The following is a 72,089-nucleotide window of genomic DNA, read 5'->3' on the forward strand; positions in this document are numbered from 1 at the left end:
TTTTTTCAGATCAGTTATTTCAATTGAAATTACAAATGTAAACTCGCATATTTACAACGAACCATTTTTCCCTAAAACACCGTTAATTAAATCTGGTTAAATACGGATTATTAAATGATTATTAGTCGACTCTGCAGACTTTGCAGGCAAGAGGTTACCTTTAAATTAAGTTCTTTTTGCACTTACTGGTACATCAAATTTGTAAGTGGACACTTTCGCAAAGTCAAATGTGTATCTATCTCTCGGTAAATGTGCTTGGCCCCTCTGGGGCTTTGTCGCACAATTGTGAACTATGTACTATTAGTTACAGTTAGTAAATGACGGTGTATGGGATATACGGTATTTAATTACTGAGGGTGTATATCCCATACACCTTCAGTTACTAACGGTGTAACGATTATATCTCAACCGACTACTCGGGTTACTCGGGTAGTATGGAAATTACTCGGTGTATCGAAAATACTCCATGGGCACGTGACCGCTCTAAGCCAATCGGAATAGGTCATTCTTGTAGGAGGTGAGATATACGCTTATCCTCTCTACTCCATAAGAACTGCCTGAAATATTAAGTAACATGTTATTTAAGTTGGAATAATTTCTGATGTCTTTTTTTTCCCGCCATCAGTTCGTGATGGATGCTAACACCAGGATTTTCGAATGTTTTGATACGGTAACCGGACTTGCACTGAGGTAAGTATACGGTGAACTGCGCAAGGTACTTAGAGATGGTGTGTTCATACAGTAATTTTGAAAAGAACATGTGGAACAAGATAGCGTCTGTTGATGTGACGATGTAATCTTTTAAAGATTACCGGTACTTAACATTGATGATCACAGTTTCTACATTTGTCGAATATTGTTGTATCGTGGTTATAATCGACTTTCATACGACATCTTATGTGGCATTGTCATGCAAGGAATATATATACATATACATAAAAATAGAACCAATTCGTGCGCATGGCTAATAAAATGGTTAAACAGAAGTAAAGGTTTTACCTATTCTATTTTATATTTCGCACTTTTAAAATTCCTTTCTTTAAGTGTCTGCAAAAATTCCGGTTTGCACGACTATAAAATTAAATCTTATTAAATGACACGCGACTATTTTCCATAAGAACTCTCTTAGATAAGTGAAACAATTGGTTGGCGGAAACTAACTTTAAAAGATTCCGGAAATATTGAAATATACATCTGCATTTAAGTATCGCATTAAACGGCAAGAATCGACCGGGCACATTTAATTGATGTGAAAAAAAATCATGACAAATATTTCTACTTCCATCTTTGCTATGATTCTAGTTAAACCAGGGCACTTGTCAGTTACGAATGTGTGAACTTGGTTGTAGTAGACCGAATAAGCAGGATTGGGGAAGATACGAAAAGCCTTACCGACTGCCGTCATTTTGACTACCCTTTTCAAGGACGCAAATCCAACTAATAACGCAAATACCAATTAATCTATGAAAAAAATAAATACTTATTGTAATAAATTTACTATTTTAATATTTAACATAGCAGTGTTCCCGGATGACGCTACCCTTCCCGAAGCTTCTTTAACGGTGTCCGGATAACGTCCACTTCCCCTAAGCGACAGCGCTGTTCAAAGATGACTCGCCCTTTCTTGTGTCAGCAACGATCCCTCTGCCCGCCCGACCTACGCGCGGAGTAAGACGCCCTTTCGAAGTTACAACGACAAGTCATTTGATTACCCCCACCTTGAAAACGAAAGCAACCATAACTGCGACGAAAGAGTACATTTTTATTATAAAATGGCAAAACGGAGGTACAAGTTAAAACATTTTCATTCTTTTTACTATTCCGTACTGTAATACGTATTTACTGTTTCCATTTCATATTGTGTAACGAATGTCTCCGGATCCTGATCCCTGGCTAAAGATTATCCCCCCCGTGATCCAAAGAGTGTCGGCGAAAACATTACAGTTTCCATCGAGGTTTTTTAACTGTCGTGTATTCTTAAATGACACGCCACTTTATTGCGCACTAAGGCTTTGAGAATAATCACTTAAACATTGCTCCGAAAATACATAATATCATTCATGTCTGCATTTATGTAACTGATGTCATTAAAAATATTTATACATTTTACTTCCATTGATTTAACTTCCATTCACCCCCACCCCCCATTTCAATATCTAAAATTCAAGCAGAGCAATTGTCAATATGTGCACTTGCTGCTCGTAGACGCAGCTTGACCGGGGATAATAAGTGTAGCAGAAATATGATTATACTTTTGTTCAACAACGTTAATCCAACAAACCAATAAACAAGTATCCATTTATGTACGTAACCAGTAATGTTCGCATTACTTTAAACTTTTGAAACAAAAATAATTTTTCTCATAGAGGGCAGCGTTCCCGGATGATGTTACCCTTTCCCGAAGTGACTTGAACGATGCTGGATAACGTCCACTTCCCCGAAGCGGCAGTGACGTCCTTACATGACGACTAGCCCCTTCACGTCGTGCGCAGTGACGACCAACCTTCCTGTCCGACGCCCCTTGAAGTTGCACCCAGTTGTCCTCTGGATTATTCCATCCCCTTTCTCCAAATGGCACCTACCATAAGTTTTCGGCGTTCTCCATTTCCAAGGCGACACTGTTGGTTACTATGGAGCACCATTTATGCATGGTCTGGTATGTAGTTACTTACATAACATAATTACTGACAAATGAAAGTGTACCATGGGAAACATGCGTGGTTAAACCGAGGTATTACTTAAATCTATTTATTCTTTCTTTTATACTTTGTACTTTAGAAAGTATTTTTTGTTTTCCAATTTCATATCGTTTGCCGTATCCTGAGCCCAGAATAGATGGTGGCCACCCCGTGTAGTCCATAACAGTGTCGGAGAAAATGACAGCTTCCATCAAGGTTTTTAAATGTCAATTATAAACACGCGACTTTTTCCATAGAAAATTAAGAAAATCGTTTATACATTTGATGTGCAATAAATGCTTGAAATAAATGAAAGTTTCGGATTAAAACTATAATTAAAACAAGTATCGCCCGGCCAAATGACAACTCATGAAAACATTTTCTACTTCTAATTTCCCCCCAACCCGTTTGCAATAACACTAAATCAAAGCAGTTGTCAGTTACCGATATGGGCACATTGTACTTGTAGAGCAACTAAGCAAGCCCTGGAACGCTATGAGTGATTGACCTAACTGGCCGCTCTAATTTTTATAACAGTTCTGTTGAACTTGAAATCCACAACCAACAAATACCCATATAACTGCATATGCAGCCATGATCGAATTGTTCATACTTATAAAAAACATACATTTGCAATACAGCAACGGTTCCCGGATGACGCTGTACTTTCCAGATGTTGCAACAACGGTGCCCGGATAACGTCTACTTCCCCGAAGCATCAGCGGCGCCCATAGATGAATCGCGCTTTTTCCATAGCGGCAGCGACGTTCTCCATCCCCGCCCGACCGTCGCGCGAGTGAAGACGCCCCTTCCGAAGCTGCATATATACGCCAATGGATTATTCCACACACATCCCCTTCCAAAAACGACAAGAGTATTTTTTTTCAAATTCACGTAAAAGATTTTTCTGCGCTGAAAATCCCTAGCAAGTAACCGATAGTAATACATCTTATCGCTTTTGGGTTTTATATACAGTTTGCATTGACTCATCGGACGATGCGACTTGGTGGTTCAGATCTTTAATTATAAATCGCGTTATTTATTTACAAGGTTGTAGTTCTTGACCAATATTTACTTGTATGTATTGCGTGTATCTTGGAAAATGTCTAATTATTAATGTATAACAGCAAGGTGCCCGGATGACGCCTCCATTTCCCGAAGCTGCATCAACGGTGCCTGGATAGCGTCCACTTCCCTAAGCGACAACGAAGTCCTTAAAATCACACCCTTTTTTACGTCGCCCCCACCGCTCCCGACCCTCGGGAAGACATGCCTATCGAAGCTGCAAATGTATGTACACTTGATGTAGTTTGTTTTTATTCAAATACACAAGGTCTACGCTGAAAAGCTCTTGCAATTACCCGGTAGACAAAGTATCGGTTTGGATTTTATAACGCAAGCGTTTGCTTGAATCGCAAAAGGTTATTCAACTATGTGTTTTGGATCTACAACAACCCGATTATTAACTCAATTGATATGGTTGTATATGTATTAAAATACAAGTACAGACGAACCAAATCATCACCATACGGACGACCTGTGGTGACCTCCGATGCAATACCAATCCACGTTTACTTCTTGGACCATTCTACAGTGCACCAGGAGTGAAGTCCGATCGAATCCATGTATACTACATGCAGTTTGTAAATACATTCAAAATGAGCATTTGGACTTCTTGAACGCAGCAATCGTAGCTGCGACTATTACATGCGACCGGTAACGTTTAATTAAAATACCCCCACCCCTTATTGTCTACCAGCTCTGTTTTACTAAAGTATTTTTATTAGTCTAGCAGTTAGTCCTCTTCCTGTATAAGATTAAGTCACTTAATGTAATGTAAAATAACATTTTATTTCAATTTTCTGAATTATTGTATACTTATGATCGCCGTGTATTCTAATTTGCTTGCGCCCTTTTCTGCCTACCGATTCGTCTTCTTTCAGCATTGAACTACAGCACAACACACGCGGCTTTAAGGTTACATCCTTTTGGAACACATGTATTTGAGCACCCTTGGTAAGTAGGTGCATATCCAACTTCAATCCAAGGTAAGTCGATATTTCACTTTCAAACCTGTTTTCGTCGGGACGCTCTTCTTTACGGTGGGATAAAGGTGACATTCACTCTCTTTTTAAATTGCACTCCTCTTTTTTTCTATCTCGTGGCCACGAGTTAGCTTAGTCGGGATCTCGAGATGGCTATGTCGTGGCCACGAGATAGAAAAAAAGAGGAGTGCAAAACTAAAAAGGAGTGCAATTGAAAAAACTGCCGCTGCTGCCGCTGCTGGGACGTTTTCATTGGCCGATTAATTTGAAGGAGCAAGATAGTATTTGATTGGCTGACTAAATAGTGGCCACGAGTTAACTAAGTCGGGATCTCGATCTCGAAATTCTCTCCTCGTTTGTTTAATGCACCTTCCATTATTTACTCTACCGCTCTTTTTTTAACTGCACTTCTCTTTTATTTAGTTTTGCACTCTTTCTATCTCGTTGCCACGACAGCTATCTCGAGATCCCGACTTGGCTAACTCGTGGCCACGAGATAGAAAAAAGATGGAGTGCAATTTACAAAAAGAGTGAATGTCACCTCTATGCCACCGTACTACTTACCTAGGAATGTTGCTAAAGTAGTGATAACAGAATAAATGTTTTGACAAAATTAATTTCGCTTTTAATACGCTTTTAATACTTGATTGTTTCTTTTCTTTTGCCAACGTTTATTATTACAAAAATTCCGATTCCTCTAAGCAATTTTTACATTGATTAAAAGTGTCATATTTACAATTTGTTATAAATTATTCTTTTCTTGCTGCATTTTTTTTCTTTTTCAGGGTGTGTTTCCGGTAGTGTGACGCGTCTTTTTGTGTTGATTGGAATGTACCCGTTCCCAACACCGCTGACCAGCACTGTCGCTAGGCAACGACTGCCAGGCCACATTGCTGTCAGTACATAGCCTCTCCACTACAAGCCCTATGCATTGCCGCCACGTGGCAACACACGGTAACTGGATGCCAATGGGCTCCAGGCTGAAATGCAGGGGACTCGGAGGAGGTTTGGCCCCTAGATGTGGTGCACTGGTCCGCAATTGTGTGGAAATAACCGGTCAATCACAAACCGAACCCCCAGCTATGGGCAAATAGCATTTTATTTATATAATTGGCGTTATCAAGTCATTTAATCAGTCATTCCGTCGGTAACAAACTGTTTATGGCTCAGTATCTCGCGAGACTATAACAGATATGAACATGAAACTTCATGATGTAGATATTGATGAGATGTGCCATGCACAAGAAACATAACCATAGACTTTTACAAAATAAAAAGAGTAATCAACCGTTGTTTTTGTATGATGTAACTTCATGGCTATAACTCGGGTAAGCTACAAGATTCCAACATTAAACTTTATGGGACAATTTCAATGTATCAAATGTATCAATGTAGGGGCCACTTTAACGAACACATCTTTTTTGGATTATACCGATATCAAGGGATTTCATACCACTATAAACTTAATTAATTTGGCTGGGGATATCAAACTAATTTGCTTGTTTTATGGTGTTACATTTAAAACATACAAGTTTTAGTTTTTCTTAATATGTATTTGCTTTTCTAAAACCTTTTTATTTTAAGATGTTCAGTCTAATTTCAGAGCCTTTGCGTGATTGCCGAACGCTTTCAGGCCCTTTATCAATGACAGGATTTGTCAAGATTACAAAAACCGTTCAACAGCCGCACTTAAAATGGTTATCCATCCCAAAACTTGGTGACGTCCGCAACTTCATGGCGTCTACACAGCCCTAACATGCCCCGCCACCGATGCTGTCTTGTTTCGCTTTGATTTATGATTGGAATACAAAAACTCGAATAAAACAGATTTGAACTAAATTGTGTTTTCCTAGTTTTTACGCCCCCGGTAGGAGGGCATATAGCGATCGTCCGTCTGTCCGTCCGTCCGTCTGTCTGTCAGTCTGTCCGTCTTTCCGTCACACTTTGCGCTTAGGTTTCGAAAAATGCTCACAACTTCTATGTCCCTTGAGATATAACCTTCATATTTGGTATGCATGTGTATTTGGACAAGGCATTTCCATACGCACAAAAATATACCCCTGTGACCTTGACGTTGAACTTTGGGTCCGCGTTTAGGTTTCGAAATCTGCGTTTAGGTTTCGAAATCTGCGTTTAGGTTTCGAAAAATGCTCATAACTTCTATCAAGCGTTTATAGGGGGCATAAGTCATCCTATGGTAACAGCTCTTGTTAATTTCTATCCCTTTCTCAGGTTATTGAATTTATAAATGAATGATTTATTTAAAAATGTCAATTCACGCGCGATAAGGAGGATCAAATTGACAGTTCCACAACGAAATATTTCAAAATAACTATTTGGGTGTATACACAGTATTGTATTTATTTTCAGATGTAATGGGTGTATAGAAACTGCATTTCAGTACTCTTTTTTTTTTTCATGTTGCTTTGGCAAAATAATACACACATTTCACAAACAATACTTTTCAACAGTAATAAGCCAGGTTTATTAGGTCAGTGTGTACTCTTGCGATCTGGATAACAGCTTAATTTAAAGCACCTTCTTACAACAATTTGCAACAATTAAAGCATTGTAACCTTATCAATAGATATTATAGATTTTACAATTTTATTAGCTCATCTATTTTTTGAAAAAAAAAAAAGCTATTGTCATCACCTTGGCGTCTGCGTCGGCGTCCGGTTAAGTTTTGCGTTTAGGTCCACTTTTCTCAGAAAGTATCAATGCTATTGCATTCAAACTTGGTACACTTACTTACTTTCATTAGGGGACTGGGCAGGCAAAGTTAGATAACTCTGGCGTGCATTTTGACTGAATTATGTGCCCTTTTTATACTTAGAAAATTGAAAATTTTGGTTAAGTTTTGCGTTTAGGTCCACTTTTTTCAGAAAGTATCAATGCTATTGCATTCAAACTTGGTACACTTACTATCATGAGGGGACTGGGCAGGCAAAGTTAGATAACTCTAGGGTGCATTTTGACAGAATTATTATGTGCCCTTTTTATACTTAGAAAATGGAAAATTTGGGTTAAGTTTTGTGTTTAGGTCCATTTTATTCCTTAAGTATCAATCTATTGCTTTCATACTTGCAACACTTACTAACTATCATAAGGGGACTGTGCAGGCAAAGTTATGTAACTCTGACTGGCATTTTGACAGAATTGTGTGCCCTTTTTATACTTAGAAAATTGAAAATTTGGTTATGTTTTGTGTTTAGGTCCACTTTATTCCTACAGTATCAAAGCTATTGCTTTCATACTTGCAACACTTATTAACTATCCTAAGGTGACTGTGCAGGCAAAGTTATGTAACTCTGACTGGCATTTGGACGGAATTATGGGCCCTTTATACTTAGAAAATTGAAAGTTTGGTTAAGTTTTGTGTTTTGGTTCACTTTACCCCTAAAGTATCATAGATATTGCTTTCATACTTGGAACACTCGCAAACTATCATAAGGGTACAGTAAAAGGACAAGTTGCATAACTCTGGATGTCATTTTTACGGAATTATGGCCCTTTTTTGACTTAGTAACTTTGAATATATGGTTAAATTTTGTGTTTCGATCCACTTTACTTCTTAAGTATCAAGGCTATTGCTTTCAAACTTAAAATACTTTCATGCTATCATGAGGTTACTGTACCTGGCAAGTTGAATTTTACCTTGACCTTTGAATGACCTTGACTCTCAAGGTCAAATTATTAAATTTTGCTAAAATTGCCATAACTTCTTTATTTATGATTAGATTTAATTGATACTTTGAAAAAACTACTCTTACCTGACATACCACAATAGACCACCCAAACCATCCCCCACGCCCTCCCCCCCTTCCCCCCCACCCCGAATCCCCCCCTATTTTTTTTTTTTTTTAAAGATCATCTCACAAATGACCACCACACCCTCACACTATACCCCCCCCCCCCACCCCACCCCCTCCCCAATTTTTTTTAAACGGTTAAAAAACAAAACTATTTATTTTGATTATTTTATGTTTGAAATATCGTCCAACCATCGCACCCAAGAATCCCCCCACCCCCCCTCCCCCCACCCGAATCCCTCCCGCCCCTAAATATATATATATTTTTTTATTTTTTTTAAGATCATCTCACAAATTACCACCACACCCTCACACTATACCCCCCACCTCACCCCCCCCCCCAATTTTTTTTGAAACGGTTAAAAAACACAAATATTTTTATTATTTTATGTTTGAAATACCGTCCAACCATCGCACCCAAGAATCCCCACCCCCACCCCCACCCCCCACCCCGAATTTTTTTTCCCTTTTTTTCGCATTTTTGGAAGACAATGTAATAAATGTCCACACCCCCACACAATGCACCCCTCTTCACTCCACCCCTTCCTCCTTTGTGATTGAAAATGAGAGTCCCTTCACCTTTAAAAAGAAAATAGATGAGCGGTCTGCATCCGCAAGGCGGTGCTCTTGTTTTAAATCTACACTTTAAATTATACACTCGCGTGATAATAAGCGGGTTGTTGTATTGAGTTATTTGTTCTTTCATCAAAGAACGGATTTTTCATCGAATACACGTTATGCCGTTATATAAATATTTTATATTGAAAAAAATCTATACAGATTACAAACACGCATTCAATTTGTGGTAAAATATAATCCAGCCTTGCTACATTTGTGAACTGCATCGTCCAAGTAACAACAGTTATCTTTAACTTTTAACGGATGTTCAGAATGATCAACCTTCTAAACGGCTAAAACAACAGAGCACTTTTCGCATATTACATTCATTATATTATTGGTAACTTGAACTTGACAAATTTCAAAATTATCACGTAATTTCTATTTGGTTGATTTAAACGGTATGACGTCACTGTGTATGTATACACTTGTTTTCGAATGACTTAAAACCTCCATCTTATGAGAAGGAAGACATTGATTTAAAATGAATGTTTGTTTGCCGGACCCAAAAATAAACGATATTCCGCCAGATATACGTTTCTTATTTTACATTCTAATTAGCCAACTACCAGAATGAATACTGAACTCATAAGGCCTTTGATTCCAGTTTTTTAGTATCCCCCCACACACTGAGAGACTGCTGAATTCGCTTTAAACACAGTCCACGATAACCAACAAGAACTGTTGATATTCATATTCATATATATATATATATATATATATATATATATATATATATATATATATATATATATATATATATATATATATATATATATATATATATATATATATATATATATATATATATATATATATATATAAATGCTGTGAAATATAACTATTATAGGTGCAACGTTTTTTCCGAGGTTTTCACAAAACAAATGTTGCTCCCATTATTAAAAATTATGAAACGATTTTGAGCTGCCAATCGGATAAATGGAATAACGATTTTCGTTAAAGCTATATTGTGTTGTTTAGATGTTTTAAAACATTTGAAAAACATGATTTAAAATTGCGTTTATTTCTAAACGATCTAAACATAAATGTTCCGAAAGCTGAAAGCTGGTTCGGTTCGCTAATAAATTTAGCTAGGGCACAAAATTGGATATTTTGTAATATAAACGATAAAATACGGCAGAGCTGTGCATGACGCCTGTGAAAACAGTGCTAAATGCATGTGCGTAGTGTCATTCCAGATTCGCCTGTGAAGTCTGCACATACTAACCAGGAATGACACTTCCGTATGAGTCCGGATTTTGGATTAGCAAAAACATCATTTAAATTAGAAATTCCATAAAAACGGAAAGTGTCGTCCCTTATAAGCCTGTGCGGACTACACGGGCAAATATAGGTAGACACTTCACGCACATGCATTAAGCCCAGTTTTCTCAGATCGCGGCTTATTAATATCGTTAGGTAGCAAATTCCGACAGCTTTATTTTAAGATATTGACTCCTTGATCTCAAAACACCGATTGTGAGTTTTTGTAGTGGAACATCAATATATTATTATATTAGACTAATGATAATCAGTTTGTATCATAATTTGTGTTTCGCGGAATGCAAATAACAAACAAATTGCAGACGATATTGTTAGTAATCGCAATCAGGTTAACAGTTGATATGAAATAATACATCTAGCAGGCTTAATACAGTATTGCAATGTAACAGCAACCCATTACGAAAATATGATATTTATTTCTATGAAATACATTGTTGTTTTTTTCATATAAGGTTTCATTTCTAATTTGATCTCATTGTTCTGATTTAATGCCAAGTGATATATTATTGAAAATACTAGGGGAATAATTCCTGATAATTTTCTTTGCATATGGTTATTTATATAAGATAGAAATAAAGTGTTCTATGATGTCTACTAAATACTTCACTGCTCTAATAGCAGTGCCAAATCTTATTTCCACGACACACGACGGACCAAGCGGCACTATGTCTACAACGCCCACATCCGTAAACGGGTCACATGTGGCGATGAACATGCTCTGCTTTGACTTGGTGTACACGACGTTCTAGAGGGGGTACACAGATCTGTGGTAGCGATGAAAAGTTCTATACAAACGTGTGGGTTTTAGTTTCTTATAATTATATTATAAATATATTATTATCATTATATTTCAGCAACATTTATAGAGATATGACGGTTCCTATTTAATCACATGTTTTCATTCAATTTATCGTCAATTGATTCTCGTCGATGAACAGTGATCTCTGTAATAGGGCTTGTTGCATACTCCACATACACTTTATCGACAGACAGGACCTAAAACGTCAATGAAAGTCAACGTTTTATACTTCGTTTTGTTCGTACAGATCGTGGGGATAAGGGAATGTCCTAATTGACACCAATACTATATATTCAATATGTAATAGTATCAAATCGATTTAATAATATAAACATGTCATGTATACTTAATTCATAAAATAAATTATCAAATATTATTTGTCTGTTTTACGACGGATACAGTACAAACGGAAGGGGTTTTCTATTAAAGCAAATGTAGTTATTCAATTATGAAGAGCTCGTATCGTGGTTTTTTCGAGATGGAATTTGAAAAAAAATCGTTGTTTAAATCACAGTCTGGCCGACTGTAAAACCTGCCAATAATACAAGACGCATCATTGTCTGTGATGATTAATATGCAATCAAGTATAGTGTTATGTGGGTCAAAGTAATCATAAGCAAAATTTGAATACATGCAATGCTTTAACAATCGAATACAAAATGACTTAAAATATTGTTGAATGTATTTATGTGATACCTGTATACGTTTACAATAAGCATATCATCAATTATTTGTACTACTAAAACTATGAAAAAGCAGCAAAGAACATCACTGAACATTTTTTACATTACACTTTATATTTTTGAAACTTATGTTGTACAATATACACTATAGATTCGAACATATTACACACACAAAATATGTTTCAACTATTACAAACAACATGACGAATATCATAAAAATAACATTCTTACTCATTTAAGTACGAGTTGCATTAACCCTTTGAGAAAAAATGGCGTTTAATGTTTCATATACAAAACATCAGTGTCAATACTAAAATCATGACGCAGGTGTAGTAACAACATAACGAATCACACATTAAAGCTGATGTCTGCGTTGTACTCTTTCCCCGTAGCCGTTTCGGTTGCAATTACGGACAACTGGGTGCCGCCATATATCATTCTCACACAAACTTCGCGTTTAGGATTTGTCGTTTCAGTGTCAGAAATAACATCACAGATGTTTTTAGTAAACTATTGAATACATGTCAATAATCTAAAAACATGTTCATATATAATATTAACGGGGTTGTTTGTGTTTGAATATCTTTTTCAGTGATATTGCGAGAAATAATCGGTAGCCTGCAATTTACTCAAAAAAATCATGTTTTAAAAGTGACACGTACCACGTCATTCCTCAAAACAGCTTGGCCCCAGTGAAACGAACAACGATGGATGGCAGCTCCACGGAACACCTCTCGGATAGCTGCCCATAAACCACTCTCGAAATCAACGACGAAGTCATCAACAACCACTTCACCGCGAACCATATGATCGACATCCTGAAGGACACGGAAGTAATCTTGAGTACGCTTACCGGACATGCAGACAAACACCAGGGGTAGCTGCTTTGCGTGGTCACGAACGCATCATGGGTCTTTCCGCTATTATGATATTTTGCGTTTAAAGAAAGTCTCGTCCCAGCTAAAATCGAGTTTAAACGGAAAGTTTCGTCCCTGATTAGCCTGTGCTAATTGACCGCTGAACTGAGCCTGTACATGAGAATGCAAAATTGAAGGATCTTGTCCACAGTTTCGTAAAAATGACAATTTTCAAAATAAGTGTCAATTATTCAATAAAGAACGTGTATATTATGTTAAAACAAGCGAATTAACACTCCGGACTTTTACTAATCTTTAAAATATCGTTCATTAATAAGCAATCATCGATACTTTCGAAAATACTTTAGGGACTAGCACAGTGTGTATGTTAATGTTTCGCTTTTCAATAATAAATCCTGCGTGGGGAAATAACAAATTATCTTATGCTTCAACAAACGTTCGAAACCCGGTATTTCAATATGTTTTAACCAAATGTTTGTCATTTCTATTATAATAAGGTATAAAAACTATTAAACAAATAATAGATTAGTACGTAAACATTGTTCATGATGTTTGTTAAAAATACGAACATCTGTGATTAAGTTCCTTTAAACCGTATCCTGCCAAAACCCGTGCTCTAAAATATCCATTTCATCTCTAACGGTTGGCTACCTCATTGTGCAAGATTCCCGTGCCCGAACTTACATGCCGACTGTGGTTGATGACCTTTTAGGAGAGATTCCCAGTGTAGTCGATACAAATGTAAGTCGCCGTGGCGTAGTGGATATGGTGTCTGCCTAGCGACCGGTAGATCACGGGTTCAATACTCACTGTGGGAGCGTTCTTTAGATCTCTCCCCCCAGAGACAGCAGGTACTAGGTTCTAGTCCCAGGAAACGGACTCGAGAGCGTTGCAAATAAGCGGTAGGCTTTCTTTGCAAATCTGATTGGTCACTTTCAGCTCACAAATAGACATTTGATTGGTTACCTCTACACACACTTTATGAGGAAACTGTAAACTGTGTGTGGCCAGATGCACAAACTCGTAACATGCTGACTATATGAGGACCATTACGAAATTTTAAATTTCAAACGAAGTCCTCATCAAGATGATATTTCTGGAAAAAAAACATTTCGAGGACTCGAGATCAAGTCCTCTCAACGCAAACAATCCTCGGAGTGTTGGTGTGTGTTCATAGCCGAGTCCTCGTAATATTGGTAATACAAACGCACGAACACGCACGCGCACTTTCGTACGCTCACATAATAATAATTACGCGTAGTAAACAATTTGAATAATTCAAATATCGATTAAAACTTAAACTGTAGATTTGATTGATGGCATTATTGAAAAGGATTTGATAAACAATTTGACAATTTGATAAACGATGCGCGTCAATGAGAACATGAAACAAGTGCTTATACCTATAAAATCACAAAGACATTCCCATCCATTTTCTGTTCGTCCATCCATTAATACTTATTTAAATACTATTACTTATTTAAATACGGTTCTGACCAAAAACACTATAAACGAATGATTGGTCGGAGCGGTTTTTAAATTTATAGTCGTAGTTTCTAATTATGCATGACAAACACACAATCCGGAAAAACTGTAGATTCATTCTGTTTTTATATCAATATTTAACAGTCAAAAAGCCAACCGCGAACACATTATTTTCCCGAAAATCAAGAGAGTGAACTTCACACAATATACGTCATGTAATAAGCAGTTAGGTGAATGAAAATAAAAGTACGGAAAGCGGTAGCGGTAATAAAGTTTAGGGAATTAACATATTAGGATGATATGTACTATCATCGATAACATGTGGCAAAGTTTGGTCAGACGTCAATATTCCGTCCCAGCTATATAACGGCAGCGGATCGATTATAGACGCCGGATCACTTTGTCGTATGTTATCAGATCAATCCGATTTCTTAAGTCGGACAGACAGACAGTTTACGTCAATAAAACATTATCGTGTCTTATTTCTTAAGTGGCGCTTTTAACGTATGCTCCAAAAACAATTGCTTATATTTCGTGCGCTTATATTTCGACTGACTGACAAAAAGAGGACCTTATGCGGGTATTCAAGCGAGTCGTGTGTTTAGCGTATTTCAGAATTTTGATTTGTTCCCAGACTGCTGTGGATAGGTAGTAAAACTAATTGGTTGTCCGACGTCGAACTCTGTTCACAAAGACAATTGATTATCTTCCCAACTTTAATTTAAGTACTGGCTCTCCCCATAAAACAGTCTAAGTTCATTTCTCCAGGTTTCCCTAACAGAAATACATGGTCTTTAAACATCTTGGTACAAAAATGTTTATGCTTAAGATGTGTTTTTTTTTTAATTTCGTTGCAATTGTACCACTATGACCTTTATGTTTAACAGCCACTAAGCAAAACCACAAAGAGGTGTTTATTGATAGCGATTATGAGGACATTGTTTCTATGTTTTAGATAAAGGTGCACTTTGAATGCGAACTATTTTTAAATATGCTATGCTCATGTTCGGAACTTCTTCCTGCATTGAATACGACCAGCTTGACAACGCGTAATCTGTCAAATATGTAAATATGATTTTAGAATATACTGATATTCATTGATATATGCCACGCCCAAAAAAGGCATTTTAACATATAATATGCATTCTTTATTTTCTTACATCCTCAAATAGTCATTGTTTTTTTAAGTGTACCTGATAATAAACATAATCGTAACCCAAATGTTGATTCATGACGTATACTGCATATTTTATAATCATCATAATAATCAAGCGGACCAGTTTACATCTGTCGCAGAGCTTGTGTAGAAATCCAAACTCATCAACAAAGATAGTCAACGAGGTTATGACATCGCCATTGTCTTCAAATTATTGAGTTTCAAAGTTAATTGTCTAGTCCATGACATGTACAATATAATAATACATAAAATAACACAATTTACAAACATGCATGGCCAATCTTATAGATTTGTAAAAGACATTTAAGTGTATAATATTACACTTAAAACTATTGTTTTTTTTTTTTACAAATACATGTTTCATAGACATACATCATAAAAAACCATATTGCCACTGTTAACGTTATGTTAAACACCTGTAAAAAAATATTGAAGTTGATAAAACACTGGTGATTGTAAAACTGGGTACTAATGCGCATAGTGAAAAATGATGGAAAAGAGCGACTAACTAAGAGAACTGGTTAACAGTGGCATTCTGTATTTTAATAAAACAGTTATTTAAGATGGTAAAATAATAAGAAACATTTGTGTAATAAACCACTAATTACATTAAAACCTAAAGAACTATAATTGAGCGTTAAAGAGAATTTATCATCTTTAATCCTGTATAATAGATTTTATACACAAAGACGCTCAATATACCATCAACTTATGACTAGAATTTCTTACTATACACAAGTACATTATATTACAAAGATAATAAATATACTATCGCTGCTATTTACATAAAATAAGCAACACTACTACTTATTCACACATGTAGAACTGTCTTCTTTGTAAAATTAAAAAGCAGGTTTTGGCTAAAATTCGTGTTAATCTTTAATTGATAAAAAGGGATTTCAGCTTATCGCTATTCGACATGTTCATAAAATTTGGAGTAGAAACAACAGCTTTTTCCACAAGATTATATCTGATATCATTATACATGCTACATTCTAATAATACATGACATTCATTTTCAATTGTATTATCTCTACAAAATGGGCAGAAGCGTCTGTCAGCCGACAGTCCTTCATACCTGCCTGTCTCGAGGCGAATCGGAGCAACACCACATCTAAATTTATACAGGGCCGATCTATGACTCTTATGGATTATTAACTTGCAATATTTCTCAACATCAAAGTTCTGCTTAAATGTACAGTAGCTTCTAAGCTTATTTCCAACTCCACCTGATACACCATTACTTGAGTTAATTCTCTGTAGTCAATCTACTTTATATTCATTTAACATAAACTGTTCAATGTCCTTAACAAGAACACCTTTGGATATAGGTCTAGAAACATCATTATATTGATGTCTAAGATTGCAACGAGATAGATGCTTTCGCACAAAGAAAAACCAATTTTTAAATCTTTCTGATTTGGTGCTAGCCCAGAGTGCTATGCGCTTGTTTAATCTAGAGGAATTGGTAGTGGAAAGACGGGCCCAGTAATTTGCCACCACTTTCCATTGGCGGATAGGGACTGGAGTCCAACCCATTTCCCCAGAAACACCAAGATTTGGAGTGTATTTACCCACTCCTAGATAAAACCGCATTGCCCTGTTCTGGACAGCTGTTACACATGAAAAGGATGTATGCCCCATAAACAATGACTGGCCAAATAACTGAGTCGTAAAGCTTCGTGTAGACATCGTATGGTACACCACCAATTGTTTTAACTTTGGCAATAAGTAAACCTAAAGCTCTACTAGCACTCTGAGCTACCATCTTAGCAGTAACATCAAGATCCAAAAACTCATTCAAAACTAAGCCCAGATATTTATACTGATTTACATATTCTATCACTTGGTCACCACATGTGAACACAACATTAGATCTCGGCATAGATTTTGTACGAAAGTGAACAATATTGCTTTTTCCTACATTAATATCCATGCTATTTCTAATACACCATTCATTTAATAGTGTTTGTAGGTTTTGCTCATTATCAGCCAGAAGTACAATATCATCAGCATATAATAAAACACATACAATCTCATCATCAATTTTCACACCAATACCTAACGATTTCAAAAGCAATGCTAAATCATTTATAAATATATTAAACAGAATAGGGGACAAAATACACCCCTGTCTTAAACCACATTTTACTTCAAACCAATCTGTTCTATGCGAATTAACTCTAACACAGGAAGATACAGAATTATATATAGATTTGATTGCCTGTAGCATTTTTCCTGACACACCATTACTAAGTAATCTATTCCAAAGTTTTGTTCTATCTATTGAATCATACGCCTTTCTAAAGTCAATACAGGCAGTAAATGTTGCTAATTTATGCTGTTAACGGGTTTCTATAATACTTGTTATAGAAGATAAGTGATCAACAGTACTACGTTTTTTCCTGAAGCCATTCTGTTCATCTACTAAAATACTATTGCTTTCAATATAAGTGCTTAACCTATCATCAAGAATCCTACTATCCTACTATTATTAGTTATCGACTGTAACAAATGCACTATGAGCTCGATTGTTTACCTGATTGTGCTTACATTCCCGATTGCGGAGCAGAAATGAAATTAACCGTTGTTTCCTTTAAAGGGGCCTTTTCACAGATTTTGGCATGTTTTGAAAGTTGTCATTAAATGCTTTATATTGATAAATGTAAGCATTAAATTTTAAAAGCTCCAGTAAAGAAACAAAAATAAAATTTAAAAAAGGAAAAACATGTAGCCCGCAGCAGGGCTCGAACCAGTGACCCCCGGAATCCTGAAGTAAAAACGCATTAGCCAACCGAGCTATCCTGCCAAGCATACATAAGATGCGTATTTTATACCTTATTTAAGCAATCTTCGTAGTTTCACAAATTTAAACGACAACAACAGAACTCTCCAAATAATTCAATCGTTTCGCGCAGCAACGCTCTATAATTTTTAGGTTTTAAAATCGTCAAAAGATGCATATAATGGCTGTATTAGACCATGGCAAATGTTCAGTAATACTTTTTCCTCACAAATATCATAACTAAACCGAAAATTTGCGAATCTGAAACAACTTTTTTTAATTTTGTCAATTTACCAAACCGTAAAAAGATCCCTTTAAATGACGTGACTCTGTTATTATGTTATATAAACCGTATTTGCTCATTCTATTCACATATTGTGAAAATGTGCATTTTGAAATAAACGAAACCATTGATTTTTTCCGTGAATCGTTACAGCTTTCATGCCATTCCTGTACGCTGTATGCTGGACGCCTCGAAATTTTAAATATAAAGTACTTGTTCTACCCATTAAATGGTTTAAAAAGTTTTTCCCCATAGTCATACAAAGTCTTCAAAAACCTTGGTTTAATTGTCGAAATGCTTCAGATTTTTGTTATATTTGTCGTTGCTAATTAGTGAACAAACAACGATTGGGTGTTCTGATAAATAGGAATTATACCAGAATGGCGATAGCCCGATTTATTTAACAGCATCAAAACGATAATCAGTTGTTTACTTATCGAAAAAATAACGATAATCAGAACATGATTTCGATAACATTTTTTTGGATTTTCTTTTTGAAAAATGCGAAGTTTGAATGCGAATTATATTTAACTGCGCTATACACATGTTCGAAACTTCTTTAAACATTTAATACGAGTAGTTTAACGCTCATTGTGTTCTGAGTGTAAACATAATTTTAGAATACACTGTTAATTATGTTTTAATTATACCGCATAAAACGTCAATTTTACATTTACGATGCATGTTTGTATGTCCGTACACGTTCATATTGTCCTTGTTGTTTACAAGTGTAAACGATAGTAAACATTATCAGTATCCTAAATGTTGATTCATTTACGTATACTACACATTATTTAAGAGTGTAACGGCACACATTGGTAATCAAAATAAAATTTCTTAATGCGTACACAATTTAGAAATAGCAAAACTGCAAAGTTTGTCACATTTTAGTCTGTATGGGCTGACAACATTATGGGTATTTTTATTGTTTTGATACAACTATATAAAGTATATATACTATGAACATGAGAGATAAAACGAGTTGTGTTTAAATATCTCTTAAGTTCATCCGTTACTAGATTTATATATATTTTTTAAATACTATCATTATCATTTTAAATACGAGATACCTTATAGTATATGTGTAATAAAATTAGGTGTCGTTCTGTTTAATTTTTTACTTAAATTAAAGTGTAATAACTACAGAGCCATCAAAATAATCAAGTGGTCAAGTTTTATATGTTTACTGAAACTAAAGTGTTATAACTACAGAGCCATCAGAATAATCAAGCGGTCCAGTTTTCATCTGTCGCAGAGCTTGTGTAGAAATCCAAACTCATCAACAAACTGTTGAATTGTCAACGAGGTAATGACATCGCCATTGTCTTCTAATTATTAGTTATCCATTGTAACAAAAGGCACTAACTTCTCGATTGTTTACCTGATGGTGCAAACATTCCTAATTGCTACGCAGATGTTCCTGTGTGCAGATGTATGCGACGGGAAAACCGATGATTTTCGCCGTGAATCGTGACAACTTTAATGCCATCTTTGGAGGTTGCTGTATATATGCCTCTTACGCGACATAAGAAGCATTCATCGACTGATGTTTTGGTAGTAGGCACATTCGGTTAAAGAAAGAAGTTGATAATCATGCCACCACAGTATTTGGATGTTAACCCGCAATATAAGGGCTATGAGTACAGGACACCAAATGAAGTTCGGTAAGAATATATTTTTATTACGCTACATATTTTCTGGAGAAAACATAATATCACAGCGAAAATTGGAACGGAAAATAATAGTTTCGATCTTTTTTATTATATAAAAAGACACATGTTGCAAAGTACTAAAATGCATCATATTTATTCCGCTTTAAGCAGATTAAATGAAAAGTGGTTATGAATTGTTATAGCAGTTACAAATCCATGGACGATATTTAAAGCTTTAGAAGGGAATTATATGCAGCAAAGATGAGGATTAAGTGAAAACGAATAGGTTCGATACATATGTGCCGTAATATTGACTAATCTGCGAAATACACAACTCTGGCGACAAAAAGTACGCGACAAAAGAACAATATTGGTAATCAGCCTAACGATAGATCTATCGATTATTCGTAAATATAATCGCAAACACGTTCTAAGCATGCATGACAAATCTTTGTCATATGGTATCGTCTCACTGATCAGATTTTCACAAAACTTGCATGCAGTCGATCTGTAGTTATAACGCATAATTGTCGTTTGGTTTGAGAATTTCGGAAGTTATTGGGACTAGTTAAAACACGCGATGGGACTGGATGACCTATTGTAAGTTAGAAACCTTTTACTCATGTTTTTTTTGTGAATTCTGCTTAAAATGATTTTTTGGAATAATTTTTCATAACAATAGCATCGTCGTAACTCACGTTTATTCAAACACGCTTCTTAATTTGCCTTTCGAGATCAATTTGGAAATCTCGAAGTTGCGTATAAGTAAACAATCGCACGGAAATTCAACCTATAAAACGACGCGCTTTTTTAACAGTTTATACCTGCAGTCGGTTTCCTACTTCTCTTGTTCACGGTAACGTGTTCGATTTTGTCGTAATTAACGATATAGGATTAAACAATCTTTACTTTTAGACCTCAATAAAGAAGTGATTAAAAGACAAGTGTAATTTTATTTGTACTCAGTTGGCTCATCTTTTTTCTCCGTAGGTTTTCCCACGGTATATCATGTAGTAACATTGGTATGGCAATCAATGACGGATACAACCTAGGTTGAAAATTAATCTTTTTTTTTTAAGTGATACTATACACACCTATATGTATTACAGGTAAATCCAGCATTGCGTTGAGTTACTCTTTGGATTTGAGAAGATATTGACTCGCGACAGAATTAGCGGTGAAAATTTGTTTATCGATGAAAAACGGGTTTATTTACTTATTTCATTTTAATTTTATAATATTTTAAATAGCATGCTGATTTTTAACAAAAAAATAAAATCTGGTTTTTTTTTAGAATGCCATCGGGTTTCGGAGCGCCGATAGATGACAACGTGGATGTGTCTGCGGGAAAATATTTCAATGCGGACACTCCGGTAAGTCTCCGATAAGTTACGGACATTCCGGTAAGTCTCCGATAAGTTACGGACATGCCGGCAAAAATGGGCATTGAGATGTTTGCTACTGATTGTGAACAGGATGTTTGACAATTTTAAACAATCTGTATGATGTTTTGTAATTAAAGCAATGTGACGACGACGACGATGTTCTGATGGTGATTGTGTTGATGATGATGATGATTGTTATGCTGCTGGTGATGCTGTTACTGCTGATTGATTGGTTGAATGACTGCCTGATAGACTGACTGTCTGACTGAGTGTCTCTATAACGGACTGATTGCCTTCCTGTCGGCCTGCCTGCCCGCCCGCCCACACGCCCGCCCGACCTCCCGCCCGCCCGCCCGACGGCCCGAACGACCGACCGCCCGACCGGTCGACCGACTGTTCATCACAACATTGTCCTCGTCACATAATATTAATATTGTTTTATCTATTTTCTAAAATCGAATTGAATGGAGATCCTCCCCTAATGTCAACAGATCGGAAAACGCCCAATTGACGATGCTGACTTACACAACCAAAGGAAACGCCGTCGTTCTCAGAGTTGTGAGCTGACGTCAGACGACACCAATGACGTCAGAAATACCACGTCAATATCAACCATCATCAAAGCTGTCGAACGCCTGTCCACGGAGCCCAGACTCGTTGCTGACGGGTCACGTGAAAACGTACTGACCTCCACTGTTGGAAAACACAATGATTTGAATGCTATAACATCACAAACGGTAATAAATTAAGTAATTACTCGTAAATGTAATTATTGTGTCGAAATATTCTTATACAAAATTATACATTCTTGAAATCTTAATCTTATGTATTCGTTAAAGTTAGCATAGCTTATATATTTATGTCCTATTTAACAAGATGTCAGATGTACTCAACGGCGTATACAGAAACCAGATTGATCACTTGACCATCGTAGACTGCAGATACCCGTATGAGTACGATGGTGGACATATCAAGGTATGAGAGCAATCTGATTGAACAATTAAATAATATTTGTAAAACCAACAGTCCATTTCAGAGGAAATCACTGTGAATGGTTACAAACAAACGCAGACGGGGTGTTGCTTTAAGATTGGTTGATATATTTATTTAATACCATGTCTCCGCATAGAAGAAAATAACATCGGACTTATTTTATTAAATTACGTCACCAACACCAATTTCAGATACATGTTGACGCTTTAAAAGCATTCGTTTTATACCACAGGGGACCATCAACTTGTATACTAAGCAAGCCATCAAGGAGTTTCTTGACAACACCGTGACGTCACCAGACAAGAATCACGTGATCATCTTCCACTGCGAGTTCTCCACAGAACGAGGTCCTAAACTGTACCGCCATCTTAGATCACTAGATCGAGAACTCAATGCGGAATTGTACCCGAGATTGAAATTCCCGGAAATGTACCTACTCGAGGGCGGATACAAAGAATTCTTCCAAACGCATAAGGTATATTTAAATATGTATAACAAAAAATTTAACGAAACAATATAAAAATATTTTTTTTGTTGTTTTTCCGTAATAATAATTGAGAGTTAAGTTGATGGATCTAAAACATTGTCAAATCAATTAAGATGAATGAAGTTTTCCTTTAGAAAAGTTTCCCTTTACATGCGTCACCATTTGTTCCAGGAACACTGTTTTCCTCAGAGTTATATGCCCATGCTTCACAAGAAACATTCCGAGGATCTACGTCACTTCCGGGTTAAGTCCAAATCCTGGGCGGCGGGGGACAAACCACGTCAGGAGTCACGTGTAAATGGGAGTGGCACGAGACTTTGCTTCTAAGCGTCCATTATAATTCTTGGTGTAAAAGTTTTGTTAAGATATTAGTATGAAATATATGCAACGCGACTGTGATATTGTTTATACTGTTAACGTTATATTGATAATGTTTTGAAATTATGTGAACAAATCCACATATATCGTAAAAGAACTGTACATAATGGTGGTATGATAGTTTAAATTATTTAGCTCTATTATAAATATATTTATTTTATTAATATACTTTATGTGTGCAATAAAGCTGATTAAAATGATGTCCGTTGAATGTTAAAATTGGTGCTTCGGTGAAATGTGGATCAAAGGACATGTGGAAAAAATGCAAACCTGTAAAACATGTTGCATATGAATCACATAACAACCAAATAATAAAAAATCAACATTTTATACGAGCCGCGTTCTGGGAAAATGGGGCTTATTGCATGTGCTTAAAGTGTCGTGCCATATGCAGTCCGCATAGGCTACCGGGGTAATCTTGAACGGCATTTTCCTCCGTTAAGGGTTATTTCGTTTAAAAGGAAATCTATTCTCAACAACAATCCAGTAAAGGTGGAAAGTGTGGTCCATGTTTGGCCTGAGCGGACTGAATAGACTAATCTCGGAGGACCCTTAACGCTCATGCAGCCCCGATTTCAGAGCGAGGCTCGTATGCATAATGCTGGCTGTCAATTCATACGTCATTGACAGAGTTTGTAGACTGTGCAACAACCCAAGCGTTAACATTCGTGCCAACAGAAGCGAACATCAATATCATCATTTATCATACCACCGCATTGATATCTGCCTGATATAACGTTGCCTGATATATATTTTTATATCATGGTCAACAGGAAGTTCTTATATCAGTCAAGGTTTGGAGTTACGTTGGATTTGCAATAAAGTTAACAATTTCTATCAACATGAATCAGATTCAACAAACCAAACAATTTGATACCAAGAAGCAAGTACGTACATATTTTATTATAGTTTAAAGTCATACGTCACAAAAACGTTTATTTGTAAAAAATCACCACATCCCGCACTACAGAAGTTAAATGACGTCATCGATGGGACAATGAATCTTAAATATCGATATAGTCATTACACTCGCGAGTGTTGCACAGAAAGTCAAGACAAATGATAACTGTATGCTAATCCTCAACTATTTCAACAAACGATTTAACACGCTTATGTCAATATTGACACCATCCTCAAAACGTCAATTTCAATACACATCTCCAAAATGGCGTCGCCAAACTATTCGATGAAGTGAGTTCTTCGATTAAATTTGTCGCTGCAGTCCATCCCTGATCTCCAATTCAAAACGTTTATAATTAAAGCGGGTTAACTCTTCCCATTCGTAGCGCAAACAACTTTTTTCCTCTATACAATATTTATGCCCCCTTTCGAAGAAGAGGGGGTATATTGTTTTGCACATGTCGGTCCGTATGTCCGTCCGTATGTCCGTATGTCCGTCCACCAGATGGTTTCCGGATGATAACTCAAGAACGCTTAGGCCTAGGATCATGAAACTTCATAGGTTCATTGATCATGACTCGCAGATGACCCCTATTGATTTTGAGGTCACTAGGTCAAAGGTCAAGGTCACGGTGACCCGAACTAGTAAAATGGTTTCCGGATGATAACTCAAGAACGCGTATGCCTAGGATCATGAAACTTCATAGGTACATTGATCATGACTGGCAGATGATCCCTATTGATTTTCAGGTCACTAAGTCAAAGGTCAAGGTCACGGTGACCCGAAATAGTAAAATAGTCTTCGGATGATTACTAAAGAACGCTTATGCCTAGGATCATGAAACTACATAGGTACATTGATCATGACTGGCAAATGACCCCTATTAATTTCGAGATCACTAGGTCAAAGGTCAATGTCACGGTGACCCGATATAGTGAAATGGTTTCCGGATGATAACTCAAGAACGCTTATGCCTAGGATCATAAAACTTTATAGGTACATTGATCATGACTCGCAGATGACACCTATTGATTTTCAGGTCACTAGATCAAAGGTCAAGGTCACGGTGACCCGAAATAGTAAAATGGTTTCCGGATGATAACTCAAGAACGCTTATGACTAGGATCATGAAACTTCATAGGTACATTGACCATGACTCGCAGATGACACCTATTGATTTTCAGGTCACTAGGTCAAAGATCAAGGTCATGGTTACTCAACTTAGAAAAATGGTTTCCGGATGATAACTCAAGAACGCTTACGCCTAGGATCATGAAACTTCACAGGTACATTGATCATGACTCGCAGATGACCCCTATTGATTTTCAGGTCACAAGGTCAAAGGTCAAGGTCGCAGTGACTCGAAACAGTAAAATGGTTTCCTGATGATAACTCAAGAACGCTTACGCCTAGGATCATGAAACTTCACAGGTACATTGATCATGACTCGCAGATGACCCCTATTGATTTTCAGGTCACAAGGTCAAAGGTCAAGGTCGCAGTGACTTGACACAGTAAAATGGTTTCCGGATAATATCTCAAGAAAGCTTACGCCTAGGTTACTGAAACTTCATAGGTACATTGATCATGACTCGTAGATGACCCCTATTGATTTTCAGGTCACAAGGTCAAAGGTCAAGGTCGCAGTGACTCGAAACAGTAAAATGGTTTCCTGATGATAACTCAAGAATAATTAGGTCAAGGATTATGAAACTTAATAGGTACATTGATTATGACTGGCAGATGACCCCTATTGATTTTCAGGTCACTAGGTCAAAGTTGAAGGTCACAGTGACAAAAAACGTATTCACACAATGGCTGCCACTACAACTGACAGCCCATATGGAGGGCATGCATGTTTTACAAACAGCCCTTTTAAAAATAAGCGATTATTCGTGTCGTCTTTTCGAACGCCGTTGCTACATGTAGGTCAACGTGTAAAAGCCGGATCAGCAAAATCAGCGAGGATCCATACATTTTAAATATAAAAAATGGATTGTTTTGCAGATTTATTAGGAAAATGTGGTATGATTAACAAAAAAACAGGTTACTGTCCCATCGTTTTGTAATATATCAGGCTCGGCACGAATAAAATAACGGCTCGGCAAGCCTCGCCTTTATATTATTCTAAGCCTCGCCTGATATATTACAAAACGATGGGACAATTACCTATTATTCACTATATATACACGTCGTGCAATGACAGGTGCTGTTCGAGCAATATTTACAAATCACGAGATAAGTGTGTATTGAACAATCGAACATTGGTTACCTGTCATGAAAATCAATGAAGGAATATATTTAAACGACAGCATGCAACTTTTACAGTGCGTAAAAACTAGCAGGTTGTACCAATGAAACGCACAAAACCAGAATGTGAGGTACTGGCGTGTTACAACTTGAATACTATTTCAACTTGTATATGACTTGTCAACTTACATGCAGTACCGGTATATAAGATTCACACTTAAGTAATCTATGCTGAGTTATTCCCTTATCAAACTAGATTATTAGTGTCTTGTTCTGAAAAACTGGGCATAATGCATGTGCGTAAAGTGTCGTCCCAGATAAGCCTGTGCAGTCCGCACAGGCTTACCAGGGACGACACTTTCCAAGGAAGTCCCTCCTATCCGAAAATCAGGTTTAGGCGGAAAGTGTCGTTCCTGATTAGCCTGTGTGGACTGCACAGGCTAATCTAGGACGGACACTTTACGCACAGGCATTATGCCCAGTTTTCTCAGAACTATATTATAAGAAGCAACCCACAAAACCAGCGCGTCGCAAGAAGACACTATCGTAACTATCGTGTGCATATGAGCCTAGTTTGCATATGCGTAAAGTGTCATCACAGATTAGCCTGTGCAGTTCGCACAGGCGATTCATGAACGGCACTTTCAGCTTTTATTAAATTGTGTGTCTCTTCATAAAAATATCCAGTCAATGCGGAAAGTGTCGTCCTGGATATGCCTGTGAGAATTCCGTAGTCTTATCTCACACGAACCTCAACTCTCATTGATGCAGCCCCGTTTTCACAGAGCACGTTTGGTACACAAACAAAACACTATCGTGTGACATGAAGAACACATAAAACTAGCGTTCGAAAATGTAAGATACTATCAAAATATGTTTTGACAAGTTAAGTACCCATAGCCAATAAATATGTCACACACAAAACTTGCATGTATCAAGACATATCATTCCGAATCAACTTCTGACTATTAATACACTCACAAATATAGCATGTTAGGTGACAGATACCTCAACAACTAGCATTTGATTGGTGCTTACTCAAACACATTGTGCTCTGATAACTTCAAATAATGTTCACAACATAACTAGCATGTCACAAATAATGTTCTTATAAAACTAGGGCGTGGCATGTATAAGTTGTGGTAACAGTACTCTTGAGTGTACCCAACCTCTCTAGTAAATAAACAAACCCAACACTATGGTTGGACCACTTATAAATGAAATAAATGAAGCGTTATTTTATACGTGTCTGTATTTGAATGTTAAACTGTCCAGAGCTATACATTACGTATATTAAAATATATTTAGGCACAATTAGAGCACTAATGCCGATTTAATTTAAATACCAAATTAAAATAATAAATGTGTGCACGTGTACTATAAATATTTCACGTAAAAGTGATCTCTAAATTTAATATAAACCTATGTGTGGGCCTCTCAATTAGAGATACGTGAATTAGGGGATCATTTGTGTTAACACATTTTATTGTCAAACGAGTATTTCGTGCTAAGTGTTCATGAAATATTTAAGCTCACAAAATAGCGCGAGTTCCTACTGAATACCGAGCATATTGACAATTGATTTTGAAAACTGCTCAGTATATTCACGATATTCTCGTGGGATGATTGCAAAATATGGAGATATTATTGTTCATTTATTTGATTGGTTAAACGTTAGCTACTTATGTGTCCACAAATCTGATTGGCTTACTGCTTATGGAATGTCTCATCTGTTCATCAATATGATTGGTTGTTGAACCTTTATAATTGTCATCTTCTCTTTCAAAATATTGAATAAGCACAGTTTGGGATGTTGTTGAGATGTTTTACTGAAAGAAATTCGTAAGGTATGTGTCGATATTACTATTATATACCTTATATTTGTTCTCATCATTTGTTTAATTGTTACCGGAATAATATTTTTTTAAAGAAACGATTGCTTGTGTGCAGTTTAGGCATTTGCTATTCAAATAATACATTGGATGATGATAATATTTTCTGCTAATTTTTTATTTTTGCTAGTATGGATACGTTCGAGTAATAACTGTCTCTTAATGTTCTATTATGGAATCAAATTATTAGGCTCTTTATAGTCTACCAAATTATTAGGCACTTTATAGTCTCCCAAATAAAATGGAAGTGTTTTTCCAGATCATTTATTTCAATTGAAATAACAAATGTAAACTCGCATATTTACAACGAATCATTTTCTTTAAAACACCGTTGCATGAATCTGGTTAAAATACGGATTATTAAATAATGATTATTAGTCGACTCTGCAGACTTTGCAGGCAAGAGGTTACCTTTAAATTATGTTCCTTTTGCACTTACTGGTACATCAGATTTGTAAGTGGACAATGTCCACTTTCGCAAAGTCAAATGTGTATCTATATCTATCTCTCGGTTAATGTGCTTGGCCCATCTGGGGCATTGTCGCACAATTGTGAACTATGTACTATTAGTTACACAGTAACTGACGGTGTATGGGATATACACCCGGAGTAATTTCATACCATACGACAGCGAAGCTCTCGTATGGTATGAAATTACTAAGGGTGTATATTCCATACACTTTCAGTTACTAACGGTGTAACGATTATATCTTAACCGACTACTCGATTACTCGGGTAGTATGGAAATTACTCGGTGTATGGAAAATACTCCATGGGCACGTGACCGCTCTAAGCCAATCGGATTAGGTCATTCTTGTAGGAGGAGAGATACACGCTTATCCTCTCTACTCCATAACAGAGACGTAGATAGCAATTTATGCGTAAAGCGTGCACCCCCAAAATGGGGAAAATAAAATCTGGTGTAAATTTCTTATGCAAAGGAATACCACAATGAAAATATGGGGCTTAATAAATTATAATTGGCACTTTCAAAAATATAAGTTATGATATGATGCAATGCACCCTTTTTTAGCTTTGGTCATGCAAAATATGCAAGGTTTTTGCGGAAAATCAAAACTACTGAATGCAAATACCTGAAAACAGAACAAATTAAAACTTGGATAATTTCATTATTTATAAAGGATTATCAAAATGAAAAGAAGGGCAGCTTTAAAACTCAGTATCACAATGAAAATATGGGCAGACATAAAAACCAATCTGCACTTTAAAATGATACCACATATGATGTGACCCACAGTTTATATTCGATGTTTAAGTCGCTAAAACTATGAAGAGTTTAAATTGAAAATCAAATGCATCGGCCAAATGGGGTAAATAAAATCTGGTGTAATTTTATTATCTATCGGAATATCACTATAAAAAGTGGGCAGTCATTAAACCGAATCAGTACTTTAAAAAAATATCAAATTCAATAATATCCAGAGCATATTTCCTTAGTAAACTTTGTCACAAGTTTACTGACATTGCAGTAAAACGAAAGTTTTCCGAGAATAGCGTAAAAATGCAGCAATGTTTGTAACTATTCTTACCGTATCATCCGATGATGTCGATGTTTTCTGAATTGGTCTGGTGAAAACATTACCAAGAAATTGAAATATAACATATTCAGGCAATGTCAACATGGTACTCGCTCTAAATTCGCTCTTAAGTTTGAAGCTTTTACCCGCTTCGCAATCAAAATGGCGTCGTTCATATTTTTCTTCAAGTCTCGCGAAATCCCGAAACGTGTGAGAACTCGGCAGTGCGTTATATACTTTAAGAACCGACCTGCTTATCTCTGTTATCTACGTCTCTTTCCATAAGAACTGCCTGAAATATTGTTAAGTAAAATGTAGTTATTTAAGTTGGTAAAATTTCTGATCTCTTTTTTCCCGCCATCAGTTCATGATGGATGCTAACACCAGGATTTTCGAATGTTTTGATACGGTAGCCGGACTTGCACTTAGGTAAGTATACGGTGAACTGCGCAAGGTAAATAGAGATGTTGTATTCATATAGTAATTTTGAAAAGAACACGTGGAACAAGATAGCGTCTGTTGATGTGACAATGTAATCTTTTAAAGATTACCGGTACTTAACATTGATGATCACAATTTCTACATTTGTCGAATATTGTTGTATCGTGGTTATAATCGACTTTCATACGAAATCTTATGTGGCATTGTCATGCATGGAATCAACACATACATAGAACCAAATCGTGCGCATGGATAATAAAATGGTTAAACAGAGGTAAAGGTTTTACCTATTCTATTTTATATTTCGCACTTTTAAAATTCCTTTCTTTGTCCATAACAAAATGTCTGCAAAAATTCCGGTTTGCACGACTATTTAATTAAATCTTAAATGACACGCGACTATTTTCCATAAGAAGTCTCTTAAATAAGTGAAACAAATTGTTGGCGGAAACTAACTTTAAAAGATTCCGGAAATATTGAAATATACATCCGCATTTAAGTATCACATTAAACGGCAAGAATCGACCGGGCACATTTAATTGATGTGAAAAAGTCATGACAAATATTTCTACTTCCATCTTTGCTACGACTCTAGTAAAAGCAGGGCACTTGTCAGTTACGAATGTGTGAACTTGGTTGTAGTAGACCGACTAAGCAGGACTGGGGAAGATACGAAAAGCCTTACCGACTGCCGTCATTTTGACTACCCTTTTCAAGGACGCAAATCCAACTAATAACACAAATACCAATTTATCTATAAAAAAATAAATAAATAAATACTTAATGTAATAAATTTACTATTTTAATATTTAACATAGCAATGTTCCCGGATGACACTCCACTTCCGAAGCTTCTTTAACGGTGTCCGGATAATGTCCACTTTCCATAAGCGACAGCGCTGTTCAAAGATGACTCGCCCTTTCTTCGAGAGTCGGCAACGATCCCTCTGCCAGCCCGACCCACGCGCGGAGTAAGACGCCCTTTCGAAGTTACAACGACACGTCATTTGATAAATCCCACCTTGAAAACGAAAGCGACCATAACTGCGACGAAAGAGTACATTTTTATTATTAAATGGCAAAACGGAGATACAAGTTAAAACACATTCATTCTATTTACTATTCCGTATTGTAATACGTATTTACTGTTTCCATTTCATATTGTGTAACGAATGTCTCCGGATCCTGATCCCTGGCTAAAGATTATCCCCCCGTGATCCAAAGAGTGTCGGCGAAAACATTAGTTTCCATCAAGGTTTTTTAACTGTCGTGTATTCTTAAATGACACGCTACTTTATTGCGCACTAAGGCTTTGCGAATAATCACTTAAACATCGCTCCGAAAATACATACTGTCATTCATCTCTGCATTTATGTAACTGATGTCATAAAAAATATTTCTACGTTTTACTTCCATTGATTTAACTTCCATTCACCCCCCCCCCCCCCATTTCAATATATAAAATTCAAGCAGAGCAATTGTCAATTACTGATATGTGCACTTGCTGCTCGTAGACACAGCTTGCCCGGGGATGATAAGTGTAGCAGAACTGGCCGCAGAAATATGATTATACTTTCGTTCAACAACGTTAATCCAACAAACCAATAAACAAGTATCCATTTATGTACGTAACCAGTAATATTCGCATTACTTAAAATTTTGAAACAAAAATAATTTTGCTCATAGAGGACAGCGTTCCCGGATGATGCTACCCTTTCCCGAAGTGACTTGAACGATGCTGGATAACGTCCACTTCCCCGAAGCGGCAGTGACGTCCTTACTTGACACTAGCCCCTTCACGTCGTGCGCAGTGACGACCACCCTTCCTGTCCGACGCCACTTGAAGTTGCACCCAGATGCTTTCTGGATTATTCCATCCCCTTTCTCCAAATGGCACCTAACATAGGTTTTCGGCGTTCTCTATTTCCAAGGCGACACTGTTGGTTACTGAGGAGCACCATTTATGCATGGTCTGGTATGTAGTTACTTACATAACATAGTTACTGACAAATGAAAGTGTACCATGGGAAACATGCGTGGTTAAACCGAGCTATTACTTAAATCTATTTATTCTTTTTATACTTTGTACTTTAGAAAGTATTGTTTTCAAATTTCATATCGTTTGCCGTATCCTGAGCCCAGAATAGATGGTGGCCACCCCGTGTGGTCCATAACAGTGTTGGAGAAAATGACAGCTTCCATCAAGGTTTTTAAATGTCCATTAAAAACACGCGACTTTTCCCATAGAAAACTGAGAAAATCGTTTATACATTTAATGTACAATAAATGCTTGAAATGTAAGTTTTGGATTAAAACTAAAATTAAAACAAGTATCGCCCGGCCAAATGATAACTCATGAAAAAATTTTCTACTTCCAATTTCCCCCAAACCCGTTGCAACAACACTAAATCAACGCAGTTGTCAGTTACCGATATGGGCACATTGTACTTATAGAGCAACTAAGCAAGCCCTGGAACGCTATGAGTGAGTGACCTAACTGGCCGCTCTAATTTTTATAACAGTTCTGTTGAACTAAGTAAATCCACAACCAACAAATACCCATATAACTGCATTTGCAGCCATGATCGAATTTGTACTCACTTATAAAAACTATACATTCGCGATTTATTTTCTGTTAAGTGCACAAAATTGCAAATAAATTTATGTTTAACACAGCAACGTTTCCCGGATGAAGCTGTCCTTTCCAGATGTTGCAGCAACGGTTCCCGGATGACGCTGTCCTTTCCAGATGTTGCAACAACGGTGCCCGGATAACGTCTACTTCCCCGAAGCATTAGCGGCGCCCATAGATGAATCGCGCTTTTTCCATAGCGGCAGCGACGTTCTCCATTCCCGCCCGCCCGTCGCGCAAGTGAAGACGCCCCTTCTGAAGCTGCATATATACGCCAATGGATTATTCCACACACATCCTCTTCCAAAAACGACAAGAGTCCATATCTAGACGACGATGCCTATTCATAGAGACAGTGTTGGTCCCTAAATAACACCATTTGTGCATTTTCTGTTGTATTTTTTTCAAATTCACGTAAAAGATTTTTCTGCGCTGAAAATCCCTAGCAAGTAACCGATTGTTATACATCTTATCGCTTTTGGGTTTTATAAAGTTTGCATTGACTCGATCGGACGATGCGACTTGGTGGTTCAGATCTTTAATATAAATCGCATTATTTATTTACAAGGTTGTAGTTCTTGACCAATATTTACTTGTATGTATTGCGTGTATCTTGGAAAATGTCTTATTAATGTATAACAGAAAGGTGCCCGGATGACGCCTCCATTACCCGAAGCTGCATCAACGGTGCCTGGATAGCGTCCACTTCCCGAAGCGACAACGAAGTCTTTAAAATTACACACCCTTTTTTTACGTGCGACAGCGACGCCCCCACCGCGCCCGACCCTCGCGCGAATGAAGACACGCCTATCGAAGCTGCAATTGTATATTGTATGTACATTTTATGTAGTTTGTTTTTATTCAAATACACAAGGTCTACGCTTAAAAGCTCTTGCAATTACCCGGTAGACAAAGTATCGCTTTGGATTTTATAACGCAATCATTTGCTTGAATCGCATAAGCTTATTCAACTATTGTGTTTTGGATCTACAACAACCCGATTATTAACTCAATTGATATGGTTGTATATGTATTAAAATACAAGTACAGACGAACCAAATCATCACCATACGGACGACCTGCGGTGACCTCCGATGCAATACCAATCCACGTTTACTTCTTGGACCATTCTACAGTGCACCAGGAGTGAAGTCCGATCGAATCCATGTATACTACATGCAGTTTGTAGAGACTTCCAAAATGAGCATTTGGACTTCTTGAACGCAGCAATCGTAGCTGCGACTATTTCATGCGACCGGTAACGTTTAATTAAAATACCCCCACCCCTTATGGTCTACCAGCTCTGTTTTACTTAGTATTTTAATTAGTCTAGCAGTAAGTCCTCTTCCTGTATAAGATTTAGTCGCTTAATGTAATGTTAAATAACATTTTATTTAAATTTTCTGAATTATTGTATACTTATGATCGCCGTGTATTCTAATTTGCTTGCGCCCTTTTCTGCCTACCGATTCGTCTTCTTTCAGCATTGAACTACAGAACAACACACGCGGCTTTAGGGTTACATCCTTTTGGAACACATGTATTTGAGCACCCCTGGTAAGTAGGTGCATATCCAACTTCAATCCAAGGTAAGTCGATATTTCACTTTCAAAACTGTTTTCGTCGGGACGCTCTACTTTACGGTGGCATAAAGGTGACATTCACTCTTTTTTTAAATTGCACTCCTCTTTTTTTCTATCTCGTGGCCACGAGTTAGCTAAAGTCGGGATCTCGAGATAGCTATGTCGTGGCCACGAGATAGAAAAAAATGAGTGCAAAACTAAATAAAAGAGGAGTGCAATTAAAAAAACTGGCGTTGCTGGGACGTTTTCATTGGCCGATTAATTTGAGGGAACAAGATAGTATTTGATTGGCTGACTAACTCGTGGCCACGAGTAAGCCAAGTCGGGATCTCGAGATCTCGAACTTCTCTCCTTGTTTGTTTAATGCTCCCTTCCATTATTTACTCTACCGCCCTTTTTTTAATTGCACTTCTCTTTTATTTAGTTTTGCACTCTTTCTTTTTTCTATCTCGTGGCCACGACAGCTATCTCGAGATCCCGACTTAGCTAACTCGTGGCCACGAGATAGAAAAAAGAGGAGTGCAATTTAAAAAAAGGAGTGAATATCACCTCTATGCCACCGTACTACTTATGGATGTTGCTAAAATAGTGAAAACATAATAAATGTTTTGACAAAATAAATTTCGCTTTTAATACTTGATTGTTTCTTTTCTTTTGCCAACGTTTATTATTACATAAAAATTCCGATTCCTCTAAGCAATTTTTACATTAATTAAAGTGTCATATTTACAAACAATTTTTTATAAATCCATTTTTTCTTGCCGCATTTTTTTTCTTTTTCAGGGTGTGTTTCCGGTAGTGTGACGCGTCTTTTTGTGTTGATTGGAATGTACCCGTTCCCAACACCGCTGACCAGCACTGTCGCTAGGCAACGACTGCCAGGCAACATTGCTGTCAGTACATAGCCTCTCCACTACAAGCCCTATGCATTGCCGCCACGTGGCAACACACGGTAACTGGATGCCAATGGGCTCCAGGCTGAAATGCAGGGGACTCGGAGGAGGTTTGGCCCCTAGATGTGGTGCACTGGTCCGCAATTGTGTGGAAATAACCGGTCAATCACAAACCAAACCCCCAGCTATGGGCAAATAGCATTTTATTTATATAATTGGCGTCATCAAGTCATTTAATCAGTCATTCCGCCAGTAACAAACTGTTTAGGGCTCAGTATCTCACGAGACTATGACAGATATGAACATGAAACTTCATGATGTAGATATTGATGAGATGTGCCATGCACAAGAAACACAACCATAGACTTTTACAAAATAAAAGAGTAATCAACCGTTGTTTTTGTATGATGTAACTTCATGGCTATAACTCGGATAAGCTACAAGATTCCAACATTAAACTTTATGGGACAATTTTTCAATGTATCAAATGTATCAATGTAGGGGCCACTTTAACGTACACTATTATATCGATATCAAGGGATTTCATACCACTATAAACTAAATTAATTTGGCTGGGGATATCAAACTAATTTGCTTGTTTTATGGGGTTACATTTAAAACATACAAGTTAGTTTTTCTTAATATGTATTATTTGCTTTTCTAAAACCTTTTTATTTTAAGATGTTCAGTCTTATTTCAGAGCCTTTGCGTGATTGCCGAACGCTTTCAGGCCCTTCATCAATGACAGGATTTGTCAAGATAACAAAAACCGTTCAACAGCCGCACTTAAAATGGTTATCCATCCCACAACTTGGTGACGTCCGCAACTTCATGGCGTCTACACAGCCCTAACATGCCCCGCCACCGATGCTGTCTTGTTTCGCTTTGATTTATGATTGCAATACAAAAACTCGTCGAATAAAACAGATTTAACTAAATTGTGTTTTTCTAGTTTTTACGCCCCCGGTAGGAGGGCATATAGCGATCGTCCGTCTGTCCGTCCGTCTGTCTGTCCGTCTTTCCGTCACACTTTGCGTTTAGGTTTCGAAAAATGCTCACAACTTCTATGTCCTTTGAGATGGAACCTTCATATTTGGTATGCATGTGTATTTGGACAAGGCATTTCCATACGCACAAAAATTGACCCCTGTGACCTTGCCGTTGAACTTAGGGTCCGCGTTTAGGTTTTGAAATCTGCGTTTAGGTTTCGAAAAAATGCTCATAACTTCTATCAAGCGTTTGTAGGGGGCATAAGTCATCCTATGGTGACAGCTCTTGTTAATTTCTATCCCTTTCTCAGGTTATTGAATTTATAAATGTATGATTTATTTAAAAATGTCAATTCACGCGCGATAAGGAGGATCAAATTGACAGTTCCACAACGAAATATTTCAAAATAACTATTTGGTGTATACACAGTATTGAATTTATTTTCAGATGTAATGGGTGTATAGAAACTGCATTTCAGTACTCTTTTTTTTTTCATGTTGCTTTGGCAAAATAACAATACACACAAATTTCACAAACAATGCGTTTCAACAATAAAAAGGCAGGTTTATTAGGTAAGTGTACTCTTGCGATCTGGATAACAACATCTTAATTTAAAGCACCTCTACTTACAACAATTTGCAACAATTAAAGCATTGTAACCTTATCAATAGATATTATAGATTTTACAATTTTATTTTAAATCTACACTTAAAATTATACACTCGCGTGATAATAAGCGGGTTGTTGTATTGAGTTATTTGTTCTTTCATCAAAGAACGGATTTTTCATCGAATACGCGTTATGCCTTTATATAAATATTTTATATTGAAAAACTCTATACAGATTACAAACATGCATTCAATTTGTGGTAAAATATAATCCAGCCTTGCTACATTTGTGAACTGCATCGTCCAAGTAACAACCGTTATCTTTAACTTTTCACGGATGTTCAGAATGATCAACCTTCTAAACGGCTAAAACAACAAAGAGCACATTTCGCATATTACATTCATTATATTATTGGTAACTTGAACTTGACAAATTTCAAAATTATCATGTTATTTCTATTTGGTTCATTTAAACGGCATGACGTCACTGTGTATGTATACACTTGTTTTCGAATGACTTAAACCTCCATCTTATGAGAAGGAAGACATTGATTTAAAATGAATGCTTGTTTGCCGGACTCAAAAATAAACGATATTCCTTCAGATACACGTTTCTTATTTTACACTCAAAATAGCCAACTACCAGAGAGTACTGAACTCATAAGGTCTTTGATTCCAGTTTTTTTAGTATCCCCCATCCGTAAACGGGTCACATGTGGCGATGGACATGCTCTGCTTTGACTTGGTGTACACGACGTTCCAGAGGGGGTACACAGATCTGTGGTAGCGATGAAAAGTTCTATACAAACGTGTGGGGTTTAGTTTCTTATAATTATATTATAAAATATATTATTAGCATTATGTTTCAGCAACATTTAGAGAGATATGACGATTTCTATTTAATCACATGTTTTAATTCAATTTATCGTTAATTGATTCTCGTCGATGAACAGTGTATCTCTGTGCATACTCCACATACACTTTATCGACAGACAGGACCTAAAACTTCAATGAAAGTCAACGTTTTATACTTCGTTTTGTTCGTACAGATCGTGGGGATATGGGAATGTGCTAATTGACACCAATACTATATATTCAATATGTAATAGTATCAAATCGATTTAATAATATAAAACATGTCATGTATACTTAATTCATAAAATAAACTATCAAATATTATTTGTCTGTTTTACGACGGATACAGTACAAACGGAAGGGGTTTTCTATTAAAGCAAATGTAGTTATTCAATTATGAAGAGCTCGTATCGTGTTTTTTTTCGAGATGGATTTTGAAAAAAAACTCGATGTTTAAATCGCAGTCTGGCCGACTGTAAAACCTACCAATAATACAAGACGCATCATTGTCTGTGATGATTAATATGCAATCAAGTATAGTGTTATGTGGGTCAAAGTAATCATAAGCAAAATTTGAATACATGCAATGCTTTAACAATCGAATACAAAATGACTTAAAATATTGTTGAATGTATTTATGTGATACCTGTATACGTTTACAATAAGCAAATCATCAATTATTTGTACTACTAAAACTATGAAAAAGCAGCAAAGAACATCACTGAACATTTTTTACATTACACTTTATATTTTTGAAACTTATGTTGTACAATATACATTATAGATTCGAACATACTACACACACAAAATATGTTTCAACTATAACAAACAACATGACGGATATCATAAAAATAACATTCTTACTCATTTAAGTACGAGTTGCATTAACCCTTTGAGAAAAAAATGGCGTTTAATGGTTCATATACAAAACATCAGTGTCAATACTAAAATCATGAAGCATGTGAAGCAACAAGTTAACGAATCACACATTAAAGCTGATGTCTGCGTTGTACTCTTTCCCCGTAACCGGTTCGGTTGCAATAACGGACAACTGGGTGCCGCCATATATCATTCTCACACAAGCTTCGCGTTTAGGATTTGTCGTATCAGTGTCAGAAAGATCAACGGATATTTCACCAACTTTCTTACAACTTTCTTACAACCATCACTGTTCCGTCTTCGTGCCCATCACTCACAGACTTGAACAATTGAAGTGTTAATTGTTTTTGATGTTTGTACATGGGAAGATATGTTTTTCCAATGGTAAGCTCATTTAAAACAACAGACTGGCCTTTCTTTACATGTAAGTCAAATACGTCATTGCAGTAGTACTTTCCATCTTCGTTGTTAAGCCATTTTTTAGTTTGGTCGTGCTTTTTATCATCAAATAAAACATTTGTCCTTACTCCGTAAGTGGCTCTGCTTATTCTGCTTTTGTAGATTAACCTGTCATGGCCAAACAGCACGGCACCCATTAACACTGCGCGAAAAGGTGAAGTTGGGACAACAACTTGCACTGTTGGATATTTTTGCTGAAGCATCAGTTTGAGCTTTTCTTGGACAATTGATGATTCTGCAAATCCACCGACAAGGACAACAGTCTGAATGTTGTTCTGTTTATCTAATACATTTTCGATAACTTTATTGATAAGTCTGCATGCTTGATCAAATAAATTATCCCTTACAAATGACGTCTCAAATTTCAGGTCTTCCTGTCTGGTTATTGAAAATTTGTGTTTGTTGATTCGCCAATTGAATCCTTCCGTCTCTAAAGCTTTCGCGAACGGAGCATGGAAGTGGCAGTTGTATAGTTTCATCTATTTCTTCAGATCCAATCGCGATTTTGCATTTCTCGAACTCGTGTTCCATGTTCATCACTTCCAAAGGAGTCGCTTCGGAAAACTTCCTAGACCATTCCGTACCTGGAATGAGGACAAAAATCATATGTTTGATCGATTTGTTAGTTTCGAATAGTAAACTTTAATTATTGATCTCATTTGAGTGATAAAACCATTTTTTAAACAACCGTTGAGGTATTTGGTTGATTTTTTTTAAAGACCTTGTTATTGACGTTAAAATCAACCAGTAACCAGCAAATATACATGAAGTCTTGTCAAGGCTGTACAAACAATAATCAAGACGCTAAGCGAGTGAATACATATTTCGAGACGAGGGTAGAAATTTTTCTTTGTTAATAGTGTATCTAGCATTCGTGTTGGTCGTAAATTTGAACACACATGTCATTAAGAAGCCTTCATTGAATTGTGCGCTTTTTATGGTAATACACAATGAAACACCAGAAACAGTATCAGAAGACACATCCGTATTACTATTCCTCCGCAATCATCCGGGAGGAAAACATTTATCCCTATGTTATTAACTGCAGCTTGTTTCTCCGGGGAAGATTTAACAGTGTAATGTTATGAAGACTTGAAATTGTACCTTTAAAATTATCGTTACAGGCTTGGAAGAAAGCATTATTTACACTTTGTCCCCCAACCAGATCACCCCTCTCGCCACACAATTCTTTGAGACGACCATCCTGTTCGACTTGCACGGCTGACAAATCAGCTGTTCCACCTAGAATATCAAATATCATAGTCAAAAATGTGCTCATCATAGGTAAGGGTTAAAATATTATGTTATATAAAAATAACATCATCATAGTCGTGTTACGTTTCACAAACATCTATACCGTTACATAAATGGAAGTTTCGAGTGGTATCAATAACACACAATTTTAGGTAAAACTATAGCAACATATCGTTGCAAGAATGATGTAAATACAAGTGCAAATGGCCCTACACCATACACAAATTTACCGTTCGTACATAAACGAAAATATAAATATACCGCCTAAGTCAACCGTGAGGAAACAATGCCCAGGCGTTCCTATATTATTCAAGGCAACCTGTTGCTCCGCTGGAAGATTTAAGCAGTAGATGGCCGCAGCCTCAGGTTCTGATGCCAATAACAGATGTTTTCTATCGATGCCGGCCTGTTTTGAATACATGCACCCAGGTTATGCACCAAACAAATATGTAAAGCAAACAAGTGACTCACCATTTAAAGGAAATTATCATATTCTCAAACAAAAATAATGCCTAAATAATATTATAATTTAGTTGAACTAAAAAAGGACCATTTCAGGTTTTGGTAATTGATACAATCGAAAAAACTTGTTTCAGGTTCGCAAATTTTCGTTGTAGTTAATGTATTTGTGATAGAACACTTATACATACTGAACATTTACCATCCTCTAAAATATCCATTATATGCATCTTTTGACAATATAAAAATCTGAAAATCAAAAACCGTTACAAACGCGAAACGATTTAATAATTTGGAGATTTCTGCTGTTATCGTTACATTTTTTGACACTTCGTGGACTGCTAATATTAAGTATAAAATACGCGCCTCACAGTATGAGCACGGATGGCCAAGTGCTTTAAGTGGTAGAAGTTTATTCCAAAGGTCAGTGATTCGATGGATACTTTTTCTTTCTTTTTTTTTACTGGAGCTATTTAGTTCTAATGTTTACAGCGATCAAATTAAAGCATTTAATGACAATCTCGAATACTTGCCAAAATCTGTGAAATGTTCCCTCTAACAGTACAATTTCTTTTATGGGTTCTTTAGTTGGTTGTTCCAACACTTTGGTTCAAATTTAGTTAAAATATTTAAGTAAACTTATATTATTGTTTTATTAATCTATAATAGTTGAATGTATTTGAACAACAATTGAAATAAAAAAATCAGCTGATGTCATCTACTTTGAATGCATTTATTTGAAAACATTCAACATCTATCAACAAATACAGTGTATTTTTGTAGTTTATGTAATACGTTAATATCCTAATACCTGCACAGCAGCATTTTGCATTATCTTCTTAGCTTTCTCGGACCATATTGCAGGTACTGTCAGAACCCATAAAATCTGTTTCGCCCCTTTTGTTGAAGTTTTTTTTGTGAACAAATCATTTATCATGGCTTTAATGAACAGAGCCATAACATCGGAGAAGGGAAAACACATTCCCTTGCTGTCTTCGGCTATCGGTTGAGGACCTCCTTCTGTCTGTCAACAATACATATATCTTAATGCATGTTTGTTATTGATGAAAAACATGTTCATATTTATGAAAAAGATGTACTTTAAGGTACATACCTCGGTTTGTCTATACAAGACTATTTTAAATTCTTTGAACATATGATACGTCTCTTTTTTGTCTGTGCCTTCGTCGGAGCAAATCCGTGCATAGCGTTGCTCAGCTTTGTATCCAAATGCGACGGTCTCAAGTCCATATTGCGCATTTCTATCAGCTTTGAACAGTATTGCTGTGTTGGTTTTATGTATCTGTCAATAAATGTTAAAATATATCAGTGTAACTACACATTATTAACCGTTATTTAAATATTTAATTTCTATTAAAATAAGTCTGAACCACTTATTAAACTATTTCATAACAATACCTTGCTGTGTTGATTTTGAGCACTCAAATTCATGTGTAAATATTATTACTTGCGGTGTCCCAGAGCCCCAGTTCGTATTGAATTCAACATTCTGTTTGTTCGATAAGAAATTAGTCCTCCACTGCCAGGCATATCCGGAATATGTTGAACCAAGGTTTATGGCTACCACAAGGTCCGGATTTTGAATTACAGACTGTGAACAAAATCAATTAAACCTAATTATGATTTTCGCCTTTCTAATAACTATATAGAAACACAAATCTTCACTATCTGAAAATAAATCTCGGCTATCTTTATGCGAAAACAGACAATAATAAAATGTGTTTGTATAAAGTTAGATGAATACCAATAAATCATTCAATGAATATATACTAGCCTGAAAGCAAAGTTAGTAGAAAGCCAAACACTATTAATTTTCTTAAAAATATATTACTTTGACTGTTTTGGTCTATCATCATTCAGTTACTGCCCCGTGTGTTAATTGTGCTCGATAAACCTCTAACCACTACCGTTTTGTTGAAATGAAAAGTTCCTTTATAATATCTTATCAAAGTGCTCACAAATGCACATCTCTCTGCTTTCACACAAAATCACAATTTTAACGTATTTTATTAAGCAATACTTACAAAAAAACTAAATGGCCAAAACATGTTAGAACAAGTAAATTCGTTGAATTGATATCCCCCGCCAATATGCTTCTGGACACAAAAGTGTTACATTTGACACTCAAAAAAGCATTTTTTCAAGATACAAAGGGCCATAACTCCGTTATTAACAGATGGTGTACAATGCCATTTTGCGTGCATCATCCTCTTATCCATATATATACTCATACCAAGTTTCAAAGAAATCCGCCAAAGCACTTCCAAGATATGGCTCCGGACACGAAAGTGCCGGACAGACGAACGGAAAGACGGACAACGCCAAAACAATATCCCTCCGCCTATGGCGGGGGATAATAAAGGTGTAGACATGAAATATATTATACTAACACTTTAACACACTATGGGGAATGCTTTGTTGAACAACTTTTTTAATGACTGTTGTATTTCCATCAACTGCTAGTTATCATGAAAACATATTTATCAAAATAATACATTCACATGATTTCACAATTCATCGAAGATGCTATGTTAATTTGAAGCAAAACATGATCAGTCCTCCAGCTAGGATTTGAAAAGATCAGGGGGCTTATTTGTTAAAAGGCACTTAAGCACGCATGTTCATATTATCCCTGTGGTATATTATATTTTAAATATAGCATATATTCTGGAAGAAAGGGGCCTCATGAATGTGCGAAGTGTCGACCCAGATGAGCCTATGCAGTTCGCACAAGCTAATCAGGGACGACACTTTCCGCTTAAGCTGTATTTACAATAAGAAGAAACTTACTATGAACGAAAAGTGTTCTGTTAAGTGCACAAAACTGCCAATAAATTTAAGTTTAACACAGCAACGTTTCCCGGATGAAGCTGTCCTTTCCAGATGTTGCAGCAACGGCTCCCGGTTGACGCTGTCCTTTCCAGATGTTGCAACAACGGTGCCCGGATAACGTTTACTTCCCCGAAGCATTAGCGGCGCCCATAGATGAATCGCGCTTTTTCCATAGCGGCAGCGACGTTCTCCATTCCCGCCCGCCCGTCGCGCAAGTGATGACGCCCCTTCTGAAGCTGCATATATACGCCAATGGATTATTCCACACACATCCTCTTCCAAAAACGACAAGAGTCCATATCTAGACGACGATGCCCATTCATAGAGACAGTGTTGGTCCCTAAATAACACCATTTGTGCATTTTCTGTTGTATTTTTTTCAAATTCAAATTTTTTTCTGCGCTGAAAATCCCTAGCAAGTAACCGATTGTTATACATCTTATCGCTTTTGGGTTTTATAAAGTTTGCATTGACTCGATCGGACGATGCGACTTGGTGGTTCAGATCTTTAATATAAATCGCGTTATTTATTTACAAGGTTGTAGTTCTTGACCAATATTTACTTGTATGTATTGCGTGTATCTTGGAAAATGTCTTATTAATGTATAACAGAAAGGTGCCCGGATGACGCCTCCATTACCCGAAGCTGCATCAACGGTGCCTGGATAGCGTCCACTTCCCGAAGCGACAACGAAGTCTTTAAAATTACACACCCTTTTTTTACGTGCGACAGCGACGCCCCCACCGCGCCCGACCCTCGCGCGAATGAAGACACGCCTATCGAAGCTGCAATTGTATATTGTATGTACATTTTATGTAGTTTGTTTTTATTCAAATACACAAGGTCTACGCTGAAAAGCTCTTGCAATTACCCGGTATACAAAGTATCGCTTTGGATTTTATAACGCAAGCATCTGCTTGAATCGCATAAGCTTATTCAACTATTGTGTTTTGGATCTACAACAACCCGATTATTAACTCAATTGATATGGTTGTATATGTATTAAAATACAAGTACAGACGAACCAAATCATCACCATACGGACGACCTGCGGTGACCTCCGATGCAATACCAATCCACGTTTACTTCTTGGACCATTCTACAGTGCACCAGGAGTGAAGTCCGATCGAATCCATGTATACTACATGCAGTTTGTAGAGACTTCCAAAATGAGCATTTGGACTTCTTGAACGCAGCAATCGTAGCTGCGACTATTTCATGCGACCGGTAACGTTTAATTAAAATACCCCCACCCCTTATGGTCTACCAGCTCTGTTTTACTTAGTATTTTAATAAGTCTAGCAGTAAGTCCTCTTCCTATATAAGATTTAGTCGCTTAATGTAATGTTAAATAACATTTTATTTAAATTTTCTGAATTATTGTATACTTATGATCGCCGTGTATTCTAATTTGCTTGCGCCCTTTTCTGCCTACCGATTCGTCTTCTTTCAGCATTGAACTACAGAACAACACACGCGGCTTTAAGGTTACATCCTTTTGGAACACATGTATTTGAGCACCCCTGGTAAGTAGGTGCATATCCAACTTCAATCCAAGGTAAGTCGATATTTCACTTTCAAAACTGTTTTCGTCGGGACGCTCTACTTTACGGTGGCATAAAGGTGACATTCACTCTTTTTTTAAATTGCACTCCTCTTTTTTTCTATCTCGTGGCCACGAGTTAGCTAAAGTCGGGATTTCGAGATAGCTATGTCGTGGCCACGAGATAGAAAAAAATGAGTGCAAAACTAAATAAAAGAGGAGTGCAATTAAAAAAACTGGCGCTGCTGGGACGTTTTCATTGGCCGATTAATTTGAGGGAACAAGATAGTATTTGATTGGCTGACTAACTCGTGGCCACGAGTAAGCCAAGTCGGGATCTCGAGATCTCGAACTTCTCTCCTCGTTTGTTTAATGCACCCTTCCATTATTTACTCTACCGCCCTTTTTTTAATTGCACTTCTCTTTTATTTAGTTTTGCACTCTTTCTTTTTTCTATCTCGTGGCCACGACAGCTATCTCGAGATCCCGACTTAGCTAACTCGTGGCCACGAGATAGAAAAAAGAGGAGTGCAATTTAAAAAAAGGAGTGAATATCACCTCTATGCCACCGTACTACTTATGGATGTTGCTAAAATAGTGAAAACAGAATAAATGTTTTGACAAAATAAATTTCGCTTTTAATACTTGATTGTTTCTTTTCTTTTGCCAACGTTTATTATTACATAAAAATTCCGTTTCAGCTAAGCAATTTTTACATTAATTAAAGTGTCATATTTACAAACAATTTTTTATAAATCCATTTTTTCTTGCCGCATTTTTTTCTTTTTCAGGGTGTGTTTCCGGTAGTGTGACGCGTCTTTTTGTGTTGATTGGAATGTACCCGTTCCCAACACCGCTGACCAGCACTGTCGCTAGGCAACGACTGCCAGGCAACATTGCTGTCAGTACATAGCCTCTCCACTACAAGCCCTATGCATTGCCGCCACGTGGCAACACACGGTAACTGGATGCCAATGGGATCCAGGCTGAAATGCAGGGGACTCGGAGGAGGTTTGGCCCCTAGATGTGGTGCACTGGTCCGCAATTGTGTGGAAATAACCGGTCAATCACAAACCGAACCCCCAGCTATGGGCAAATAGCATTGTATTTATATAATTAGCGTTATCAAGTCATTTAATCAGCCATTCCGTCAGTAACAAACTGTTTAGGGCTCAGTATCTCACGAGACTATGACAGATATGAACATGAAACTTCATGATGTAGATATTGATGAGATGTGCCATGCACAAGAAACACAACCATAGACTTTTACAAAATAAAAGAGTAATCAACCGTTGTTTTTGTATGATGTAACTTCATGGCTATAACTCGGATAAGCTACAAGATTCCAACATTAAACTTTATGGGACAATTTTTCAATGTATCAAATGTATCAATGTAGGGGCCACTTTAACGTACACTATTATATCGATATCAAGGGATTTCATACCACTATAAACTAAATTAATTTGGCTGGGAATATCAAACTAATTTGCTTGTTTTATGGGGTTACATTTAAAACATACAAGTTAGTTTTTCTTAATATGTATTATTTGCTTTTCTAAAACCTTTTTATTTTAAGATGTTCAGTCTTATTTCAGAGCCTTTGCGTGATTGCCGAACGCTTTCAGGCCCTTCATCAATGACAGGATTTGTCAAGATAACAAAAACCGTTCAACAGCCGCACTTAAAATGGTTATCCATCCCACAACTTGGTGACGTCCGCAACTTCATGGCGTCTACACAGCCCTAACATGCCCCGCCACCGATGCTGTCTTGTTTCGCTTTGATTTATGATTGCAATACAAAAACTCGTCGAATAAAACAGATTTAACTAAATTGTGTTTTTCTAGTTTTTACGCCCCCGGTAGGAGGGCATATAGCGATCGTCCGTCTGTCCGTCCGTCTGTCTGTCCGTCTTTCCGTCACACTTTGCGTTTAGGTTTCGAAAAATGCTCACAACTTCTATGTCCCTTGAGATAGAACCTTCATATTTGGTATGCATGTGTATTTGGACAAGGCATTTCCATACGCACAAAAATTGACCCCTGTGACCTTGACGTTGAACTTAGGGTCCGCGTTTAGGTTTTGAAATCTGCGTTTAGGTTTCGAAAAAATGCTCATAACTTCTATCAAGCGTTTATAGGGGGCATAAGTCATCCTATGGTGACAGCTCTTGTTAATTTCTATCCCTTTCTCAGGTTATTGAATTTATAAATGTATGATTTATTTTAAAATGTCAATTCACGCGCGATAAGGAGGATCAAATTGACAGTTCCACAACGAAATATTTCAAAATAACTATTTGGTGTATACACAGTATTGAATTTATTTTCAGATGTAATGGGTGTATAGAAACTGCATTTCAGTACTCTTTTTTTCATGTTGCTTTGGCAAAATAACAATACACACAAATTTCACAAACAATACGTTTCAACAATAAAAAGGCAGGTTTATTAGGTAAGCGTACTCTTGCGATCTGGATAACAACATCTTAATTTAAAGCACCTCTACTTACAACAATTTGCAACAATTAAAGCATTGTAACCTTATCAATAGATATTATAGATTTTACAATTTTATTTTAAATCTACACTTAAAATTATACACTCGCGTGATAATAAGCGGGTTGTTGTATTGAGTTATTTGTTCTTTCATCAAAGAACGGATTTTTCATCGAATACGCGTTTTGCCTTTATATAAATATTTTATATTGAAAAACTCTATACAGATTACAAACATGCATTCAATTTGTGGTAAAATATAATCCAGCCTTGCTACATTTGTGAACTGCATCGTCCAAGTAACAACAGTTATCTTTAACTTTTCACGGATGTTCAGAATGATCAACCTTCTAAACGGCTAAAACAACAAAGAGCACATTTCGCATATTACATTCATTATATTATTGGTACCTTGAACTTGACAAATTTCAAAATTATCATGTTATTTCTATTTGGTTCATTTAAACGGCATGACGTCACTGTGTATGTATACACTTGTTTTCGAATGACTTAAACCTCCATCTTATGAGAAGGAAGACATTGATTTAAAATGAATGCTTGTTTGCCGGACTCAAAAATAAACGATATTCCTTCAGATACACGTTTCTTATTTTACACTCAAAATAGCCAACTACCAGAGTACTGAACTCATAAGGTCTTTGATTCCAGTTTTTTTAGAATCCCCCATCCGTAAACGGGTCACATGTGGCGATGGACATGCTCTGCTTTGACTTGGTGTACACGACGTTCCAGAGGGGGTACACAGATCTGTGGTAGCGATGAAAAGTTCTATACAAACGTGTGGGTTTTAGTTTCTTATAATTATATTATAAAATATATTAGTATCATTATGTTTCAGCAACATTTAGAGAGATATGACGATTTCTATTTAATCACATGTTTTAATTCAATTTATCGTTAATTGATTCTCGTCGATGAACAGTGTATCTCTGTGCATACTCCACATACACTTTATCGACAGACAGGACCTAAAACTTCAATGAAAGTCAACGTTTTATACTTCGTTTTGTTCGTACAGATCGTGGGGATATGGGAATGTGCTAATTGACACCAATACTATATATTCAATATGTAATAGTATCAAATCGATTTAATAATATAAAACATGTCATGTATACTTAATTCATAAAATAAACTATCAAATATTATTTGTCTGTTTTACGACGGATACAGTACAAACGGAAGGGGTTTTCTATTAAAGCAAATGTAGTTATTCAATTATGAAGAGCTCGTATCGTGTTTTTTTTTCGAGATGGATTTTGAAAAAAACACGTTGTTTAAATCGCAGTCTGGCCGACTGTAAAACCTGCCAATAATACAAGACGCATCATTGTCTGTGATGATTAATATGCAATCAAGTATAGTGTTATGTGGGTCAAAGTAATCATAAGCAAAATTTGAATACATGCAATGCTTTAACAATCGAATACAAAATGACTTAAAATATTGTTGAATGTATTTATGTGATACCTGTATACGTTTACAATAAGCAAATCATCAATTATTTGTACTACTAAAACTATGAAAAAGCAGCAAAGAACATCACTGAACATTTTTTACATTACACTTTATATTTTTGAAACTTATGTTGTACAATATACATTATAGATTCGAACATACTACACACACAAAATATGTTTCAACTATAACAAACAACATGACGAATATCATAAAAATAACATTCTTACTCATTTAAGTACGAGTTGCATTAACCCTTTGAGAAAAAATGGCGTTTAATGGTTCATATACAAAACATCAGTGTCAATACTAAAATCATGAAGCATGTGAAGCAACAAGTTAACGAATCACACATTAAAGCTGATGTCTGCGTTGTACTCTTTCCCCGTAACCGGTTCGGTTGCAATAACGGACAACTGGGTGCCGCCATATATCATTCTCACACAAGCTTCGCGTTTAGGATTTGTCGTATCAGTGTCAGAAAGATCAACGGAGATTTCACCAACTTTCTTACAACTTTCGTCTGTTGTGTACATCACTGTTCCGTCTTCGTGCCCATCACTCACAGACTTGAACAATTGAAGTGTTAATTGTTTTTGATGTTTGTACATGGGAAGATATGTTTTTCCAATGGTAAGCTCATTTAAAACAACAGACTGGCCTTTCTTTACATGTAAGTCAAATACGTCATTGCAGTAGTACTTTCCATCTTCGTTGTTAAGCCATTTTTTAGTTTGGTCGTGCTTTTTATCATCAAATAAAACATTTGTCCTTACTCCGTAAGTGGCTCTGCTTATTCTGCTTTTGTAGATTAACCTGTCATGGCCAAACAGCACGGCACCCATTAACACTGCGCGAAAAGGTGAAGTTGGGACAACAACTTGCACTGTTGGATATTTTTGCTGAAGCATCAGTTTGAGCTTTTCTTGGACAATTGATGATTCTGCAAATCCACCGACAAGGACAACAGTCTGAATGTTGTTCTGTTTATCTAATACATTTTCGATAACTTTATTGATAAGTCTGCATGCTTGATCAAATAAATTATCCCTTACGAATGACGTCTCAAATTTCAGGTCTTCCTGTCTGGTTATTGAAATTTGTGTTTGTTGATTCGCCAATTGAATCCTTCCGTCTCTAAAGCTTTCGCGAACGGAGCATGGAAGTGGCAGTTGTATAGTTTCATCTATTTCTTCAGATCCAATCGCGATTTTGCATTTCTCGAACTCGTGTTCCATGTTCATCACTTCCAAAGGAGTCGCTTCGGAAAACTTCCTAGACCATTCCGTACCTGGAATGAGGACAAAAATCATATGTATGATCGATTTGTTAGTTTCGAATAGTAAACTTTAATTATTGATCTCATTTGAGTGATAAAACCATTTTCTAAACAACCGTTGAGGTATTTGGTTGATTTTTTTTAAAGACCTTGTTATTGACGTTAAAATCAACCAGTAACCAGCAAATATACATGAAGTCTTGTCAAGGCTGTACAAACAATAACCAAGACGCTAAGCGAGTGAATACATATTTCGAGACGAGGGTAGAAATATTTCTTTGTTAATAGTGTATCTAGCATTCGTGTTGGTCGTAAATTTGAACACACATGTCATTAAGAAGCCTTCATTAAATTGTGCGCTTTTTATGGTAATACACAATGAAACACCAGAAACAGTATCAGAAGACACATCCGTATTACTATTCCTCCGCAATCATCCGGGAGGAAAACATTTATCCCTATGTTATTAACTGCAGCTTGTTTCTCCGGGAAAGATTTAACAGTGTAATGTTATGAAGACTTGAAATTGTACCTTTAAAATTATCATTACAGGCTTGGAAGAAAGCATTATTAACACTTTGTCCCCCAACCAGATCACCCCCCTCGCCACACAATTCTTTGAGACGACCATCCTGTTCGACTTGCACGGCTGACAAATCAGCTGTTCCACCTAGAATATCAAATATCATAGTCAAAAATGTGCTCATCATAGGTAAGGGTTAAAATATTATGTTATATAAAAATAACATCATCATAGTCGTGTTACGTTTCACAAAAATCTATACCGTTACATAAATGGAAGTTTCCAGTGGTATCAATAACACACAATTTTAGGTAAAACTATACCAACATATCGTTGCAAGAATGATGTAAATACAAGTGCAAATGGCCCTACACCATACACAAATTTACCGTTCGTACATAAACGAAAATATAAATATACCGCCTAAGTCAACCGTGAGGAAACAATGCCCAGGCGTTCCTATATTATTCAAGGCAACTTGTTGCTCCGCTGGAAGATTTAAGCAGTAGATGGCCGCAGCCTCAGGTTCTGATGCCAATAACAGATGTTTTCTATCGATGCCGGCCTGTTTTGAATACATGCACCCAGGTTATGCACCAAACAAATATGTAAAGCAAACAAGTGACTCACCATTTAATGGAAATTATCATATTCTCAAACAAAAATAATGCCTAAATAATATTATAATTTAGTTGAACTAAAAAAGGACCATTTCAGGTTTTGGTAATTGATACAATCGAAAAAACTTGTTTCAGGTTCGCAAATTTTCGTTGTAGTTAATATATTTGTGATAAAACACTTATACATACTGAACATTTACCATCCTCTAAAATATCCATTATATGCATCTTTTGACAATATAAAAATCTGAAAATCAAAAACCGTTACAAACGCGAAACGATTTAATAATTTGGAGATTTCTGCTGTTATCGTTACATTTTTTGACACTTCGTGGACTGCTAATATTAAGTATAAAATACGCGCCTCACAGTATGAGCACGGATGGCCAAGTGCTTTAAGTGGTAGAAGTTTATTCCAAAGGTCAGTAATTCGATGGATACTTTTTCTTTCTTTTTTTTTACTGGAGCTATTTAGTTCTCATGTTTACAGCGATCAAATTAAAGCATTTAATGACAATCTCGAATACTTGCCAAAATCTGTGAAATGTTCCCTCTAACAGTACAATTTCTTTTATGGGTTCTTTAGTTGGTTGTTCCAACACTTTGGTTCAAATTAAGTTAAAATATTTAAGTAAACTTATATTATTGTTTTATTAATCTATAATAGTTGAATGTATTTGAACAACAATTGAAATAAAAAAAATCAGCTGATGTCATCTACTTTGGTTGCATTTATTTGAAAACATTCAACATCTATCAACAAATACAGTGTATTTTTGTAGTTTATGTAATACGTTAATATCCTAATACCTGCACAGCAGCATTTTGCATTATCTTCTTAGCTTTCTCGGACCATATTGCAGGTACTGTCAGAACCCATAAAATCTGTTTCGCCCCTTTTGTTGAAGGTTTTTTTGTGAACAAATCATTTATCATGGCTTTAATGAACAGAGCCATAACATCGGAGAAGGGAAAACACATTCCCTTGCTGTCTTCGGCTATCGGTTCAGGACCTCCTTCTGTCTGTCAACAATACATATATCTTAATGCATGTTTGTTATTGATGAAAAACATGTTCATATTTATGAAAAAGATGTACTTTAAGGTACATACCTCGGTTTGTCTATACAAGACTATTTTAAATTCTTTGAACATATGATACGTCTCTTTTTTGTCTGTGCCTTCGTCGGAGCAAATCCGTGCATAGCGTTGCTCAGCTTTGTATCCAAATGCGACGGTCTCAAGTCCATATTGCGCATTTCTATCAGCTTTGAACAGTATTGCTCTGTTGGTTTTATGTATCTGTCAATAAATGTTAAAATATATCAGTGTAACTACACATTATTAACCGTTATTTAAATATTTAATTTCTATTAAAATAAGTCTGAACCACTTATTAAACTATTTCATGACAATAGCTTGCTGTGTTGATTTTGAGCACTCAAATTCATGTGTAAATATTATTACTTGCGGTGTCCCAGAGCCCCAGTTCGTATTGAATTCAACATTCTGTTTGTTCGATAAGAAATTAGTCCTCCACTGCCAGGCATATCCGGAATATGTTGAACCAACGTCTATGGCTACCACAAGGTCCGGATTTTGAATTACAGACTGTGAACAAAATCAATTTAACCTAATTATGATTTTCGCCTTTCTAATAACTATATAGGAACACAAATCTTCACTATCTGAAAATAAAGTATTGTTAATCTCGGCTATCTTTATGCGAAAACAGACAATAATAAAATGTGTTTGTATAAAGTTAGATGAATACCAATAAATCATTCAATGAATATATACTAGCCTGAAAGCAAAGTTAGTAGAAAGCCAAACACTATTAATTTTCTTAAAAATATAATACTTTGACTGTTTTGGTCTATCATCATTTAGTTACTGCCCCGTGTGTTAATTGTGCTCGATAAACCTCTAACCACTACCGTTTTGTTGAAATGAAAAGTTCCTTTATAATATCTTATCAAAGTGCTCACAAATGCACATCTCTCTGCTTTCACACAAAATCACAATTTTAACGTATTTTATTAAGCAATACTTACAAAAAAACTAAATGGCCAAAACATGTTAGAACAAGTAAATTCGTTGAATTGATATCCCCCGCCAATATGCTTCTGGACACAAATGTGTTACATTTGACACTCAAAAAAGCATTTTTTCAAGATACAAAGGGCCATAACTCCGTTATTAACAGATGGTGTACAATGCCATTTTGCGTGCATCATCCTCTTATCCATATATATACTCATACCAAGTTTCAAAGAAATCCGCCAAGGCACTTCCAAGATATGGCTCCGGACACGAAAGTGCCGGACAGACGAACGGAAAGACGGACAACGCCAAAACAATATCCCTCCGCCTATGGCGGGGGATAATAAAGGTGGAGACATGAAATATATTATACTAACACTTTAACACACTATGGGGAATGCTTTGTTGAACAACTTTTTTAATGACTGTTGTATTTCCATCAACTGCTAGTTATTATGAAAACATATTTATCAAAATAATACATTCACATGATTTCACAATTCATCGAAGATGCTATGTTAATTTGAAGCAAAACATGATCAGTCCTCCAGCTAGGATTTGAAAAGATCAGGGGGCTTATTTGTTAAAAGGCACTTAAGCACGCATGTTCATATTATCCCTGTGGCATATTATATTTTAAATATAGCATATATTCTGGAAGAAAGGGGCCTCATGAATGTGCGAAGTGTCGACCCAGATGAGCCTATGCAGTTCGCACAAGCTAATCAGGGACGACACTTTCCGCTTAAGCTGGATTTACAATAAGAAGAAACTTACTATGAACGAAAAATACAATAAAGGCTGAAAGTGTTGTTCCTGATAAGCCTGTGCGGACTGCTCAGGCTTATCAGAAACAACACTTTAGGCACATGCATTAAGCCCAGTTTTTCCACAGCGCGGCTCATATACATATTCATATTCAAAATATTTTCATTTAAACTATTGTTTCTATAATTATTAAAACTAGTTTCCCTGTGAATATCTAATGAATTTATTGAAACTTCAAATACAATATCTAGTATAATAATATGATCAGATTATAAAAAGGGAATGTTCTGGGTCCAGGGTGGAACCTTGGGGTGGCAGGGTGCTGCGCCTCTCCGTTTAGGCCTAGCTGCATGGAAAATGGCATGTCAAGTTGGTTCAAATTTCTGAAACTTATTGAACCTAGAGCGGTACACTGCTTCAGTCTTTAAAATTTTCTTCACAGAAGATGCCATAGGTGCCAACAGAACGGAAGAAGCCTGTCTCGCAGTCCGGCTGCTCTTGATTGTTCTTTCAATTGCAGCAATTCAGCCATGAGCTCGGTGACATAATCTGAAATATTTATCAACGATTGATATTGTACTCATTCAAAACCAATCATATGCATTGTTACAAATATGTACATTGAACAATAAAGAAAATACACATATATTATTTTAAAAAAATTGAATAACAGTCAAGCTGGCCATTTGCAATTACAAGGTGTTGGCATTATATGTATATTAGAATGCCAATTTTCTATTGTGCTTAGAAAGACCATTACCATAATTGCAGGCTTCTTTAACAGGTTTTACTACATGGAGGCCAGCCTTATACTTTGGAAACAAAATTCTGTAGCGCATTCCCTGTTCTTGGTCTCCGCATGTTTTCTGTGCGCATTCTAAACTGAATGCAGGGCTGCCAGATGCAATCTAAATTTTACAAAAAATATTACTTAAAAACACAAATTAAGTCAACTTTTTATGTATTAAGAACAAACTCAAAATTGTTTTCACAACTTATGCAAGTGCATTATGGACATACTAAGTCCATCACACTTTTTATGGTTATAAGAACTGCCACTGACAGTGTTTATTATTCAACTAGCATGTTAATTTTACCATAAACAAAGAACATAATTTTGGTTGTACAACTTTTCGCAACCAATGCAGACAATACAAAAGCCTGTGATGTTAGATGGACTGTAAGTTAAGAATTAGGTGTAAATATATGCATACAGTGATCGCTAAAAGAGTAAGAAAAGACAAGTTGCCATTTTTACTCGGACTGAATAAATGTCAATCTCCAAACAGAAAAATAGTAAGGATACGTACAAATCAATGCATGGACAGCCCAATTACAAGATGATATGAACAATTGCTGACAAATGGAGATGAAAAAGACAAAGATATTTACATAATTCATCTGCTGTCGTCAACTGTCATCAACAAACGATTGCGCTCGAATGGGAATTTGACGTGTGTAAATAATAACACACCTCACAGTAAAGGCTATTTAAAAAAGTTACATTCAACAACTTAAAAACAAACGTCGATTGTCCAGCCATGTCACACTTTGGAAAGCCGAAGAATCCTTTTGACCCCTTCTCGGGACGAGCGTTGCAGCCAAACGCTACACACTGCACCATCGTACACATAGGTAAATTCTCAATGTCACGTTGCAAATCGAATGGAAATCAACACAGTTTTTATTGAAAATTGATAACAATTAATGAAGGTCGTTCTGGGTCATGCGCATTTGTCTCACGACTGCGTCATCAGGGAAAGTGGTGGCGGAAAGTGCCGAACGCATGACGGAAATCACCGATCATCAAAATCATCGTTTTTTAGCACTATATCTTTTTCTTTTTTTATGTGTTTTTATTTCAATGTTATTACATTATATTCATTTATACAATGTGCTTTTTAAGTCAGAACTTGTCTGTTCTCCTTTAAGAGTGCGCCATTAATACGAGGCTAGAAAATAAAGGACGAGACAAACTTTGATAATAATATACAGACCCTTGACGCATGATACATACAGTTTTATACGGATGCAATTTTGATCGAATGTGGAACAAGGCAATTATTGCCCTTAATCTCTCACTTGAGTTCACTGACAACAATCGTTGAATATTTGCTCAACTGATCTAGCTTTTAACCCCATTAGATCCTTATTCGAGCAGGACCTTTATATTATCAATATTAACAGTTTTAATCAAGACATGTTAAATAGTATCAAGACAAACATTCGGACCAACTGTCATCAATATCCAGTCTTAAATATTGCCCCTACATTTGGAATAGTATTTTAAAATATTTGAACTGATTTCCTAGTTTCATAACGCAAATAGCCCAGATTCGAATGTTTACCAAGTTTACATCAATATTGAGTCATATATGTATCCTCTAGAGTTGTAACAAGGTTTAAAAAAGATTTGATGTTGTAACCTATATGTTTGACACACGTGGCATAGAATTAAATGTAGTCTTAATATTTGAAACATAAATATTTTGAACAAGTTTCATAAAGACTGCGTAATAAATATGATTTCTCTAGATTGGTAACACAGCATTTTACATTTGATCTGGTTTTGGAAGCACGACGCAGATTCGAATTCAGCCTGGCTATTGTCAAAATTAACATTTTACCAGGTTTCATCTTATTGAGTCATAATTGTTTCTTCTAGAGGGCTACGATGGTTTTTACATAACTTAGTTATTTTGACGCACTTGTCTCGGATCAGAACTCGGTCTAGATATTGTCCAGATTCACATAACACATAGAGTGAAATCGTGCCTCTGGAGTGTTAAAGCCACACACCTTGAAATGAAATACATGGCATAGTAAATATAAGTATAAATAAGAAACATATTTTATATATGCCAATAAAAATAAATCGGTGGTTACAAGGTAGAAATCCGTCTCTTTTCCGCTTTAAAACTTATAAATAATCGCATTTGTCGAAATGGACGTATACGTCTAGAAATCCTACTTTCGGTTTTAAAAGCGGTTCCGTTTGAAAAAAAAAAATTACTGCTTACTAGGCTATAGATTTAATTTTATCCATGCCAATTATATTATATCTGGTGTTTACAAGATAGAAATCCGTCTTTTTTTTGCGCTTTAAAACTTAAAAATAATCGCGTTTGTCAAAATGGACGTATACGTATAGAAATCCTACTTTCGGTTTTAAAATTAAGAAAAAAACTTGCTAACTAGGCTATAGATTTAACGACAATTTTGCACACTTTCAAATTGCATCGATATGTATTGATTAACATGTATTTCATTTCAAGGTGTGTTGCTTTAAAATAATTAAAGTTGACTACGAACGCCGCACATCGGACGACCCGCGATTACGGACGCCGAACATAGGGTGATCGCAATAGCTTACATAGAGCTATATGTGAGCTAAAACGAATCCATGGGTTTAGCCAATTTTGTTGTTTATATACAGCTTTACAAACTAACCATATAGGTTTGTACCAAAATATATATACCGGTACTCAACGTTATGTTTAAAGTAAGGAAATAAGTAATAGGTTTTAGGTTAGTTACACATGGTTTATATATTAAATGGATTTAATGAAATATGAAACATAATAACTTACCAGCTCCATTGTTCTAGTATTGTTTATTATCCCACCTAACTTAAATATTGAACCTTTGTCCAAGCTTTATCAATATGAAAATTACGAACGTATATGTTGGCAAACATCCAGGCAAGGGAATAGTAAAACCGAACATGTATTCATAACTTGACATAACGATATCATATATCGACAAGTCGATAAAATAATTTATACTTGAGGATTGCATGTATGTGGGTTATCTTTTATTGGTTGTCTTTCTTGATGCATTATTGAATGTACGACATTGGGTTAGGAAAACGTATCGAGCGTGAAAATACATAAAAAACAAACTATTTTAAGGCCTTAAAATCGGCTATTAATCTACATTGGTTTATTTCTTTGGAAACGCATGCTTGATATTGACATATCCGAATAAACATATCAAAGCTCATTTTACTCGGGCTTTACACTTAACACTATAATTGGGAACGTTTTCCCTAAACAAACAACAACTTTAATTTGACTGATTTTTCTATTTTTAACATTCGTATTTCTCACGGTAAAAACAGTATTTTTCATCCGACCGACCATTATTTTGATTTCCGATACTATGCATTTTGTTTGTTTCCAGGTTGATATTTCAATCAATTTTGCTAAATTCACTAAAGTTACTATAAACTCTGCGACCACTTTTGCTTCATTTCATCATATAAGCTTCATTAGCGTGACATTAAATAAAAATACCAAATGAAAGACTGTTTAACCTGTTTTGCTTACGTCACAGAAACCATGCATGATTATAATGGTTCTGAGCGTTCTAGCACTTAGAGTTGACGTCTCCCGCAAAGATATCAATTTCGTTCGACTGGTTGGTAATTAACCGTTCTATTTTATGTATTGCCCAAGGTCGGGGGAGAGATAACAGTCTAGGTCGAACTCGATTATGGGAAAAAGGGAAAGCAGAAAACTATGTTTGAATGAAATCTGGGCATTTATTATAAATGCCATAAACTGACAAATACATGATTACGTAATACATAATCAAAGCAAACATATTATAAATGTTTTGCCTTAAATTACAAATTTTAAATCAGTGAAAATTGACGTGAAACTGCTCACGTCCAGAATTATGCAAAGACTGGCTTCTCGAAAGTTCCAAAACTGTTAGTCTATCAAAGCTTATTCTAACAGCTTTTTAAATGTCAAACATCTATTCATGAACTCAATTTGCTGCAGTATAAACAATAGCATGGTAAAATTAATGCTCTTTCAACAGAGTATGTTAATGTAAACAATCTGGCAACACAATGTTTTTATAAACTTTATGGTTAAATGCAATTTCCCTTCAGAACATTCCCGGCTAATATAAAATAGAGAGTGGGGAGGTCAATGACATAAAAAAAATATGTTGGCATAAAATGTTATTTATATGTAGATTATCTATAAGAGTAAAATACACATACATGTACATATTTATTACATATTCGAAGTTTCAATTTCATTTCCAACCAAAACAAAGTTTTACATTTCCATTTTTTGTCGGACACGAGGGCAGTATGTTTCGGAATAGATACCAGACGTGCGGAAATTTTATCGGAAATGTCTGAGGTCCGAAGTCTTTCACAATGATTAATATCAGGTACTTTCATAGAAACAAGCAAATTCTAGGAAGGAACCGTAGCAACTCTTATTTGTTCATATCTTTCCAATCAATATGTCAATTTATCATTTGTAAAGGAAAACACTAGATTTTAGTTTTAAGTTTGATGAAATTTATTCAATAAATATTCTAATAGACAAATTAATACCAGCATACTGTTGAAAAAAAAGTTTTCGTAATTGTTGGTATTTACACCATACCTGCAGCAATTTTTGAAAAATGTGTACCTTAATTATAATATTCCGATATTTTAAAATATAAAATTCGCATGTTTTGAACCAAACAATATCATAACTCGCGCATTCGATTTTGTATGGACAAATAGTATCAGTATGAGCGCATCGAAATTTCTGTTAATGTGGTGAAAATGTTATTGAATTCGGACAACGGGTTTTAGAGATATTGCACTTAAACCACTTAAAAAAAACAATTTTCTATCATCGATATGCTAACGCCGCTTAAAGTTAACGTTTGTAGGATGATATTTATTGAAATGACGTCATGAATTTGCACCAAAGAAGGACGGGTCAAATGCTTTGCGATTCATGAAATGTGTGTTTGTTTTTATATGGTTTTCTGCCCGTTTTATTGCACCGTTTCACAAAAGTATCAAGTATATTATACCAAAATGCACAGAAACGAATTCCTTATCGAATGGTACAAAACAAATATTGTACTATTGTGAAAAATTCACTTTTTTCTTCATAACAACCCAAGTTTGGCCAATAAACAGAAATTTTGACATATATCCACTTATCTACTAGCAAAATGTTTAAACTCTTATTGTTCCTCTCTATTTGCTGGTTATGGTACTGAACATTTCATAGAAATGCGTTCACGCGTTATTTTACTATTCGGTCTTTTCGAAACTAAGGGCGAACAAGATTTGTCTCCCATACGGGTAGGTATCGGGTAAAAAGTATTTACATTTATCTCTGTGACAAATTTAAGGTGCTCTGACTGTTTATTAATTATTTCAGTATTAAGTTCAACCCTTTTGTGTATATTGATGTTGCAGATACACCAGGGTATGCTCTGATCATTTGTGGATGGAATTTGTCCAAACTCCATGAACAGGAACAAGGTGCCAACAAAATACTTTGCGCAGAAGATCCTTTCTACAAAGAAAATATAGACATGTAAATCTCTAATAAAGGTGATTAATAGCTGTTTCAGCCTTTCAACTTATTTTAAATAATTTATGCATCTCATGCTTTTCACAATATTTGAAGATTATAAAATGCATGCATAATACATATGCATTCCAAATTAATTATAGACCACACAGTCTTAACTAAAACTTTGCATAAGAAAATAATGCAAAACAACAACAGTTAAATGTATGTTATATGAAGACACTCAGATCATACATATTTATGCATGTATGTAGCAATATTATTCAATAACATGTCAAAACATCAAACCCTTATTTCTAGCTTATCACCTAGGCTTAATATACACTTGGTTATTTGGACTTTAGTATGAAGTACCTTCTGTGTATTTAAACTGTATTTTTATCTGCATTTAATCAGTATATTTGTTTGTTGTTGTATGTACATAAAATGTACAGAAACATGCATTTATATATCTTACTATTACTTTTTTAAAGGTGTTTGAAAGTGCTGATCAGTCCACAGAGTTAGAGTCATTCCTGGGATCAGATTCAATTTCATGGGTAATGATATCAATATTTATTGTCTCCAAAAATGTCAGGCTATTTATTCTTTTGTCCAGTTTAGGGTTTGGCATTTTTATATCTATTAATGATAAATATAATTTTAACTTAACATGCCTTTAGTTAAAAGATTCTTAAGATTAACCATCTCTTTTTTAATATGGAAGTGAATTGTCAGAACAAAACATAACATATTTTCTGTGGAAGGACTAGGCAATTAAAATTAACATAAATTTAAACATTCAAATAAGCATTAAGATTTATGTATTGATAATAATAAACTTATTTATTTAAGCTATATTGCATCCAAAGCCTTAGGCTTATTGAGATACTCTCAAGTCTGTTTCATGGGAAGAACCAGTACATGGTGTATTTGGAAAGATCACGAGAACGCTCCCCAAGTAGGGATCAAACCTGTGGCCTCCCAATGGCTTGGCAGGCACCATATCTACAATGCCACAGCAAGATTGTTAAAAGATACAATATATATATACATATATATATATATATATATATATATATATATATATATATATATATATATATATATATATATATATAATATACATAAAATTAATGTATTTCAGCTATGCCAAGTCACATGCTGATGACACCAGTGTCGGTGATGAAAGCTCTGGAAGTGTCGGTGTTCAGGCATCTCCTGTCAAGCATGAAATCTCCACATATACCGAAAGACCAGAAATAACCATCAAAGGCATTATTGCCTCAGACAATAAAATCATGTTTAATACTGGCTAGGCAACTTTCTTTTTTTAAATTCTTTGTTTTTGACATTCATTGAATTTGGTGCCGACAAGTAATGTACTGAAAAACTGAACACTGTTAAGATTGAGACAGGGCGTAAAAGAAAGTTAAGACCTGTTGATGAGTTTCAATGACATAGTAAACAAATTATTTGATGCAACATAATAACTCTTCATTACTAGTACTGTATTGATAAATAAAACATTTTTTTAATTTTGAATGAGTTGTATCTTTTCATTGTGTTTTTGTTACTTGAGTGCTATGTACAGTCACATGTTACAGTAAAATATACTTTCAAATCACATATATCACAGACCATACAAGTATATATATTGATATATGTATCACAACAGTCCATCTTCATTTCCCATTTTATCAAAACTAAACAATAGCAATGTTTATAAATAATGAACCAACAAAGACTTAGAATAATATGAAAATATTTTTAATTTTTATTTTGCCCAGTTGAATTTATAAGTGTATTTCTTTGTTGTCAAAATGAAACAGTTTTCAGGTAACTTTTAAAAACTGACCATTTTTTGGTTCATTATAAATGTACATATGTATTATTACATAATTTTGAAGACAATTCTAAAAATTTTGGGATAAAGAGATATTGCTCATTTTGAGAATTTTACTTTTTTACCATAATTATTCCTACCATATGTATTATAAAGCTATTTCTCCTTGATATTGTTTAGCAAATAGTTTAAGAACATTATATAGACATCTTTTAACTCTGTTGTGCAGACATGATTTGAACCATATTGCTGAATGAAAAAATTAATCATATAAAGCAATTACTTCTTTTGTTACAATGTTTACAATACTTGCAAAAGCTCAAATAGAATTGAAATAAATAAAACTTCCGCCAGATTTGCAATGTAAATGTAAAGTGTAACAAATTCTTCAATGAAAAAGACAATATAATAGCAATTCTCTATTTAAGCTCACATTGTATATATGTCGAACAAAAATTTAGAAGACATTCATTGTAAATATTCATAAAAATATAATGCAAGCAATTTAATTTCACGTGACTAAATCATTAACAGTAAGATGCCTTAATATTAACCGACTGGAAATGAAATCAGAATCTAAAAGCAAGCAAACGATTCAGCAAGTGCTGTATCCGACGAAGAACCCGGTCAATTAATTTTGTCAGAGGCCAGTGAAAATAAACAACACAACACTGAACTATTACCATTCACAACACTCTCAAACAGTATTATAAAGAAAATATATTTAAATTAAAAAAACATAGGTAAGTAGAATTGTTCGCTGTGTCAAGTTAACTGTTCTAGTTCAACATTTTGTTCATAAATTGTAAGTTGTACAAACACATTTAAAAGTTTCTTATAATGCTTTCTATTCCATTTCAGCTTTACTACTAGACGAGTCAGCTTTACTACTAGACGAGCAGTGACAACAAGGCGCCTTTGTGGAAACAACAAAACAAGCAAGTGAGTATTAGTTGAACAATTGATCGAGATTGTTTTACTGTTATGTTATACAAAAATGCAAAATTGTGCACATAAATTGTAAGTTGTACAAACACAGTGAAAGTTTTTTATCAGGCTTTCTATTTCATTTCAGCTCTACTGCTAGACGAGCAGTGACAGCAAGGCGCCTGAATAGACAACACAACACAAAAAAGTAAGTATCAGTAACTCGAACATTGTCCCGTGTATGGAAATCAACTTTGTGAATCCATGTAACTTTGTGAATCCATGTAACTTTGCGAATGTGTGTCGATTGAAAAATGTGAACATTCTGAACTGAAACGAACTCGGTGTTGCAAGTGGCAAGTGTTGACAGTGTGTATGTTTTTACATGAAAAATAGAGGAGATTGTTCTCCTACCTTTGTTTTTCCTTGTTTTATTGTGCTGGCCAGCAATATTGATGTACATGTATGTGTTTGTGTATAAACTATGCAATACCAAAATCGAACAAAAATAAAACATTAACAGTCATTAATTGAGTTAGGGCGGCCGAGGTGTTTTAGACTCCACAAGTGTGAAGCGCATTGATAGCACTCGGGGGTAAACACCTCGGTATTTCGGTGCTAAAATGTTTTCACGGTGCTTATCTTGACGCACTGTTAAGACTACCAACCAGTTAATGATTGCTTTATCTATTAAACCGATATTGAGTCTCTACTTTGGCACAAGAGACTCCAAGTACCAAATACCAACAATTTGCAAGCAGACGCTCACATGGTGGTACACCAGTCCGAATGTACTCATTGCTCTAGCCAGGATCGCAAATTATTTGTGTTAACTGGCAATGCTCCCCAGTTAACGGAGCAGTGTTACTGGCCTGTTTGGGTTGATAGTGCTTAGGCGAGGTTTTGCTTCGAAGCGGAAGTGGGTCACTCGCTTGGGCGAGTCAGTTTTCGCTCGTAGTTTCCAATCTGGCTAGATCAATGTAAGGTTGTCTTTGACTGCTATTTGGCAAGCAGAAAGACAACAGCGGTCAATTAACTGAGTATGGGCGACCGAGGTATGTAGGTGTCGTTAGACCGACTCCACAAGTTGCGAAGCGCGCAGATATCACTAGCATGGAAACGCCTCGGTTTTCAGCGCTCACATGTTTTATCCATGCTGTCGTTATACTCTGGCGAGGCTCCTCAATCTATCGCGAGGAACACTCATTATTGCCCGCAAGCTTTAGAACCTGACGTGGGTCGATGCGTATGCGAGTCCGAGGACGCGATGGCATTGATAAGGCTACCAACCAGTTGATGACACGCATTGTTAAAATTGTTTAGGTTTAAGTCTGCTAGGGCTGGGTGGGAAGGCGACTTCTCTTGTGCTTAGACAAGAGGAACGGTCACAAGTCCGTGAAAACGCCGAGTGACACCACTAGCTTTCAATCGTACAAAGCAAAAAACTTTCAAACTTTTATTTGAGGGAACCTGATAAAAAAACTATATGAATGACTTTTAAGGTTAAAAGATATTTGCCATATGGCAACAAACTATGCTACTCAATGTTGCGTTGAACATTCATTGCGCCTAACGAACTACTCGTGTTGAGACTAACATTGAGTGACTCGTAAACTCAAAGCAGTTACTCGCTTTTGACTGCACAAACATTTTGTACAACGATGGGTATAGCTTGTCTGTCGATGAGACACATCAAAATAAACATATTAAGGCTTGATATTGAGCTTGTAGAATATACGAACGAAAACACGCTATATAAATGACGTTTAGCGATTATTTTGACTTTTAATTTGTAGTGATATGATGAAAAAAGTATATACATCAGTTTTAGCGACTTTCATGACATTCGCAGAATTGCTAGCAGAATTGGTAAAAACTATACACAGTTTTATGACTTTCAATGTATGGTCATTAACTTTGAAATAATGCAAAGCAATTTTGCGTTAAAAGTTGCACGCAGTTCAAAAACCTAAAACCTTTCGCTACACTTCAACCGTATTCGAAACTCAACAACTCAATTGTTTGTACAGAACAATACGAATGTTCCCATTTTGAAACGACAGTAAGTTACATAAACAAACAATAGGTGGTTAAGCGACTTCTTTTGTACTCAAATAGGAGAAATGGTCACAAGTCCGTACAAATCGCTGAGTAACACCAACTCAAAAATTTCAATTAAATCATAGCAAAACTTCACTCTGCAGCTTGCATGAAACGTGTTCGCAAAACCAAAGTAGTTCAAAGCAGAACGCTTTTCCTTCTTCGAGGGAGAAGAAATCTGGGTGCAAGTCCCGGCTCTGGTATAACACGAATACTCGCTGCTTAGTAGCAACATTCATCATCCTACGCAGTTAATTTAATCGCGGGACCAAATTGCCATAGGTTCGATTTCGAGTTGCTCCCAAGAAAACCTATTCTTGCACGTCATCTAATTAGACAATGATCAGGACAAATTTAAGCCGTCATATGTGTCATTTCCTACCCTGTTGACTTGGTGTTTTCTGTTTGTTTGCGTCACACGGCAGTGACATAACGCTTACGGAATAGGCAGACGAACAAAATGAAATGGGAGACGGAAAACTACATCGGGCGAGGTATGGTATGGTATTGCGCAAGGGGGGGGGGGGGGGGGTTAGAGGGTTAGGGTTAGGGTTTGGGTTAGTGTAAGGGGTCGGGTTAGGGTTTGGGTTAGCATAAACCCATCCCTAACCCTAACCCGACCCCTAACCCTAACCCTTACCCTAACCCTTTTTTGGGGTTATCACCCCTGACCATGCCTCGCCCGTTGTAGTTTTCCGTCTCCCAAATGAAATACTAGTATTATTTATATATCGGCATGTATAGAAGTTTTTACAAAATAGTGTTATGTCAGTACATATCAGCAGTTTTTGTTAAAGATATTGTCTATTATTTTAAAGACATACATATCCGCAAGATAAAAAAACGTATGCATGTATAATATTGATAATTCTATTTTTTTTCTTCTTTTGTTACTTTATTAAGTTCAAAGCTATGTGGATACATGTATTCTTTAATCAAGGAAACCCCACTTCTTCATAAACACCATTTATCTCTCTTTGCTAAGAACTGATTTACCTTGTCTTAAAATTATCGGTGTTATGTGCGTAAAATAACTAAAATGTGCTCGATCCTAAAATCTTGGCCATACTTTATTTACATCGCCTTGTGTAGCGGACATTATAAAATAGCGTTTAAAGAAACGCATCGAAAATATTTGTTTGCGACGAAAATACAATCATGGCGACGGCATTTGTGCGATACGGTCGTTTAACAGACCATTCACCGAACATGACACGTTTAGAAGGGCTACTAACGCTCCTCTCCTAACAAGCCCGCGCAAGATCCGATTAGTTTGGGCAAGGCTATGTCCCATGGTCCATTGCATAGAGATAAATGGCGAACGGAACATACGAGTAAGCCGCCGTGTAGGGCCACTAAACGAGTAAATAAAACATTGTGTAGGACCGCCGTGTCTAAAGAATGATTTACATAACATTTTCCAAAATATTTATCAGCATTCTGTCTATCTAGCTCTAAGATAATACTGTTGCATAACACTGGTGGCTCTTACTGAACACAAATAAGCCGCGCTCTGTGAAAAGGGGGTTTAATGCATGTGCCTTAAGTGTCGGACTCCACAGGCTAATCTGGGACGACACTTTACGCACAGGCATTTGCCCTTTTTTTCACAGAGCACGGCCCAAGTTTATTCTAACATTACCTATAGTAGTTATTGTGCATGCATATCGTAATTAAAACAACATGAAAATAGAAAAGATATTCTTTGGGATTGTGAATTACACAGCACGTGTTATATTCAGTCATGTGTCAAGCCAAAACTAAATATTCGGGTCGTCGTCATTTCGTTTATCTCAATGGATGTAGTGAAACCTATGTTTAAAATGACTGCGACTAGTCATGTTATTTTTAAATATTTTTATATTATTTCAAATATTTGATATGAATTTCCGAAATTAGTATTTATGTATTATTTCACTTAAGAATTGAATAGCATTTTTCTGCATTTCATCGGTGTATGAACTGTCGGGAAAATAACGCCTAATTTGCATGATCTTTTTAAACAAATAAGTATTTTTCAGTAAAGTGCAACCGCACGTTTGCAATATGAAGTCCCCACACTGATCCGACATTTTTTTAACCGTTCAAACGCGCGGTTGCACTTAACTGAAAAAAATTCTTATTTGTTTAAAAAGATCATGATACCTATAGAAAACTTTAACGAATGAGCGGGCTCTCCACCATTTAAAATGGTTGAATATTAAACAAGACATCATTAACAATGTTAACTCGCGCTTTATTCTCCCAACACAGATCTTAAAAAGTCCCGTGATATAGGTACCGTGATTGTGTGATCTCGCATAACGAGCCTTTTTAGAGCCCTGTACTCAAACAGCAGAGCTTTGCAGTGTGCTCCTCTCGTGGTGTTCCTCTTGGGACCCAACAGAAGACCGTTGAACTATTTGTTTCGTAAATTAAAATGTACCGATTCTGTAAAAAACACACTCTTATTTCACATAGCAGCTGATCCCATGCAACCGCACCTTTCCGTGTTTTATATATCTATATTTTTCTTATACAGCGATATCATGCTCATTTTCTCACTCACTCACACCAACTCAATTACACACCCACTCACTCAACCACTCACTCACCCACTCACTCACTCACTCAATCAATCATTCACTCACTCACTCCTTCACTCACTCACTCACCCACACAGCCACTCACTCACTCACCCACTCACCCACTCCTACACTCACTGTCTCACTCACTCACTCATTCACTCACTCACTCGCTTTCACTCACACTCACTCACTCACTCACTCACACTCATTCACTCACTTACCCACTCACTTCTTCTCTCACTCACTCACTTACTCACTCACTACTCACTCACTCACTCACTCACACTCACTCACTCACACTCACTCACTCACTCACTCAAACGCATTCACTCACACGCATTCACTCACTTACCCACTCACTTACCCACTCACTTCTTCTCTCACTCACTCACTCACTCACTCACACTCACTCACACATCCACTCACTTACAAACGCATTCACCCACTCACTCACTCTCACTCACTCTCCCACTCACTTCCCCACTCACTCATTCACTCGCTCAATCACCCACTCATTCACCCACTCACTCACCCACTCACTCACCCACTCACTAACCCACTGACTCACACACCCACTCAATCACTCACGCACTCACTCACTCACTCTTCCCCACTCCCACTTACTCACTCACTCACTCACTCACTCACTCACTCACAATCATAATCACACTTAAACAACCACTCACTCCCACTCACTCACTTAGACACCCACTCACTCACAATCATTCGTACACTAACCCACACTCAATCACTCTCACACTCACTCTTAAACTCACACTCACTCACTGACTCACTCACTCACTTACTCACTCACTGATTCATTCATTCATTCATGCACTCACTCACTAATTAATTTATAAATTTATTTATTCAAGAGTGTTGCATCACACACATATACAGACACGTTTAAAGCAAATATTAAAAAAAAGGTAAGGCAACAAGACGTACGAATTAACTGAAGTTCATTATAATATATATTCTGAGCTTATGTCTTACTTTTGATGATACATAAATTGATTTGACCCATTTTCTATCAAGTAATGTCCTAACATTTATCAGTTTTGTAGTCGATGTAAAATAAGCTTTTAAATGGTGATCTCTCAAACCAGATTATGTTGGACTTATGAATAAGTAGAGTTGTTGTTATAAAATAATTTGCAAATATCGGATTACCGTACCAATAACAGGGTGCAGAATCAACGGGGCTTCGAGGGATTTACAAACGGGCTGGACAAAATGTGAACACACCGTTAAGTACTTTGTTTTTTAGCATATATCTCAAGTTATTAAAATTCTTTTCCAAAACTATTTAGCCCATAAAAAACAGTTTTTCTTGCAGTTTGTGCCGATATCTTAAGGTTTAAGAATAATCATTCAATACGTCATAAATCGGTGACAAAATTTCACGTTGACTGAAGTTTAACCGTATAAATGAATGCAGTACATATAACATTTTTGAACAAGAACGCATGCTTATTAAATTAAGTAATTCTGATGTATTTCACATTGCCATACGTAGCATAAAACTCTGTCTTTTATACACTAGCCTAGTTGATTTTTTTAATTAAAACAAGAGATGTGTTTGTCAGAAACACAATGCCCCCTAATGCGCCGCTTTTATTTTTTTGTTGACCTTTGACCTTGAAGGATGACCTTGACCTTGAGCTTTCACCACTCAAAATGTGCAGCTCTATGAGATACACATTCATGCCAAATATCAAGTTGCTACGTTCAATATTGCAAAAGTTATGAAGAAGGTTAAAGTTTTGGTTAAAGTTTTTGGACACACACACACATACATTGACAGACAGGCCAAAAACAATATTGTTACGACTCAGGTCTTTTATCCAAGAAGCCGAAAGACGGTAATGTTTAACAGTTTATTGTTTAACATCTAACATTTTACCGAATAGAAGTTTAACAACATATCAATGAAATAACCGCTGAGCGATGAGCATTATTTTTATTTAATCTACGTGAAAATTTATATTTCAATATGAGGCATCATGGTTGATAAATCAGCGTATAAATCATGAATATAAATAACAGTTAAGTCTTTGTAAATGAAAGTCTCTTTACTTTACTACGCAAACTCGAGTTAAAGAAATATCCGTGTTGTTTTAAAGCTCAAATGTTAAAGTAAATTTAATAAAACTTTTAATGCCAACCATCTTATCAGAAATCCGCTTATTAATATACGTCAATGATGTTTCGTCAGTTTTAAAATGTTGAATGTTCCTTGGCCGAAAAAGAGCCTTACTTATATACTCAAGGGTGGTCGAAGGCCGAGGCCGGTGGCCGAAGGCCGAGGCCGGTGGCCGATGGCCGAAACAAGTGGCCGACGGCCGTTGCCGTGGCCGAAAATACAGAGAAAAAGCGCTAAATGTGCCGAAAATATGACGTCACGGCCTATTATGACATCATCAAACAAACGACTAGTTGCATATTCCTGCTAAGAATGGAATTTTACGTATAAGAAGTGTATAAATACTTACAAAACTCTGGATTTTATGCATTGTGAGTAAACAATTATTTCTTCTTGTCAATACAAAAATAGACTGGTTACTTTTCCTTCAGAACGGGTCAAGGACAGTGTAAAAACAGGTTTTGTAATGTAAAATGTGAACAACATGGATACATGTCAAAATGTTCTGAATGGGAATTGGAGCGACAGGCCATCCTGGCGTTCATGAACAGACATGGCCTGTCGTGGCAATTCAGGAGCAGCAAATAGGTACGACTTAACATGTTTTAACAGGTAAGTGTAACATTACATATTTAAATTTTACAACACGATAATGCTGGGCATTACAATATACCCCCGATCTTTCGATCCGGGGGCATAAAAATGTTTTAAAAAGTTATTTAAAAAAGCACCACTGACCGGTTCCCACAAAGTCACGTGATCCTACACCCTGATAATTGCAATAAGCATTCAAATTATTCAATTAACTTTTCATATCGTTTTCTCCGATTGCCAGATCGATCGTGGATCGAGAGTCAATGATGGTGTGTAAAATATTGATAAAAATTGTCAAAAGATTTATAACTCTTATATACTTTTTGGCAAATATAAGAATAGGTTATATACAAACATGAGTTTCCTATATTTGTTTTAACCCATTTATGCCTAGCGTCTAGAAAAAATGCATTGGCAAACAGCGTAGACCCAGATGAGACGCCGCATGATGCGGCGTCTCATCAGGGTCTGCGCTGTTTGCTTATGGGAATTTCTGTAAGAAATATTCTAAATATAGAAATAAATATACTAGTCATCATAATTGTTTAAATAAATTAATCCAATTTAGAAGGATGGGAGAGTCCACTATGCATAAACGTGTGAACACACAAAAATACGTGAGGTCATTGTTCAAAATAAAGAAGAATCCAAATTCATAACTTAATAAATTACTGCTAGATTTAGTTGCCGTTAATTCGCACATTTCTAACTGTGGTAATAAACTCAAGATATTGCTTCAGGAATTAGGATTGTCTTTTTAAAATAATAAATCTGAGATAACCAATAGTGATGTTAATTGTATCTGTCAACGTATAAAGGATATCAGATGCAGATAAAAGATATAGAGATTTAAGTAAACTGTTGTTACCTAAATATTATCTACACTGGCCTTCTATTATAAAATTTAAGCAACTT

At 36.1% G+C, this 72,089-nt stretch overlaps 2 protein-coding genes and 2 long non-coding RNA genes across 19 annotated transcripts in view; 3 read left to right on the top strand and 1 right to left on the bottom strand.

Moving 5' to 3' along the window:
- The window catches only part of LOC127870901 (uncharacterized), a 7,144-nt gene extending 582 nt beyond the window's left edge, over positions 1–6,562 (top strand). Inside the window, exons 2-7 of one of the 7 annotated variants that reach the window (XR_008044979.1) lie at positions 626–690; positions 1,519–1,955; positions 2,367–2,894; positions 3,352–3,968; positions 4,182–4,394; positions 4,622–6,562. This is a non-coding gene — a long non-coding RNA (uncharacterized LOC127870901). Of the gene's footprint in view, positions 1,956–2,366; positions 2,895–3,351; positions 3,969–4,181; positions 4,395–4,621 lie in introns of all 7 variants that reach the window. The other 6 variants (XR_008044978.1, XR_008044976.1, XR_008044977.1 and 3 more) reach the window with 6 other exon arrangements.
- A 14,912-nt stretch (positions 6,563–21,474) lies between these two features.
- On the top strand, positions 21,475–22,545 carry LOC127872471 (M-phase inducer phosphatase 1-A-like). The gene is made up of 3 exons (XM_052415805.1): positions 21,475–21,552; positions 22,056–22,301; positions 22,441–22,545. Exons 1-3 carry the CDS (start codon positions 21,475–21,477, stop codon positions 22,543–22,545), a joined length of 429 nt encoding a protein of 142 aa, XP_052271765.1.
- Positions 22,546–28,237: 5,692 nt separating this feature from the next.
- LOC127870905 (uncharacterized) lies at positions 28,238–47,291 on the top strand. Of its 5 annotated transcripts, XR_008044989.1 has the most exons (5): positions 28,309–28,420; positions 30,368–30,432; positions 31,263–33,899; positions 44,924–45,136; positions 45,363–47,291. It is a non-coding gene; the product is annotated as an uncharacterized LOC127870905 (long non-coding RNA). The 5 variants fall into 5 exon arrangements; XR_008044986.1 differs by having other exon boundaries at positions 28,238–31,414; positions 32,130–33,899; XR_008044988.1 differs by having other exon boundaries at positions 28,240–30,432.
- On the bottom strand, positions 38,479–58,442 carry LOC127870871 (heat shock 70 kDa protein 12B-like). 6 transcript variants are annotated; one of them, XM_052413444.1, is made up of 7 exons: positions 58,259–58,442; positions 53,325–53,468; positions 42,170–42,358; positions 41,867–42,079; positions 40,858–41,002; positions 40,447–40,584; positions 38,479–39,926 (listed from the first exon to the last, which is right to left on the bottom strand). In XM_052413444.1, exons 1-7 carry the CDS (start codon positions 58,265–58,267, stop codon positions 39,700–39,702), a joined length of 1,065 nt encoding a protein of 354 aa, XP_052269404.1. In that variant the 5' UTR covers positions 58,268–58,442; the 3' UTR covers positions 38,479–39,699. The 6 variants fall into 6 exon arrangements, with proteins under 6 accessions (XP_052269404.1, XP_052269405.1, XP_052269403.1 ...); XM_052413445.1 differs by lacking the exon at positions 42,170–42,358 and adding an exon at positions 52,971–53,159; XM_052413443.1 differs by lacking the exons at positions 41,867–42,079; positions 42,170–42,358 and adding exons at positions 52,668–52,880; positions 52,971–53,159 and having other exon boundaries at positions 38,480–39,926; positions 58,259–58,438.
- Positions 58,443–72,089: the final 13,647 nt, after the last annotated feature.

Source organism: Dreissena polymorpha, chromosome 3 (assembly GCF_020536995.1).
Source record: "Dreissena polymorpha isolate Duluth1 chromosome 3, UMN_Dpol_1.0, whole genome shotgun sequence".
NCBI classification, from domain to species: Eukaryota; Metazoa; Mollusca; class Bivalvia; order Myida; family Dreissenidae; genus Dreissena; species Dreissena polymorpha.

Bases quoted from the DNA above. Each gene is read 5' to 3' on its own strand.
- LOC127872471 (XM_052415805.1), top strand. From the start codon at position 21,475: ATGCCATCGGGTTTCGGAGCGCCGATAGATGACAACGTGGATGTGTCT. The intron at 21,553-22,055 runs GTAAGTCTCCGA...TAATGTCAACAG, and splicing joins ATTTCAATGCGGACACTCCG to ATCGGAAAACGCCCAATTGA. The intron at 22,302-22,440 runs GTAATAAATTAA...CTATTTAACAAG, and splicing joins ATGCTATAACATCACAAACG to ATGTCAGATGTACTCAACGG.
- LOC127870871 (XM_052413440.1), bottom strand. The intron at 53,160-53,324 runs GTAATAATATTT...ATTTATTGACAG, and splicing joins GGGGCTCTGGGACACCGCAA to ATACATAAAACCAACAGAGC. The intron at 50,727-51,246 runs GTACAATTTCAA...TCCTCATTCCAG, and splicing joins CTGTAATGATAATTTTAAAG to GTACGGAATGGTCTAGGAAG.